General features: G+C 40.7%; 2 protein-coding genes across 2 annotated transcripts; one reads left to right on the plus strand and one right to left on the minus strand.

Moving 5' to 3' along the window:
* The first annotated feature begins 6,300 nt into the window (after nucleotides 1–6,300).
* atrip (ATR interacting protein) lies at nucleotides 6,301–20,789 on the plus strand. The gene is made up of 18 exons (XM_061726972.1): nucleotides 6,301–6,637; nucleotides 7,412–7,710; nucleotides 8,364–8,446; nucleotides 9,013–9,183; nucleotides 9,276–9,388; nucleotides 10,257–10,408; nucleotides 10,519–10,611; nucleotides 11,848–11,935; nucleotides 12,237–12,407; nucleotides 13,494–13,743; nucleotides 14,652–14,699; nucleotides 14,861–15,039; nucleotides 17,677–17,813; nucleotides 17,956–18,047; nucleotides 18,527–18,610; nucleotides 18,694–18,772; nucleotides 18,885–19,094; nucleotides 19,605–20,789. Exons 2-18 carry the CDS (start codon nucleotides 7,413–7,415, stop codon nucleotides 19,676–19,678), a joined length of 2,322 nt encoding a protein of 773 aa, XP_061582956.1. The 5' UTR covers nucleotides 6,301–6,637; nucleotide 7,412; the 3' UTR covers nucleotides 19,679–20,789.
* A 68-nt stretch (nucleotides 20,790–20,857) lies between these two features.
* trib3 (tribbles pseudokinase 3) lies at nucleotides 20,858–27,326 on the minus strand. Its single transcript, XM_061726973.1, has 4 exons — nucleotides 26,743–27,326; nucleotides 23,677–23,955; nucleotides 23,292–23,584; nucleotides 20,858–22,279 (listed from the first exon to the last, which is right to left on the minus strand). Exons 2-4 carry the CDS (start codon nucleotides 23,953–23,955, stop codon nucleotides 21,790–21,792), a joined length of 1,062 nt encoding a protein of 353 aa, XP_061582957.1. The 5' UTR covers nucleotides 26,743–27,326; the 3' UTR covers nucleotides 20,858–21,789.
* Nucleotides 27,327–63,896: the final 36,570 nt, after the last annotated feature.

The raw sequence follows: 63,896 nt of genomic DNA on the forward strand, positions 1-63,896 counted from the left end.
TTGGAAACTGTTTGCAGAGGACTCCAGAAGGAAGTTAGATTCACAGGTGGCAAATACAAACTTCACTGTACAAAAAAAGAAACCTTCACAGACATCTGCGTTGGAGCATCACACAAATTATTATGCATATGTTTTGGGGGTTTTTTTTAGAAGAAGGAGAAATCTGTGAAGTTTGCTCTGGATCAAAGGTCATAAAGACAATTGTTCACACTGACAAGTCCAAAAGCCAGTGATGGCAGGTTTAATGAAGAGGAAATACACTTAAGTTTTTTTAGCAGCAAAATCTAACAGGCGGATATTTCCTTGATTCTTTGATTAATTATTCAACAAAACAAAGCAAAACAACAACCAGATACCAAGTTACCAAGTATGACTTATAAATAGATGAGCATTCAGGACTGGTCCCCAGTCTTGTCCTGTCTGCATATAAGAAATGTGGAGAAGTTAAACATGAAAAACAGAACATTTATGACCTGTTCCTCTCGTACAATTTAAGATTTGTTTGCAAGAAGACAAAATAACAACTGAAACGCTTCATCACAGCCAGAATGAAGGAATGATGACGCTACCAAGTGATAGCGGCTTTAATGCCCAAACCTTTTTTTTTCTGGAATGAATTTGCAGTGTATAAAACAGAGTATAAAACATGAGTACAACGCTGAAGTATTAAAATAAAAGTTGAAGTGAGGTCTTCCTTCTAAGTTTGTTGTTATAAAGTCCTCAACGAGGCCTTCATCTCCTGTGAATATAATTAAAGCTTATTCAATAAGTCAAGATGAGTCAAGGACAACACAATTCCTCATTTTAATTTTCCCCATCTGCATGATGAATTAATGAATATACATACAAGCACTTTACATACATAATGTGACCTAAAATAAATGAGAATGACTCCAGACTTAATGTTGTGACATTAAATGCCTGTGCAAAAAAATAAATAATGAATCCAGCTAAAGCTGTGAAAGGCAGGAGGAGTGTTGTTTCTCATGCTCATGATGATGATGATGATGAAGAAACGAATATCATCAATAAACTGAAGATACTTGCTGATTATCTTATGTCAAAATCCTTTCTGCAAAAAAGCACAATATTGCACTTTTAGTGGTAATTATTTCCATAAGCTCTGCTCTTGTCTGAATATACAGTAAAGAGACCATTGCTCAATTAAACAAATATTACTACATAGGTGATCAATGCCAGAATAAACTGTAAAGCTTGACGGTTAATTGCAACACTGAATGAGGGTGGATGTAGAGGGAAAAGGTCAAATTAGGCTCATTGTGCTACTACTTTATCATGGGGGAATACATTTATGAACTCGACGGTTTCCGGCTGAGAGAGTTCAGTCTGTCAGAAGCTCTTACATCACGAGGAGCATCCTCCCCATCTGAACACTGCTCACATTCACGTTAGACAGCAGGCTGGCTCTCGCTGCACGGCTCTCCTGAGAGGACGCTGCAGGAGAAGACTGTCAGTAACATTCAGGTTTGTGCAGAACCACCAAACAGCCAGCTGTATGTTCCCTATACTTAGACTTCCTTTCGTGTGATTCACTCTGAATGACCGGGGCTTTTGCTGTCCGGTTGCTATGGTAACCAGCTTGCCTGCCAAATATGTGCAAGCATGTGTTGCTTTGTGAGTTCACAGAATTATCTTTTAAAGACTTAGGGGATCTGAATATGCGCAGCGATGCTGAATATTAGTACTACTGGTGATACTATGAAGGCGCAGATGTGAGAGGCGATGCCTCGCTTCTTCTGCTGCTGCTGCTGCTGCTGATGATGATGGGGATGACTGGTGCATCTGGATGCCTGTCGCTGAGCCCTGCCATTTCTGTAGAGAAGTGCGGAGGCGGAGAGAGAAGGAGAAGGAGCATGTGTGAGAGTTACACGCACATATATATTCTGTCAAGCTTGAGCTGCGACACAGACCTGTCTGTGGCTAAAAATGGAAAACATACTTGCTGTTGCTGAGAAGCCACAAGAAGGCTACGTATGAGGAGAGTGCACATGCAGGGAATCACATTCACACCTAGGAAGAGTGCTACATTACGAGGTTCCACCACTTTCAAAAACTGAGTTACTAAAATTACTCTTGGGAGTGTTTTCTGCCCGTCCAGATGATAATCAAAAACCTCGACACACTCATCTCATCTTATTACCAGCTCCAGGACCCATTATGAACAACCCACTGACACCTCTGAGTAGATCTGTCTGCTCATTAGAAAATCAAACATCAATTACAGTGATATATTTGCAGGCAGATTCATCCCTGCATTGTACAATTCTGGTTTCACCTATAATCAAGGTATAATGCAGATAATGAACTTGATTTTTCATGAACATGCATGAATCTAATCATATCCAGGTTAGTGTTAAACAGTGTAGGAGTGTCATTGGGGCCTCCACATCACAGGCAGTCTGTGATTTCCTCTTTAAGGAGCAGGTGTTATTCAAAGGACATTTTAACTCACACATTTCCTGACTGAAATGTATTCTATATTTAAAAATGTATTATTCTTGTTAATTTTTGTGCAAATTGTATTTCCAGAAACGTTTAAAGTTTTTCCAAATCCAACAAAAGGTTAAACATGAGATTTTTAAATGTGTTTATTTCAAAACAGAAAATAAAACTCTTCTCAGGGTCTTCCCTTAATCAATTTCTCTTTGGGGATTAATAAAGTATTTTGAATAGAATTGAATTCCCTGATCAATTCCATGCTTAATGAACAAATCTAGCATTTTCTGCGAGTGACGGCCTTAGAAAAGAAAGCAAGATGGAAAGATACATGTTTACCATTGTCTTGTCACCCTGCTTTTTAAGATAACTCTGTAAACGGTGAGTAAGTGAGGATACTATTTTTCAGAAACCTTTCCTCTTCAAATTCCAAACATTTTCAAATAGGAATCCACAGAGAAGTAAAATGTGCAGAGTGAGGTTTGGATTGTCCAACTAAAATAACCATGGATATCCTAGAAGAAGATGTTGCCCTGATGACTGCATATGTCTCCCCAAAATCCCTATCAATTCATCTGTATGGCACATTTACGAGTCACAGAACACATGTCCTCTGTCTATTTGACCATCTGATTGGTAGGTTTCTGCCCAGAGAACATGCAGGGTTTCTTTACAGAGGTGATTTATGGCTTCTTCTTCTTCACATTAGGCAGTTTTGAGCTTCATTTTTGGATGCAGTTCTGGACAGTGTTGAATGGCAATGATTTAACATGGCCCTCAAATCCGTGTGACTTTTACACATCAGAATGGCAGGTCAGGGGTCATCCTGAGAGCTGGTAAGTCAAGGGCATCCAACATCTGCATTTACTTACTGATACTCTCTACTGATATTATACACTTTAAAGGCTGTAAATCCTAACCTTTTCCAGTTTTGCAGTTAGAGGCATTATTTTCTATTTGATCAATGATCCTCTGACGTGTACAATACTACGATTTTCATGTCCTACTTTCAGTTTAGGAAACCAGAAGTAATCAATGTAGTGACTGCTCTAATGGCCTTTGGCATAACTGTGTACTCTGTATGTCATACAGATACACGGTAGGCGTGTCAACTGCACAATGGGAATTTTTTTTTTCTAGTAGTAAAACCTCCATATATTTTTTGCATACTATGCACAACACTTCTGCTGTAGGCACCAATTCAGTGCATATATGTATTAAAGAATATGGTTATATGAACGGCATATAAGCTCTCCATCATACCCAGCCCTTACATCCTCATCTCTCAGTTGAATCTAGAGAATACAAAACATTTCTGAATGGTGTCTCTTCTATATGCTATCTCACCTCTTCTACTCCCTGTCTGCAGCATCTCTACTAATCTTTTGTAAGAGAAAAGAAAAGTAACATTATGCAAGTCTGAGTATTGATTTGTTTAATGCTATGTAGAGTAATAATGATAAAATGAGAAAGTCATTTTGGACACCATGCTGGAGGTTGTTTTACAGTGAAGTTGATGGGAGGGGAAATGGAGGGGTGATTCTGATGAAGGAGTGTGTTGATGGTGTTCTGGAGAGTGTCAGACAGGGTGATGAGCATGAATATAGAAATCTAAGGGTTGATGAAGAACCTTATCAGTGCTTGGGCTCCACAAGTTGGCTATAAGTTAGAATAACATTTCTGGAGTAAGTTCGATGAAGAAATAGAGAGCATTCCCAGTGAGAGACTGGTGGTTGGAGAAGACTTTGCTAAGTTTGTGAAAGAAAAAAAGGAGATGAGGAAGTGATTGGTCCATAATCTTCCTGACATGAAGGACGGGAACATGGAAGTAGAGATGATGGAAAAGGCTAATTAAGAAAAAGTGGGATTTTAAAATAGATGGAGAAAGTAGCTAGGAGTGAGCCAGTGAATGAGGTACCAAAGGTGAAATAAAAGGGTTTTCATGATTTGGCTGAACAGTAAGAAGAGATGGATTTGTAAATTGTTAGAAGTATGCTGAAGATGGAGCTAACATACAGGAGATAAAGTGGACGACCAAAGACAAGATTTCTGGATGCAGTGAAAGAGGAAATGTAGTTACAGTAGTTGGTGTAACAGAAGAAAATGCAGAAGATATGGTAAGATAGAAACAAGAAGATAAAACCTGAAAGAAAAAGAGTTGAACTCTATGTTGGACACAAAGGAGCATCTAACTATCATCATGAGTGTACATGGACTTTTTTAATAAATGGTCCTTGAGCTTCAGTAAACACCTGAACAAGCATGTAGTGTACTGTAGTTTCCACACCTCAATTTATTTATTTATTAAAAAATCAAGCAGCAATGACAGAGTTGGTCCAGTCAATGATCAGCCAATAATAGGCAATTACAAAGGAGAAAACAGGTTAATAAAATTAAATACATGAAATCAACTAAGTAGTTTCCCACATACTCGCCCCCCAGTTTTGGGTGGACAGATAATCGCAGTAGCCTAGTCTTGATTCAGTTTTAGAGACATGAAATGGTTGCGGTTTGTGTCTCTGCCGTTTTCCGTTTCTGTTTGTTTGTTTTCTCTCTTGCAGATTCCAAAGGCTTGTGTGCCCGTTGTGTGTTTTCCTGTGTTTCTCTCATTTCAGACTTGCAGCGGATGCCCCCCCACCCCCCCCCCAACCCCCTATGTTAAAAAAATAAATAAAATAAAAACTTCATACAATGATGAGAAAACTTTGGGGATTCAGCATAATGTACGTATATAAAATGGTATATATGATAATTATTATATTGTTTATGATAAAATGTGTACGGAGCCCCTCTGGTGACATTTGAAAAAAAGAAAATAATGCGTGGCCACGCATTAATAACTCGTGGCCACGCATTAATAACTCGTGGCCACGAGTTATTTTCTTTTTTTCAAATGTCACATGTTATTACACTCGCCATGACAATACTCTTGCTCTTTAATATAAATAGACTTTAATTACCATTATTAATGATGAATAACCATCCCACTAAAGAAGTTGCATCCACGAAGTTCAGACAGTAGGTTATAATGCCATCCACGAGTAAAATAATGCGTGGGCATTGATTACGCATTGATTATCTCGTGGCCACGAGTTATTAATGCGTGGCCACACATTATTTTCTTTTTTTCAAATATATATATATATATATATATATATATAATTATTCTCGTAATAACAGGTATAATTTTTTGATAAAGTAAAGCTTGCTGTTTTATTTTTTCTTATTTTTATTTTCAAGCTAAATTGAAATAGAAACAAGGGGTAGGACCCAATACGTTTTTTACTTCCTTCTACTCCTTTTCGGGCATGAAAGTTTATTTCCCTTTGATTTTGTTTAATGTTTTTTAATTGTTTTGTGTAATTGTTTTTTTGTTTTTTTGTATGCTCGAAATAAAGATTTCAATCGATCGATCAATCAATCAATCAATCAATCAATCAATCAATCAATCAATCAATCAATCAATCAATCAATCAATCAATCAATCAATCAATCAATCAATCAATCAATCAATCAATCAATCAATCAATCAATCAATCAAAACTGGTATTGCTGGTACCTCTGAGTATTTAAAAAAACAACTAAGTAGTTTCCCTTTATTATTAATGATTACTAAGGAAATCTACTCGTTATGTCATCTTTCTCAATTAAACGTAAGCACGGATATAATAACCTACAATCGCATCTTTTATTTATTTTATGCGCCTTTAGTAATTTTGTATTAAATGGCGACCCGTAGAGGACCCTCTTCAGTAGGCCGCCTGTGATTGGTTGTTGTAAAATCAGAACTGCCCTGTGATTGGTTGTTAAGTCAACTGTGCTGTGATTGGTCAGATCATCAGCTGTAGTTCCATCACTGGAGCATCGACCTATCGACACAAGTCCAACTTTATGTGTTGAACAAATTAATTATCAGTCTTATTACCTTTAAATGCACAATGTAAAGAGGGTCTTTTTATCAGATATGTATCCTTTGTTTTCAGTTACCTAATACCAGACTTTGAGGTGCCCACGTGATGCGGCGAGCTTTTATTTAGCTTAGCAGGCTAGTCTCACGCCGGTCACGACTAGTTAAGGTGAAGCTTTTATGTTGTTAACTAGTTCATTAACCAGCTGCAGAAGCACCGAGAAAACCTGCAACACTGGACGCCTAGAAGCTCAAGCACCTTTTACTTCACAGGTAGCTTAGTCCATGGCTTGTTATGGTGGAAAGAATCTTTGTTATTAATCCTCTTTCAGCAGGTCAATGCAGCTTTTCACTTTATCTCGAGGAGTTCAGGGGTTTTTCAAAGCTTCATGCGAAGGAAACATGCATTTCATATACGATTTGGCCCCTAAAGTTAGTCATTTCCACACAGATGTCTTTGTGTGTGATAATAATATGATAATAATTGTGCTGTATGGAAAAAACCCCTCATGAAATATTAAAAGTGCTATGCTTATGCTGATTACATTGTGTTAATATTTGGCACCTGGATTTAGTCATTTGAAAGGACTCCAAAAAAATTATTATACAAATAGTGGACCTTTCCAACAAAAATGCTTGTGATTAAGCCAAATTTAGTTGGCGATAAGTTGAAAAGCTGTGTTTACTTGCTGCTGCTGTGATGGTGTGTCCCAGTCCATCATTTCTGTTGCTATAATTCAAATGCAGCTTATTCTTGCTCTCTCAAAATGTTTAGTCAATTACATTTTTGTTACACTATATAGATATGAATGTGAATATGTGCTTTTTATTATTTTACCTATTTTCTTATCATTTATTTCATTTTATTTGTTATTTACTGTTTAATTGTGTCTTGCCTCTTTTAATGTTGATGTAATGCACTTTGAATTACCTTGTGTTGAATTGTGCTATACAAATAAACCTGCCTTGCCTATGAATAAGATAACGCATACACCATTATCCACATCCATTCAGTGATTTATTTGCCTTTCTGCCTCTCTGTTTCAGCATGAACTGCCCCCCTACGAAGCGACTCCGAGGCCTGAACCAGGAAGTAGTGACGGCCTTCGAAGACCCTTTTGGAGATGATGAAGAATTCACCCAGGATGACTTGAATGAAATAGACATCCTTGCCTCACAGGCCATCACCTCAGGAGAAGGAGGGACAGGAATGGGATTTAACCCAGGAACCAGGCCCAGCGGGCCCACTCGACCAACGACTCTGACCAAAGCTGCATCCAATAAGAGCAGAGAAAATTCATTTGGTCACAGAAGCAATGCTGGAAAACCTAGCAGGGAACCTCTTGGTGAGCTTGGAGTAGATTTTTTTTGCTTATTTACTAATAGCTAATTTTTGAAATATTAAACTGATTTATTCATATGATTAATTGCAGTAATGACCACCATTCTCTTCTGCTTAATTCCCTGCGATAATGTACCAAGTTAATTTATAGATACATTTTCAGTCTTGCTTTCCATTAAGGGTCAGTGCTTAGTGTTCAGTCTTTGCCTTAAGTTGGTTTTCGTTAGATAAAAAGCCAGGGAGTCAAACGTCTACTTTGGATACAGACACATTGGATTATTATTTTAGATAAATACAGTGTTTTTGCTGTTCACCTGGCATCAGTTCTGTTCTTTTGTGTGTGGTCAAGAGCTAATTTGGAGGGGAAATTTGAAAAATCTTGCAATTACAGATTTAGGTGTTTTTTTTTCTCGTTCTTTTGAAGAATAAAATGTACTGACACATTCAGTTCTTGATGATACCGTGTACATTTACTCTACAGAGCTGGGGTTTAGTCTTATGAAAGGGACCAAGCGTAAGAACTTTGGGTGAAAAAAACAGCAAAAACTAGTTCTGGATGCAGAAACATTAAATAAGATAAATAATAGTATAAATGTCAGTCAAATACAGTTTATCTGTTGGTTATGCTGATAAATCCCAGTTGTTTTTTGTGTCCAGGTAACATGCAGCAGCAGTTTGAATCAGGAAGAGAGGACTCGTACAGACTGCTGGAGGCCCAGCACGCAGACCTTAAGAGGAAGGTGAGACTGAGTATGAATGTGTACAACAGTCCAACCTCAGCTGTCAAGGTTTTAAGGGAACTGCTGTTGCAGATCAGTAAATGAGGACTTTCAGGCTTTAATTGTATCTTCAAGTAAATATCAAGTTAATTAGTGTTGTATTAATGTTTACTGTTCCATATTCTACCTTTTTTATATATATATATATATATATATATATATATATATATATTTAGGAAGCTTTCATGATGTTTGATAATGTATGTTGCTGCACTTTATATTTCCAGCCCTTAATTAGGTCGAATAGTTTCCTGAAAAAAATGCAGAGAAACTTAACTAATAAATGTATACATTTGGTTACCTTTTGCAAGTTGCACACATCAAACACCTAATAAGAATTACTGGAAACAAGCTGGTAACATTAATAGGTATAAAAAGCATCCCAGATAAAGGTTCAGAGGGTTTCACCCCTCTGTGAAAGACTTCAGGTGTAAATTGTTTAACAGAATTAAGAACAAAATTAGATTTTTATCGTCTGTAGTACGTAACATGTACACAATCTATTGTTTGTGTATGTATATAATTAGCTGAAGGAGGTGGAGGAGGGGATCGTGTTGAAGAGCGGAGAGATCCAGGTCCTGAGAGACTCTCTGAAAGCAGCTCAGCAGCAGAAAGAGACTCAGAGACAAAACCAGATCCAGCAGGAGACTGATAGGCAGAAGGAGCACAGTGACAGGGAGAAGGAGCTCAACAGGAAGGTGAGGATGGAGAACGCACACACCCACCCACACACGTGTACACAGAGGCTGTTAACCCTTTAGAGTTACTCTGATGTCTTTTGTGTTTGCAGGTTCAGTCGCTGCAGTCTGAGCTACAGTTTAAAGAAGCAGAAATCAATGAGATGAAGACCAAACTACAATATTCAGACAAAAACAAGATGGCATCTCCACTGGCTAGAAACAGGTCTGGTGTCTTCAGAGTTATTTATAACGTGTTTGATATTCACTTAGATGTTTCATGTTGTTCATCAGCACAATCTGCACCGATTCTCTGATGTTTCTGTTAAAAGAAACTGAATATCGGTAAACTGATCAAATCTATCAACTTCTGTCTTGACTTAAGAAAAAAGAAAAAATACTTAGTAGTAGTTACTTTCAGTAGTGTTCATAGTGTTATTTTTGTTCATAACGTGTCTATGAGTCGAGTGAAAATTAGCTAAAGAAAAACTCATATTTTCAATAATGTGTTTGATTCTACTTGAAGGAAATTTACACATTTTAACCCTCAAGTGTTTTGTCATTGATGGTATTTCCCACTACCTTATTGTTTAGTATGTACCATAGATAACTCAGTCATATTCAAACACTGTCAGCATTTAAAGAGTCAGAAGAAAAGGTCAAAGACTACATTTGAGACTGCCTGAATTAACATTGAGAACTGATGACCGTGTGTTTGAATAAACCGATCATAACAGTATAATCAAGTGTATTCCCATTTATGAACCTGGGATCTCATAAACTTGACATAATGAATGTTGACGCATGCTGATTATCAGACTTTTGCTTGAGCATCAGGAGCATTTGAGGGTCATGTTTCAAAAAAGAAAAGGAAATCTTTTTGCAAGCTTTGCTGTCAGAGTTGCTGGTTTTTAAAGTCCTTCATTGCCGACTTCACTCTTGCTTGTAACGTCCTTCATGACGGCAGTCTTTCCATACGCTTTTATCTGAAGGAATCAGAAGTTCCACTGACCTGCAGTCAGCTGGAGTCACACATGAATGTATTTATAGTTGTCTACTCACCTCTAATCAGATTTGGTGGTCTCCTCTCTTAGTCCCAAAGTCCTCGGCTCTCTGGGCCAGATGCATCATGGGAGTGGCAGTAGCAGCTCTTCTCCAGTTGGAAACGGTTTCAAAGAAATGTTTGATGTCCAGACATCATCCAAAATGACACCAGTGAAAACACCGGTGAAGACATGGAGAGATGGTGGGTTGCATGACCAGTGCTACGATGAAGATGATTGCAGTTTTTTTTTCTCAGCTTTACCTGATCTCTCTGCTCACTTGAACATCTGCATGGTTTTGTGTGTGTAACAGATAGAGGGTCCAGCAGCAGGTCTGGGGACAGACACGAAGCGCCTCGTCCAGACCCCTTCCTGTCTGTCAGGCCTGCTCATCTGCAGTACAGAGGTCAGTGTTTCTGCAGAGCTGCTTCAGAAGAGCTTCTGGCTGTTTTCATCTCTAGTTTTTGTGTTTATATCTCTATAACTTTGCACAGGCATGACTCTGTCTCTGATTCCTTAAAATACATTTTGTGTCTGTATAACCATTGTGATCCAGTATTTATTGTAACTATTACATTCATAAACTTGCACTCTTAGCCTAAAGTAATCGTTCATGAACAGCCCACATCTTTAAACGTCAAACGTTGCATCCCCTCCGACTCTCGTATTTCATGTTTTTGTCGACTGCTGTAACTCTTGTCTTTTTGATGCACTCAGTGTTTTTACATCTGTGTTAATGTGCTGAAAATAAGTAGATGTCCACCTTTACAGGGGGGGATGTCATTATAAGCTGATCAAGGTTACAAGATTTAAAATCCTCACTTATTTCTTAGTATCGGTAGATACAGTCATTTCAGCTACATACATATTCAGTAAATATAAAACAAGATTTTTTGACACAAACCTGTCTGTAGCTTAAAATAAATAGACTGAAGCTCATTGCTTATTGTTGCCTACCCTGTAAAGTCCAAGGATAATAAAAACAACGTCTTTATCTATGTGTTTGCGCCTATATTCATCACTTTTCTAGTTATGATTATTATGTTTTCATGTCAGTTTGTGTCATCATCAGCATATAATTCTATATGTTTATCAGGACTTTGCAGATGTTTTTATGCAAATTACCATCAAAATATGAACTTCATAAGTCAGGTTTACATGATTGACATTTTTTAAAGACTTGTCATATAAAATATAGCAAAAATGATTAAAATGTCTGATTATTGTTATGACAATATACAAGAACCCTAAATATAATTTAACAGTTTCCAAATTCTCGTTAAGTTCATTTATTGGAAATAAAAATTTAAGTGTATTTGCATTGTTTACTTTCTAAACAAACAAGAGTTCTGGTTCTGTCAACCAGTTATCTCTAAGTGATGGAGAACGGCATGAAAATTCCAGCAGGTTGTTTTTAAATAAGTGATTGATGATGGTTATGCATTGGTGATCACAATTATATCAAATAATAAATAATTGCAATTACACTAATTCAAAGTTAAGAACCAAAGGGTGCAAGCAAAGAAAAAGTGTCATTAGATGCAGATAAAATGTTTTATTTGTATGTCTCATGAAATTTCATAATGTTTGTAATAGAAGAACCTCTTTTAATCAGTATGTGTTGTTGTGTGTTATTATCCAGGTGGTGTCCTGCTCAGATTGTTGTTGCAGCAGCCTCTGTTTCCCAGCAGTCTCGGCCTCTCTCACCTGCAGGCCATGGCCAACTCCAGGTAAACACACTGCACTGTAACCGTTAGAGCATGAACAATAACAAAGTTTGACCCGTGCATTAGAGCGGTGGCCCAGGCAGAACCAAGCAGGCAGTCGGTAGTTTAATGTGGTACATTCGATCTGTTTTATGAATGAGGAGCATGTGGCATTTTTTTGCCTTTTTTTTTTTTTGTTACGTGTCATCATGATCATATTTGGAACAACAGCAGTTGCAGAACTATTAGAAGAACTTTCCACAGGTGAAGTGAAATCATGTGTAATTTACTCATGTGTTATTGTTTTGTGTATCTTTGTGTTCAGTGAGCTGTCAGCAGGCTGCCAGCTTTCCTCTGATCCACCCGGTGCAGCCAGTGTGGATGGAGCTGGGTCCTCCAGAGCTGCTTTGAATTTGGTCCAGAGTCTGGCTGTAACTGGACTGAACTTGATGAGTCAGAGTCAGCCAGGGACTCCAGCCAGTACCAGACATAACAGGTAGACAGACTAAGCCAGATCTCTGTAACTGCCCTGCTGAACTCTTAACTGAGTCCTCTGTAAAGAATCCAACAATTCCGCCACGTCTCAACAGTTATGTGGACAACAGTGCCATCTTGTGGTCAAATATTGTAACTGCAGCATTGAAATGACCACGTGGTCGGCCTAGACCACCATAGAAAGGCATTTTTGGGTAATACACCTACTCTGGACGGTTTTACTCTGGCCTTTAGCACCACTGTAAAGAATTTGGTGGTCATATTCAATCGGGATATGTCCTTTAAATCCCACATAATGCAAATTTCAAGAACTGCCTATTTTCATCTACGTAATATTGCCAAAGTCAGACACATCCTGTCACAGAAAGATGCTGAAAAAATAGTAAATGCGTTTGTCACTTCAAGGTTAGATTTCTGTAACTCCTTGTTATAAGGCTGAACTAGCAAGACACTTTGCTGCAGCTCAAAGAACTCATAGTTCCCTACGATCCTGCTAGATCACTGCGCTCAAAGAATGCAAGATTACTTGTGATTCCTACAGTCTCCAAAAGCAGAATGGGAGGCAGAGCCTTCAAATTTCAGGCCCCAAACCTCTTGAATAATCTCCCAGTCTTGGTCCGAGAGGTGGACACACCTCTTTGCCTTTAAGAGTCGGCTTAAAACCTTCCTCTTTGAAAAATCCTATGCGTTTAGTCTGCTAGCCTGCTGTTACTGTACTGTGTTTTGGATGTTTTGCTGTTCTTTTGTTTCTCCGACGCTGATGTTTTCTGATGCTTGTGTTTTATATTATGATGTGTGATATCTGATCTCTTTTAGCAATGTTTTTCGTGTTGTGAAGTGTCATGAGATGACCTTTATGATTTGACACTACACAAATAAATTGAATTGAATGTTGCTTGTGAAAATAATCACCAAATGTTTATTACATCCTCTCACAGAATAACTTTAGGTGAAACCAGTTTGAAATGACTACAATATCAGTAAAATAACATTTAAAGTATTGTCATCAATGACGTACAAATGACTGCACAGAAACATCAGCATTCATCTGAGCACCAAATAAAATAACAGCTCCGTGTTTGTTCAGGTCGTGTCCCGGCGCTGTCCTCCTGCTCCCACTCTTGGACCTTCACCTGTCTCAGGTCTGTGTGGTTCTGGACTCGCTCCGATCCTCTGCTGCTGGCCGCCGAGGTTCGGACTCTGCAGCTACCTGCTCACTTTCGGCCTTTCCGGGGCTGGGGGGGTCCGAGGAAGCTGGACCGTCTGGTTTCAGCCCTGAAGACGCTGGTTTAGCTGCTCTGAGGCTCCTCCGTGTCCTGCTAGCCCACAGCGACGAGGTGAAGCCACAACACTTGAAACACAGACATGTAATGACCAGATGGGTCTTTTTTGATGGAGCTCAGTGCTTTTAAAGAGTTTGTGGACATTTTTAGGAACGATTGTATTCAGAGTCGCCGCAGATCCTTAAATAGCCTTAAACTCCATTTTGCTAAAATAAGGCCTTTTATTTGTCTTAAATCTCAATCAAAGGGTCTTAATTTTTGAATCTTAATAATAGAGGGAATTTATCAAGTCATCATCAAAAAGTTTTATTAAAGGGAAAAGCTTATTAACGGTAAATAGTTTTGAGGAGAAATACATTTGTTTTCCAGTTGTTAGGCACGCGTTTGCTTGACAACGCCTCAGTCAGTGTTGCCACATTGGGCGGGTTTCCGCCCAATTGGGCTTCATTTGACTTTGGGCTGAAAAATATAGGACTGGGTGGGTTGATCAAATTTGGGCTGCTTTTCCTGGTTTTTACTAAATATTTAGGAGAAATTATTAACAGAAAAGTTGCCATTATGGCAGAGAAAAGTAGAAATGTACACAATAAACTCACTGATATTATATTTGCTTTAATCTGCTCAATTTAATTGTAGTCTTTGTTTGGAGCCTTTTTTGGCCTCATTTGCTTATGACTTGATATGTATTCAGCATTTAATAATTGAAGGTTTTAACATAGAGAATGTATAATTCGGACTGTTTTTCATTATTTCGCCTGGGTTTTACATCGCGTTTTGGCTGGAACCTGTCAGATCTGGCAACCTTGACCTCGGCCCTGGATTTCTTAGTGACCGTTTTTGGTCTTAAATTTAGTTTGAAAATGGTATTAAAAAGTCTTAAATTTAACTTGGTCAAACCTGTAGACACCCTGGTTTCTGACTAATTTTTAAATCTGTAGTGTTGATATTTGATCTGTTCTCAGGCGGTGGTGGCCGTGTTGTTAAAGGAGACTGGCAGCACAGACAACAAGGTACAGGAACACAATTTATTGTTATTATTCCTGCATTGTTTCATTGTTGCAGAGGAATATACATTCTGCAGTATGAAATTACACATTTTATTTTTTAAATCTACAGTTTCGTGGTGTTAAGAATCTACTTTTTGCTTCAACATGTTTCATCCTGTTTGTAGACTGAATGCTCTGCAGCACGTTTGGGTCCCTGCTCCCACAACACCCTGCTGCCTTCGCTCCTGCGGCTGTGTGACACGCGGCTCGCTGATAACAGCTCGCAGAAGGACGAGCTTGTCCTTAGCGCTGTGAAGACACTGTGTGTCCTCATTGAAAGGACACCACGAGCACATTCTGAGAGGTACACACACATATGACATAACACACTGGTTATTATCGTTGCTCCAGGCCGACGTCCATCATAAGTTTTAAAAAAAACTCTGCTTTTTCAGAAGAACAATGTTGATGATGATAATGTAGAGAAACCAAAAAGAAAGACTTGTAAAAGATTAGTTAAGGAGTCCATGAAGCAGTGAAAGTCACATAAAACGCTGTTGATGCATTATTGAGTCCTCTAATCACTCGGCAGGATCACATTCATGATGCAACTGTCAGTAGTCTTGCACACAGCGGGACTCTACCACTTGCTGTTTGCAGTTATGTAACGGCCATAAACTCCATGCAGTCATTTACAGGTTCTGTGGTAACTGTGACTGTCAGAGTTGAGACTTGGTTAAACACATAAAAAATAAAAACAAGAAAAGCACAAACCATTTAGTCAAAGATAAACCACTGATCCTCCATCTGACTGTTCAGTCTTGTGCTAAAGTTACCAATTCCTGCTCGATCTCGCTGTGATAAGTTGATGTTTACTTAAAGTGTGGTTACTGCTTTTTGCATTGTTTATCAAATTCACCAGACCAGAACCCAGAGGTTTATATAGATATAGTTTATTGAGTCGAAAACCTCTCATTCAGTAATTTTAGTGCAATATAAGCTCCCAGCAGTGTACTGATGATCTTGCTGTCTCTACAGCCCCTTTTACTTTGGCCGATACCCTGCATTTATTGAGCCGATCTAGCGTGTCCTTCCTACATTGACTGATGCGCGGTGGCGTGTCGAGCTGGCACTGATAATACCTCTCCTCCGAGGTTACACTTAATCACGGCTCAGGTCTAATGTAAACAGAACTAACGCAGCGTGGCGGGTCGTGGGAGGGATTCATTGATCACGTAACCCGAGCACAACCCACCAGGGGAAGGTTTCTGTTTTTAATTATTATTATTTTATAAAATAAGAGACTGCTGATGAGAGTTACAGCAGCACGAGGACGTCACAGGTAGGATCTTTATTTGCAAGATGAGTAACTGGGGAGACGAGGAGATCCACGAAGGATGATGGTCCATTGTTTGAACAACTGGACACAAAAATTACAAACCGGCACTTTGCGAGAAGCAAAACCGACCAAAAAACGCTCGTCCCGATGTTCATCCATCCTCGTTTTGAAAATAACACCTGAATGATATATGTTCTTCTACACACCCACATATCCTAGGTTGTTGTGTGGATAACGCCTCCTGACTCACATCCCCTCCGCTCAACTCTCCTTCAGGCACAGGCTGGCCAGTAACACGCCTTGTGTTTATATTACCCAACGCGCGTTCATCATCCAGCGATCGTAGCAGGATCCGATCTAAAAACGCCTGTTATCTCTGTTAGTGAGTTGTTTTCCTCATGTCATGTACTTGGGCCATGAGTGTTCTTGTATCTCAGCAGCTTTCCCTGCAGTGAAACGTTAAAAGGCCTCACAACCAGACCAGTCTGGACTCCGGTCATGTCCCTCCTCTATTTTCTCACATTTGCAGACTTCATGACATGGTTAAAAGGAGTTTTCACTTTAGTTTTCAATCTCTTTGTCTTGGTCTGGGCTGCTGCTCCTCAAGAGGGACACACTGTGGTTTCTTAAGGTCATGTTGCCCCCTTTTAAACGAAAACGACCTTAGTCACTTCCCTGTACAACATGCAGCTTGCACCATGATCAGTTTCACACCAGCTGGTGTGTGTGTGTGCGTGTTGATCTTCCTGCAGAGCAGCTACTGACTGCTAAACTAGTTCACACAGCCGTGCCTCTAGTAACATCCTTAAATGTGCACGCACATGCAAATGAAGTTGTGCAATCTATGATTGGTACGATTTCAAATGTCATGACATGAAAGCTGCTGAGTCGTAATTTGAGACATCAAATCAGAAACATGACAGCTGAGCCGTGTTTTAATGTGTCCGACTTGTTGTTCACATGCTGAAACTTCGGGGAAAGATGTATTGTTGCTGATATGAGTTCTCACTGATGATCAGGGAACTTTTTAGGCGTGTATTTCTGCTGCGATGCACTTCCCCAACACTTAACCCCATGTGTGAAGATTGGGCAACAGCCCGTCGCTCTAGATGGGAAACTCTCTGTCGACTGCAGCTGTGTGAAAACGCTCATCTGTAAGTGCCAGAGAGGAAATGCTCAGCGTATATGACACAGACCAGTCTGGTGGTGACTTCCAGGAGAAGTGAACAAGCTGATCAGATAGGGAGTAGCTCAAGGTGAACTTTTAAAAAGGTTTAGTTCTTCAGAAATAATAATATATCATTTATTTTAATAATTATTGTTCTCTTTTGAATTTCCTCTCTGGTTAAGTAACAATGAAGTCACATGATGCAGATTCATAGTATCTGTTTTTTATCATAAAAATGACTACAATAATTCATAGTTTATGTATGCTTTCCTCATTTTTGGACTTTTACAGTGAGTGGAGGATGTTCAGAGACTACTCTGCCTTATTTTATTTTATTTAGGCTTTATTTATCCAGGAAAAGTCCCATTGAGATACAAGATCTCTTCCAGGGAGTCCTTGTCATAACAGCACACATCTGTTTCATAGTTCTCATGTAAACTTGCATAAGAAGCTGCGCTGGTCACGTCTGAACTGTCTTTTCCTCCTGCTCTCAGGTTGCAGTGTGTTTTGCAGGTAGTGTGTATGTGTGTGACGGCAGACAGCCGGCTGCAGACCGTGTCAGAGTGCGTGTCTGTTCTCTCTGCGATGTCTGATCATGAAGCTCTGGCCAAACAGCTCTGCTCTGAACACGGTGAGGCTCCTCCTCTGCTGCAGCACCTTCTCTCATATGTAACTTGTATATTCAGTAACCATCTTTTGATTTTATTTTTCATTTAAAATGCTTACTGATTAAAATAAAATGGCTTAGAATCATTTTTTTCTATCTTCTCAAGATCCTTGTATTTTCCTGAAGTTGTTCAAATGGATCAGAACCAGACCAGACAACCGAGCAACACACACAGACTGGATTCTGCTGGACCTGCAGGTTAATACACACACAAGCTCGTAGTTGGATAAGTTTAAAGTGGGTTTACAAACTATTTTCTGCTGTTTTACGAGACACGAGGACAAACTATGATCCAGGATGAGAAGCCTGATCATTCTTCACTTCAAAGAGATGAACCCGACCTAATTTATCAGATTTTATCAGTGGATTAATCATGCTGACTTTTTATTTTGGGTTTGATATTGATGAATTAAGAGGTTTGAATGTGTACTTCATAGTGAAATGTGCCGAAATCAGCTGAGCTATTTCAGCACAGGTATAGAATCAGAATCAGAAGTTTATTGCCAAGTAGTTTAACACACACAAGGAATTTCTTGTGGTGATTGGTGCAATACAAAAGAACAAATAATATTAAAAGAAAGAAGATAGGATAGGACATTGATAGGATAGGACATTGTCTCCACTGACTGCAGCTGATGTGAAATAGATGAAAGTTGAATGTGTTTTCTGTCTCGCAGGTGGTTCGCCTGTTGAGCAGACTCACTCAAGGGGCACAGACCTGGATGACCACCGAGCAGCGCACCTGTCACTGCCACATTGAGGTGAAGCTCCCCGGCCGTGTGCTTTCTTTCTTTTAGATTTCATGTTGCATGGCTTCACACGAGTGTCTCTTCTTCTTTCACAGCTGGTTCAGACAGTTGTGATCGTTCTCCACCGTCAGTGGCTTGATATTCGTGGTTCTCAGGAACTAATGGACTCAACAGGTCAGCCACATTTCAGCTGCATCTTGAATAGCACAGATAGTCATCAAAAATCTGTCTCTGAAACTAAAAACTAGATTTTCTTTCTTTTTTATTTCTTTCTCTCCTCCTCCAGTCTCGTCCCCGCAGCGGTGCTCCGGCTCACGTTGGTGCCGCAGCCCGGCGGCGTCTCTGCTTCGAGAGTGTCTGCTGCAGCTGCACTGGCTGCTGCTGCACCACGGCAACTTCTCAGAGAGCTGCAGGCCGCTGCTGCACATGTACGACCAGATGATCCCGGCTGTACGAGACACGCTGAGGAAGATCCCGGAGCTGAGCGAGAGCGAGGGTATGGACGCACACTCAAAACTCAACCAAACCTGGATAAAAACAATCAACATTTTAAACGAAATCCATTAACTGTATTACTTCCAAAATTAATGAATGTGAAGTTTATGTTAACTGTTTACTCCTGAACACATCAGCATCTTTCCACACAGAGCTTTCTTTTATTTGTATTATTTTTCTATAACCTTACAAGTCTTGCGTAATGGTTTAAAAAAAAAAGAAGAAAACTTGTGTTTTATAATGGAAAGTCAAATTCTTGACCTTAAACCAACGTTGTGTGAAGATGTGAAGTGATCAGTCCCTGTGAAGAAGGCGTGTGTGCAAATCTGCTGCTATATTTACATGCATTTATGAAACATAATCCATCTATGCAGTGGTTCGCATAAAAAAAATGATATCAGATTACTGTTGATATGTTAATGTTACTCTTTGATACCATAATTATCTCTGCTCGCCGTGTCACACGGTTGTGTAACAAAGTCACATTCTGGATTGTTCTCATGTACGTCAGAACTGGCCTTGGAGGACATCTGCCGCTCTGAGGGTGATGACACCGACGACATGGACACGGACACTGGGTCCTGATTGGCTGCTGCCGCTGACCCCTGGACGCGCACGAGGGACAGCAGATCAGATGTTTCCACAGACTGAAGACGAGGCAGTTTCTTTGTTTCCATCAAACATTTATGCGGCGTGGTTCTGATCAGAGATGAGTCGGAGGAAAACAGGAATCATTGTGCTTTCTAACAATAAAACATGAAGGTGAAATAACACTGAGGCCGTCTGTAGTCATGGCCGCTTGTTTTTCATCGCCTTCCCTCTCCGACGGTCTGCTTTATCAGAGGAACGTGTGCTGGCGACAACAGACTTTAATCTCACACTTATTAACAACTGTTATCAGTTTCTCGGAACACCAAGATGCCTTGTTTTAACTACTTTGTAAAATCAACACGTAATTATTAAAGAAACTGAAAATTTCCATTTCATGAAACATTTGTCCTCAGTGATGATTTTATACCTTCCACTACTCTAATACTTAGTTGTCATGAATTATTAGAGAATAAAATAAGGGAGAGCTTCTGCTTATGCTGCTGTTTGTTCTGGAGCAGAAAGTTAGTTAAAAAAATTGAGACCATTCTTATGTCTAAAATATAAAGTTACAAACACTGGTGCAATAACGATTGCCTCACCACCTCATACCAGCACTTACCAAAGATACCTTGTTCCGTTTGTTCCTTTCTAGATTTAATATGTACAAAAACAGAAGTGTTAAATCTGAAATTGGCTCAGTTCAGTACAGGTAAAAGATTAAAATAAAAAAATCTTAACACAGCAGTTGTTGTGTACAAGTAAGAAAACAGCAAGTTAGTTTTAATATAGTGCAAATAAATATAGTTTGGGGATCAAAGCTCTTGAAATCTCGTCATTAAAATGAGGACGAACACTAGAGGGCGTCTTGTCTGTTGAGTAGAGGTCGTTCACACTCGGGGAAAAGGTCACGAGTGGGAAGACCGATTTTAGTCAAGCTATCTCAAGATTATCACCTCAGTTTTGTATCATAATTCAACAAGTGGTGATTATAATTCCCCTCTAATTCTGAGATTTAATCATACAGTCACTGATCAGAACTGCTCATGTTATCCATCACCTGGTATTTCAAATCAAAATGTCACAAAAAAAAACATGATTGTAAAAGTGCTGAAGAAGCTGAAATAAAGTCATATATAAAAAAGAAGGTATTTCTCAATTCAAACTTACTTTTATTGAGTTTATGTCCAAGCAAAGAAATTGCACAGAGTTTTTTTTTATGAGCAACACAAAAATAAGATGTCATGAAAACTGGCATATTCAAATATTGACCCGAGATAACACTTCTAAAAAAAACAACAGTTTTGCTCTTCTCAGTTACAAACTGGGATCAACAGCAGATGATGCGAACAATAACACATATTCATATTTAAATAGTATTAATCGTTACTGCCCACTAACTTTAATTTGTGTTCAGTTTCTTTGTGGGTTTGTGTTGGTCGTGACGTCCCAGCAGCGGCGACTCATAAACACCGCTGGGCGTTTCAACACTGAGTGAGACAGCGTTTCAGATTCTGTCTAAACCTTTCCGCAGTTAGCGACAGAAAAGGGAATTCCCCCAGGAATTACACAGCAAAGTTTTGACATCTACTCTAAGTTGGAAAAGATTCGACTAATTAAGGTCTTTGTCATGAAGGAAAGAAATCTGAATCTCACAGTGATCTAAATAACCCAGCTACTAAAGTGAGAGTAAACACGACGACGGGTGCTGGACGACTACGTTAAAGATGCTGTTCTGATTGATGCAAATCCATTTGGGGCCTCTATAATACATAATTTGAAAAGGTTTGTCTTCTCAAATGCATCTGGTTTACGGCAGGTACCGCTGGAACTTTATTTGAAGAGTCTCCTGCAGTAAAAAAATGATTGAATGGATGAATGGAGAAACTGAAACAAAGCTGCAGAAAAAGGCACCCGAGGTTCAAGTAATCCAGGATGGTGTTGTATGTAGTGTTTTTCTGCTCGTATGAGAACCGGTGGGTTTAAAGGGCTGTTGAGCGTCGAGGTGTGGGTTGATGCTTGAACCGGGGATCAGGGTCGCGGCTGCTGGCTATGAGGAGTCGTCAGTGCAGGTTCTCACGAGCATGGAAGTACAAACGGGGCACTTATCAGTGCTTTTCAGTCCAGGTTGGCACCACTTGGTCCTCGTCCTCGTGCTTGTTCTGTGGCGGTGCGTTGTGGCTGTGATGTGTCTTGTGCAGGTTGTGGTGCGGCCTGTGCGGGCTGCTCAGCCAAGGGTGCATCAGCAGTTCAGACGCCGCCAGTCTCTCGGCAGGCGCCTTCCTCAGCATGCAGCCGATCAGGCACTTGGCCTGCGGCGACAGCCAGTCGGGCAGGCTGAAGACCCCGCGGCGGATCTTGGCGAACAGCGCGGCGGGCTGCGTGTCCTGAAACGGGTATCGTCCAATCAGCATGGTGTAGAGAGACACGCCCAGGCTCCAGATGTCTGCCGCGCGACCCGAGTAGGACCCGGTCCCGTTGGTCAGCAGCTCGGGGCCCACGTAGGCGGGACAGCCGTGCCTGTCTGTCAGAGAGTCGTCGTCATGGTTACCGTACAGGATGACGCTGTCGTTGAGGCCCAGCAAAGCGAGTCGTGTCCTGGAGGAAGAAAAACCACATCAGACTTTACTATCAATGACCAGCAGTGGAGCAATAGTTGTATAAATGTGTTCATCAATACTGCAAAAGACTTTTTTTCCTGCTACTTTTATACGGAGCGGTGCTGTACTCAGCACGACTGCTTTATTATCCAGATCCAGAGTCCTTACAAACACCAGGAAACTGGACCACATTACACCGGTTATGAAATCACTACACTGGCTTCCAGTGAGTCAAAGGATGGAGTTTAAAATCTTACTGCTGGTCTACAAAGACCTGAATGGTCTTGGACCAAAATACATGCTTGATCTGTTAGTTCCTATGAAGCTCCCAGACCCCTGAGGTTCATCTGGATCTGGTTTGTTGTGGTTCCCAAGAACCAGAACCAAGCAAGGTGAGGCAGCGTTCAGTTATTCTGCTCCTCACCGGTGGAACAAACTTCCTGTAGACCTGAGGTCTGCTCCAACTGTAGATCCTTTAAATCAGGCCTAAAAACATTACTGTTCACTGAAACGTACTCTTAAATTAAATACTTACCTGCTGTACTCTACTGCCCTTACTTTTTAAAAACTTGTGCTTTTTATTATTTTACCGCTTTTCTTATCATTTTATTTGTTACCGGTATTTAAGCGTAGTCTTAAATTAAATACTTGTGATTTTAGAAAACCGTGCAAAGTTACACTAGTGATGGATAAGTATAATTGTCAAATTGTTCTGATTCACCACACGAATCGGCACGTTTTGACCTTATAGAAACGTAATTCTTGCCATTCTAAGAATGAGATGTGTACCTGCTGTACTCTACTGCCTTTACTTTTTAACAACTTGTGCTTTTTACTATTTTACCTCTTTTCTTATCATTTTATTTGTTATTTACTGTTTAATTGTGTCTTTCTGCTTTTAATGTTGATGTAAAGCACTTTGAATTCCCTTGTGTTGAATTGTGCTATACAAATAAACTTGCCTTGCCTTTATTAGTGGCATCGTCAGAGCTCCTGCCTCTGAATCTCACCTGTATTTGTCGGTGAAGACGAAGCGCCGGAGCTTCACGTCCCTCAGCACGACTCCGTGACCGTGACAGTGCGCCACGGCGTTGACCATTTGGGCGAACAGGTGCCCCGCCTCCTCCTCGTCCAGGCGTTTCCGGTTGCGCACGTATGCGTGCATGTCGCCATGGTGACTGGGCAGGAGAACGTAAACGCCGTCTTGACCGATCACCACGTCCAGCAGGCCGCAGACGTTGTCGTGCTTACCGATGCGGTCGTAGGCTGCCAACCGTTCCTGGTAACCGTTCAAAGGGAGGACCTGTAACCATAGCAACCAAAAAAAGGGCCATGAGGGGGATTTTCATGGCTTATTGTCAACAGTTATGTCAGAGATCTGAGTGTCTTAGTTACCTGGCAAGTGTACTGCTGCTGCGTTTGCTCGTGAACAGCCCTGTAGGTGTCCTCCCGCTCACAGTGTTCGAACAGGAGATACGGTCCCACTTTGGACGGCGGTTGGCGGTGGCTGGATTTGGGGGTGGGGTTTGGGTGCGTGAGGCACGGCGATAGGCCCGTGGAAGGAGGGGGCGGTTCTAGCCGGGCTTGTTTACGTTTCAGTAAATCCTCCTGAGGCTGGTCCAGCAGCCTCTTCAGACAGAGCTGAGACTTGGTTGTGGCCACTGCCATGCTCATCTGAGAACAGAGGAGACAAGTGACGGACGGATTATTGCTTTTTCCACATCAATGCACGTATTTCTCTGTTCTTACTTTTAAGTATGTAAAAGCTCTGAGAAGTCCAAGTTCACACATGGCTGCTGAGCAGACAGAAACACCTCATTTTAAGACTCAACATTTCCTTCCCTTATTTGTCACAATGAAACATTATTGCATGACGCCTGCCTAGTAACATACTATAATATGCCTTAAAAACAACAAAGCTGATCATGTGACTGATCAGAAAAGCAGGAACCTTTCAGGAGAAACTACCTAAAACGGGCCGCACCCGACAAAAAAGCAGTCTGAGAAAAATAAGTTCTTGGTTTTTACTTGCAAACAATAAAACCCGAGTAGATATCAATAATAAAAGAATCCCAGATCAGTGTGATATGTTTCCTCAAATATATTTTTTTTTTACGATATATTGATAAGATATAAGAAAATCTGATGGCATTTGCTCATAAACTAACATGGATGTCATGACCACATCTGCTTCTTGCTGGACAGCAGGCTGAAACTAGTTTTCTCTTAATTTCACTTTAAAGCTATCAGTTTGTCTTTATGACAATGTTTAGGTGTATTCCTGATTACAGGGGGACAATTGATTTAAAAAATCTAATTAAAGTGAAGAAAAAAAAAAAACAACTACAAGGAACTTTCTGAAACACAGCTGTCCAGTTCCCCACAAACCACCCAATAAATGTTTTATTTAGTGTGGCACGGAAGATTTGTGATGTTATATGGTCATGTTTAAACCAAAGGACTGTGGTAGTTTAGGTGCTGTGAGTTATTATGTTACAGCACCTACAATAAAAGCAGCATATATAACGGGATGCACTCTATGGATGTTTCCTTTCTGCACAGCAGCGCCCCCTGCGGGTGACACCGCGACTCAGCCTCCACCTTCCACTAATCCCTCTTCAGTTACATTTCCACATAAGTAAGGAGTCGTATTAATATCAAATCTCGCTGTGTTCTGCATCCCTGCTGCTCACATGTTACACAGCCGGTGTCTATAGGCTTCATGATGCAATTTCCTGTAAGCTGACAGGCGCCTCAGCTTTCAAATCGTTGCATCAGAACACAACAGTTTAGAGTTTAAAACGCTTTAAATACAGTCAACAACTACACACTCACACACACACACACACACACACAGCATGTGGGTGTGCGTGTGACAAAGTTTTTCATAACTTGTGGTTACCTTAGTGACACTTTGAGGAAACCTGCTGTGAGCAAACATTGCTTTCACTCCTGTCGAAACACCCTGAGTCACCATATCACTATGGCAGCGTCATCCACCCCCTCAAACACACACACACACACACTTTTGATTGTGAAACTGCAGATCAAAATAAGGTGATGGAGAATCCCTCAGAGATCCGACTGTTTACGTGCGACTTCAAAAACCAACCTAATGGGGTTCTAATGAACTCCGTTGCATCCTGTTAGACTGAAACTTGAAATGATGCAATCTCTTGTTTGGTATTTCATTCATCTTTGTTGATAAAATGAAAGTCTGTCCCTGAAGTCAGATGTGTAATCTGTGAAAACAAGCGGCATCCAATGTGGCAGTTATCCACAAAAAACAACAAAAGAACAAACTAGGACTTTGTCTAAATTAGATAAATATTACATATGTGAGCGCAGAAAGAAAAACAAAAACATGATTAATCAAAACATAATTCGGCTTGTGATGACAATGTTTAGCATTTTAACAATATTTTGTGTAGGCTAATATTTAGATTATAAAGCCATAGGGCTCAATGGAAATTAAGTTCCTTTTGAAACCGCAAACACATCAGCTATATATATTATTTTTCTGCAAATTTCCGTCCTCATCTGCTGTATAAAAGTGAAGCAGTTCACCAAATGTCAACTCAAAGGTTGCCTTGAAACTGTTGACATTTGTCAGTGGGAGGAGGTTTTGCTTCTGGAGCTGAATTAAGTTGTTATTAATAGTTTCTAAGTTGAGTTGAAATTAAGATGTCTTTATTTGTATGTTTGTAAATGAGTTCTTAGTCTGCTGATTTGAGTTTTTCAGGTTTTCCAGGTGTGTATCTGATGCAGTGTTCACAACGCACACCCAAGCTGCTGTAACTCCATGTGTAAAAGTTTAAACCAGTTTTTACTCTCAAATTGACATAGATCAAGTTCTAAGCCAACAGGGACTCCTTCATGACCCCAGACCTTCCACACAGGTCACGTGCTGGTCAACACATCAAAATGTCCATCATGAACACAGACACATGCACACAAAACCCTTTAACGGCAAAAAAATTCACTCCGCATGACCATCCTGTCAAAAGATCAAACTACCACCTGGTGAGGACCAGTCAAACTTTAATAAAATTGAAGCTTTAGTCAGCCCTTTGAAAAGCTGCCATAGATTCACCTCTAGGCTAAGGTGGCATTGGTGCAATAGCTTGTATGTTTTATAAATTGAATATTTTGTATAGCAATAGCTTGTATGTATTATAGATGTATATTGAATATTTTTTTATACGTTTTATATTGTATTATGTTTTATATGGACCTGTGTCTGCAATAAAGTTGATATATTTAAAAAGACAATAAATAGACATCGAGATTAACTTAAAAACGGAATAAAACTAATTCTGTTAATTCCCACAAAACTTTTTTGTGAAACTTTTTTCCAAACATTTATATTCATATTTATACATCACTGATACTTTTCGAGTAAAAAAGCCTTTTTACATCTACTTTTCAAGTGTATTTGTAGTTATCGGGCCACTTTCTTACCTTTTGGAGCGCTGTTTCAGCAGGAAACTGGTGCAGAACCGGGGTAGTTGCAGGGAAACCGGTGGTGGGATGTAGAAAGTTTCCTGTTCAGTTCAGCACTGGGAGCACTGGGAGGACAGACCGGGAATGACTGGGAATGACTGGGAATGAGGTAATGACGCCTTTGTCTCTCACAGTCGCGGTTGCGCAACCTGTCGTCAGCCCGTCAGCTGGTGGGTTTCCAGCTTATTCCGTGGTCGCATTTAAAGAAACTAAAGCAGATATTCAGCATTAAGAAATGTTTCAACCGTGGAGTTAAAAAAACAAACAAAAAACTACTCAAAAATAAATAAAAACTTTAGTTTTTTTTGTCCCTTTTCCATCCGGAGCTGAGGTGAACAAAGCGAGTCCGTCTCTCCGTCCGTTTCCAAGTTGAAATAAAACAACCTCGGTCCGGCCCGGTCCAGGTCCGATTCGGGTCCTGGCTGCTGGTGTCCAGAACTACCAGAACTCTGATCCGGACTGAGGACTGAGCACTGAGGACCGATATGAGGACCGATATGAGGACCGGCTCCGGGTCCGGCTCTGTTTTGGTTTCGTTGTTCCTCCCGCGGTGACGTCACCCGGAGGGGCGGGGCCTCGGTGTTGCAATACTGAGCGCTGATTTATGGTTCCGCGTTACACCAACGCCGTAGGCTCTGCGTTGGTGTAACGCGGAACCATAAATCCGCCTCCAGTCGTCAGCCGGGAGCCGAGCTGCAGGCTGCAGGACGTGACCCAGAACGTAACCACCGGCTGCATGCCGTGCTGCATGAGTGCCTTGCTTTGGTGACAGTTTTACCCAAAACACAATTATGAAATTAAATACACCAAAAGAAGAAATACACCAAAAAAAGAAGTGCCTCTGCACCTGAGACAGGACGTTATCGGGGGGTCCCAGAAGAAGAGCAGATTTGTCCTTACTGTGTTATTAATGATATTGAAAATGAGTTTCATTTTGTATTTTATTGTCCTCTGTATCATGAGTTGCGTCATACATTATTTAATAGGTGTAAACATTTGAATTTGATGTGGGTGAGTGATGCTGAGAGGCTCAAATGGATTTTTGATTATTATAAGTATTTGCAGTTGCTGGAGAAAGCATGGGATAAACGAAAAAAAGTAACATAGGCTATATGTGAAAATTCTGGCTTTTGTTGGGGAGAAAGAAATATTAAGTATTTCTATTTTATTTATTTTTTATTTTTTAATTTTATTTATTTATTTATTTTGTTTTTCTGGTGTACATTGTGTAACTCCCAATTAAGTGAGTGTGTGTGGTATTGTTTATTGATGATTTTCTGTTTCTGGTGTCTTATAATCCTGTAAGGGATGGGTCTTCGGACATGACACAAAAATAAAACTCATTAATTAATTAATTAATTAATTCATTCATTCATTCATTCATTCATTCATTCATTCATTCATTCATTCATTCATTCATACACCAAAAGTTTCCTCACACAGACGCAACCAAGATCGTTCGAGCTCAACTTGACGAGGGTGGGCTGACCATTTCCTGGTGACTAAAACATTGTTGTGGCGTTAGTCATATGAAGGAGAGATAATTCTGAAAAGTAGGTGTTCATGATCTATTTTAAAAATGTGATGGGAGCAACAGCTGCTTGTGTCGTATTAGTTATATATAGGTGGTAATATACAAAGGACACAACTCTCATGTGTTGTCAGCCATGAATAAGTGACTATGCAGTATGTAAACAGAAACATTTGCAAAACAAAGTTAAAGAGTGTAAACTTTGTGTTAGTGAAGTCCTCAAGAAGTTTGTGCCTCAGAAAAAAAAACCAACCCAAACAGTTAATGAAAAGCCAACAAATCATTTAATTGTTCTGTTGCAAAAAGACAGAATTTCTTCACAACAACAATTATCTTAATTTCATTTCTTATGCTCCTTCCTCTCTTCATGTACCACCTAGGATGCAAATACAGTACATTTGATACCTTAAAGCTGCCATTTGTAAACGATGGGAATTAAAAATGACTTGTCACAGCTGCATAATCTGTCAGGTGGCTTTTGCTATAAAAACTATATTCCTGTACACATCAGTACTTTCAGTTTAGTATCTCCAAACATGTATGCTGAAAAGGTTCCTGCTGAAGACACAGCCACAGCATCCTTTTAGCTTCTCCCACGACTTTCCTGTCTCTTCCAGATGCATTTTAGTTGCAAGGAAACATTTTCAGATATGTAGCAATTAAGTTTCTTTTAACAACAGGAGGATGGAGGAGAGAAGAGATGAACTGGCCAAAAAAAAGCAGAAATAAGGAGAGTTTTTCACTAACAGTTTTATTTCTGTCTCCTCATTCCACCAAGCCAACGAACTGCTTGCTGTTGCTTTGAGTCTAATCCCAGAGGGAGAGAAAATTCAAGAAGATATCTCAAGAATGTTTCATTTACTTCTCTTAGACAACTTTGAGATCTGTGTGAGACCAAACTGACACTAAGGTTTATTTCTCCTGTGTCTCATTTTTTTTCTCCAGAGCAATACGATGCACTAAATCTCAATTTAGTTGACCTTTTTCTCCGAATGAATTTTAGGAGAAACATTTAAGACAAAATAGAATCTAAATTGAAGCTGAGATGAGAATCTTAAATTTGTCTCCAGAGCTGTAGAAGAGCAAACTTTGAGTAGTAAAATTTTCCTCTGGGATGCTGGAAGCTCGATATCAGTGTTTCTCAGTTCAAACCCTTAAGTACCACTGCACTGCATGTTTTAGGTGTTTCCTTGTCCTAACACACCTGATTAAAGTGAATGGATCAACACTTTCATTTGAAATCGAGGTCTGCATAACTCTGTCAATGACCCCTTCATTTGAAGGGGGGGATTATTAAGTTTTATGTTTTATGTAAAGCGCTTTGTGTTGCATTTTTTATTTGTATGAAAACCATTATACAAATAAAGATTGATTTGATTTGATTTTAGCTCAATAGCTTCCAGGTCATTTGGTTAATTGACTCAAAAACAGTGTTGGATCATAATACTACTCTGGCTGCATGAGATACGCCTCTTTATTTTTTATATTTAAAATCTGTCCATGATTTGTATTAATTTTTACATGCAAAATATTTGCATTTTAGCTCAATAGCTTCCAGGTCATGTGATCAATTGACTCAAAAACAGTGTTGGATCTCTGGCTGCATGAGATACGCCTCCTAGTTTTATATTTCAAATCTGTTCATAATTTTTATACATTTTTATTTGCAGAGAGGCATATCTCATGAACAATATGCTATTTTAGCTCAATAGCTCAATAGTTTCCAGGTCATTTGGTTAATGGACTCAAAAACAGTGTTGAATCATGACCCCTTCATTTGAGCCAGGTGCGCTGGAGCAGGGAAACACCTGAAACAGGGAGGGCAGTGATGCTTGAGGACTAGGACTGAGAAACACTGATCTCAATTTAAAAAGATCAACCTTTAACTTGATCAGCAAAAAAAACAAAACAACCATCTATCTATCACCTGTATTTGTTTCTCTGAGGGTGACGGGGTCTGCTGGAGCCCATCACAGCTGTCTTCATGCTAAAGGTACACTCTGGACAGTTAAGTTTACCAGACCACCGGGCTGCACATATCAACAAGCACTTTGCAAAAAACCCCACATAAACTTAGCTCAGAAAGAAAGATGTTTCCAGATTTGACAAATACTCTACAAATACTAAGCTCTGCTGCTCCTCCCACTAATGCATGTTCCTCACATTTAAAAGGGAAATAAACATGCGTAAGATTTATTGCCAAAAAGCATTGTTCCGAAAAAGAAATAATAACAAACACAAATGTCCTTAGTTTTTGTGCTAAGGTTAGTTTGCTACTTCCAGGAAATCTTTAATTATCCAGCTGACCAGTCTGCCTTCCAGACTGTGATGCAGTGCTATCAGTCATGTGACCATTTTCCATGAGTTTCCATTCGTAGTATAATTGTTTTTATTGTGGGATACCATTTACTAATGACTGTTAAAGTCAGTATGCATTTCTATACATGACATTGTATGTTCAGTATGAACTACACGGATATAAAAGCTACATTAGTCTCGCTTGGTCCCGTACTCTGCCTCTTTTGTTTTATTTTACATGATTACTTTTCTGAGTTTCTTAGTTGTCTCCGCCACGACATCCACTGTAGCGCTGTGAGCTCAATCAGTTTATGTTCTGTCACAAAGACATAATGTAATACGCAGTTGTCATAAGAGATAACTGTGCCGGGAATCAAGAGTTACATCTGGTGTTTCTTGGTGATAGCAGTGATGGAAGATTGCAAGAGTTAGACTAATCTTCCTTAAGATAATAAACATTTTCCCTTAAAATTCATTTGAAATTAATAGATTTGTGCAGCTTTAATTGATATTGGGATGTGTTAATTAAGAAAAATTGCAAAACAATATACAGGTCTTTCTTTTTTATCTGAATTTTCATTGAAACTGTTTTTTGTTGAAAAAACAGACAAAACATTTTTTTGAATCTATGACGAGAAATATTATGGACAATTGAAAATAAATATTTTGCCTCATGGTATAATATTAAATCAACTGCTTGAACTGCAACAATGATCATTTTAGCACTGTGTATTAGCTGCAACAGGACCCCGTGGCAGGGTTTAGTCTACATTAGGTGAACTGTTGGAGGGGGAGTGTTGACCTGCAGACCAGCAGCCACCTGCTGATCCCAGACCTTAATCTGTGAGCAGTCTGCAGCCGGAGGCTCAGCAACCACACCACCTCACACCTGCTACACACAACACCCCGGATTTCCCTTTAACCTATTAACACCTAACCTATCATTTGAAATAAAACAAAAAACATAGGTCTTGAAGGAAAATACTTGAGAGAGTTACACATTGATTTTCTCAGCCTGTGACGAAACTTAGAAGTTAATGCAGGCTCTGAGTTCAGACGTGTAGCCTACCTGAGTGTTTGTTTCTCACCTGGCCCTCTGCTCTTCTTCCCATTTGTCTTTTCACTGCATGTTTGAATAAAGGCACCAAGAACTTTACGTAATTCTAAATAAAGATTCAATCGTTCCTCATCCTAAAAGTTAGAAACTAAGGAAACTAAGACATACCAGTAGTTCAGCTGTGGCTGCAGCTGGTTCAGTTTAACCCTCTAATGCTGCGTCAGACTTAATAACAGGTGCAGGTTGAATCCCTTTTAACACTGACACATTTCAAGCTGCACTGACTCTATAAAGAGGTAAAGACTTGTGGTCTAACTGGGGGCAGTTAGTGCTGTGAGTGCTTTCAGATGGAACATTTAACTCATTGATTCAGCTGACGTGGACTATGAACAATAATATCAAATTGATTATATGTTCGTTACATATTTCACTTTTGATTTGCCAGACTTGTGTTGCCACATCTTGCTCAGACTCAGATGGGCTTCTTAAAAAGTTAATGAAGTCGATACTTGGTCATGAGAATACAAATTTAGTGTCTGAATTCACAGATGATGTGATTTGTGCGAAATACATTTATAAAAATCATGAGAGACTGTAAGAAAAAAGAAAGAAAAATGTCTCAAAGTTGACTTCTCCCACGGGAGTTGGTAACTCAAATGGACCTAACGGGACGTTATAGTGTTTTAAAGGAGAATCCTGATCACCCTTTGTCAACTGAATTCAGTATTGCGTGGGCGACAAGTATATATTCAGATCATAATCCTCCACATCAATGAGGCCTTGAACAGTCCGGCTGCAGAATACATCAGCGTGTTTGCAGAATTATATTTTCGTACTCGGCCCCTCGGGTTGTCCGATCAAGGCCTAGTTGACTTTTCTAAAACTTGACTGAGAAGATAAATTGGCAACGCTGGGTCGCAGACTGGGAAAGAGTCTTCTTCTTTATTTTACATCACAAGTGTCAATTTAATTTGAAATAAACTTTGATCACATTTAGTGTCTTTTAGCTCTCAGGATCTCATCCTTACTGCAAATACCAGCCAAGGTAACTTTGGACACCTGTCCCACTTGTCTTTATGACTTAGTTTCACACATACAGTAAATAAGAATTAAACTAGCTCACAGAGCTGTAGTGGACATCATGGATGAGGTGAGTCAGACACTCAGAGCAAGAGAATAAACAAGAGTGAATCTTGAATACCATCATAAGAAGAATCACAACCTTCCCAGCGACAGGGAGACATGTTGAGCTAAAACTGTAAACTGTCATTTGTGCCACTTAAATCCACTTCAGAAGTCTACTTTGTGTTTCGTTGGGGTTTTTGTTATTGTGTGTTGCTGTGACTCATGTCTTTTTGCCAGTACTTGGATACACAGTGGATACACCTGTTACCACGGGAACACAACTACAGTTTCCAGTTAATCAGGTTTCAACACCATGCATCGTGTTAGTTTGCTTTTATTCATGACAGGTTTACATGAAAAAGATTTACTAGAGAAAACGGAAAGGAAAAACACAATAATATAGAAGAATTCAAGGAGGATGCAGGATGATTGCCGACTAACAACAGGATGAAAGTAGCTGCAGTATTCAAGGTGTGAAAGTGGAGTCGTTGCACATCACATCCCAATGACTGTCTCATGGCTGACTCATGGTAGGTTTCTTTCATAATCTATCTCTGAATCAGACTTTGGAAAGATTTATCAGTGGATATTTCTGCAAAATTGCAAAGTCAGAGCGCTGCAAAAAAAACAAACTTGATGGACAGCCAAAAAAAGAGAGAAAAGATGAAACCATGAAAGAATAATGAAATACTGTAATCCTTATCAATATCAGGGGAGCATAATTTAACCAAGTCTGATGTTAAACTATGACAACAGGTGGGAGTGTGATTTTGTGGCTGCAGGCCTGCAATAATTGTGAAGCAGATGGCACCACAGATGACTGATGATGCATCTAAACTGATTCTGGTAAAGTGACTTGCAGATCTAAGCAAAACCTGTAAAAGTATGTTGCATGTGTATAATCCAATAGACCTCACCCCCATTCAGAAATCACTACACTGGCTCCCCATCCCACTGAGAATTGAGTATAAGCTCTCACTCATTAGTGCATTCAAGGACATGCCCCCAAATACCTAAAAGAACTACTCACCCTCCAGAGCTCCTCATTCAACATCCGTTCTGCATCCAAAAACACCCTCCAAGTCCCCAGAACCAAAATCCGCACTACGGGCGATCGGGCCTTTTGCTCTGCAGCTCGGAGGCTGTGGAACGCCCTTCCCGACCATCTGACGGCCCCACAGACTGCAGAGGCTTTTAAATGTGACCTAAAAACTCAAATTTTTAAGCTTATAGCTAAATATATCTTTTATATGCTCTGTTTTTAAATATATTTTTTAAAAATGTTCATGTTTTATTTTTCTGCTCTGTATCACTTTGAGATTACTAAATATAAAGTGCATTATAAATAAAATGTATTATTAGTATTATTATTAGAACATCCTTCAACGTTTTTCCAAGTGAAAGACGGAGCAAAGGCATGTATGATAAGGTTTTTTTAGACAGTCTTAGCAGGGTGTCTCGCAGAAAGCACCAGTAAACAAGTCAACATCTCTCACCGCGACTCAACATGATGTGCTAACAAAGATGCTTTTCTTTGTTTTTGAGGTAATATTTCTGCCCATATTAGGGGTGTCAATAATGATCTTTTCTGAGAATTCAGAGATTTTTTTCCAAGAAGTTAAATTGCGGATTTCTCGAGGTGGTCACATATTATACTCTCTCCTAATGAGGAACAATTACAACCAAGAACCTGGCACCCAGGATATATATTGACCAAGAGATGAGCTTTTATGCGTTTATCCAGACATTTGTGCCTCTGACCTCCACTCTCAGGAGGAACGACACTGTCGTTGGAGAGAAACAGAAAAGAAATAAAAAGATAGGATTTTAATCTCTGTAAAAAAAAAAAGGAAGGAAAAAAAGGTGAACTGATTTCTGCTGCTTTGAAATTCTTCTGTGGGTTACTTGAGTAAATGAAAGGGTTTAAATTTTTCATAAGAGCAGATGCCCTACTGTTCAACTTAAAAGAAAGGCATATGGTGTAAGGTGATGTAATTCAGAATTATTTGACATTAAAGTAATATTTCACTGGGGTGTAGTCACCGTATCCTGTAGCTCTGCGCTGACTGAACTGCATATCAATCTGACCATTTGTGCCTCCACCAAATCAAAGCTGTTTTTTTAATTTTATTTGTTGTTTGTTTTCAAACAGACTTCACAAAATTAATCAAAGGAAGAGTTGGAACATGCATAGAAAAAACATCGGTGTATCCTTTAATCTGGTTTTCATCATAATGAGCGTCTTTGAAATATTTATTTGTGAAATGTTTGTTCTTCTTCTGTCCTCGCCTTGTGAGTCGGCCGAACGGACACCGGCAGCTGTTTTGCATGCACACATGGACGTGCAGGTGAAGTTGCCCTTTAATCCCCGCCGGATCAACTCACAAACATATGTTGCTCCCCAGGAAATGAGGCCGCATCATCATTATGTAGATCCTCTGTGTGTGGTGACCTTTGGCCTCTGTGCACACGTGAGTGTCGCCGGCTTTGCTGCAGGTGCAGAGCCTGACTGACCTGGTTACACACACACGTGCACACGCGCTCGCGCGCCCACGCACTCGCAGCAGGTTATCTCCACATGGTTAGCATGTTTTTACGCCACATGATGAAATATTGAAGAAACAGCGCAGCAGGAACACTGGGTCTGTTTGCATGCGTGTGTGCGTGTTAAACTTTACTGTCTCTTTCATAACCGATGTGATGAAATCAGAGGCCAAGTGTCTGACTCAACTACGGCCTGCCATGAAAACACACACACTGAGAGCAACACTCGCAGCAGCACACACACGCGTTTGTTCATTATCCTCACATACACACACACACACACACACACACACACACACACACACAACACACACACACACACACACACACACACACACACACACACACACACACACACACACACACACACACACACACACACACACACACACACACACACACACACACTGTCCTCGTTCTGGGGATTATCATCAGTCTTCCACCTGTGACACCGAAGTTGTGCTCTACATTTGAGTCTACAGTCTGTCACCCTGTGTGTGCGCATCACGGCTTTAAGTCCACTTCCTGTTTGCCGCCCAGCCGTCTGGACCCAGCGCTGCTCCGGTGGTCTCCCTCCGCCGCGCTCCGTGTTTTGCTTCAGGGCATCCTGATCCGCCGAGCCTTGGGGGGAAACGCTCAGTTTAAACTTTGGCTAACAGTGGGAGTTTAAGAGACTGTTAAAGCCCCGGGGTGGTTAAACGATGAAGCGCCCTTGAGGGCGTTCTCCGACAGAGCTTTCTCACTCTGAGGTCTATGTTAAGTGCTGATTGTATCATTCAACCTCACATATAGTCAAGATTTCTAGTAATACTGCAAGTGAACTTTATTGGATGCACCCTCGCACATCCAACAACAGCGTTACAGGCTCGTCTAACTACTCTTTACACACACAACTCACACTACACTTCCTAAGAACTGTCAATATTTGCTTAAATCCAGTTTAGATTTCATTGTTTGACTGGTACTGCAGTAACTGCATGTGGTGGAGTAATTAAAGAAGCCTTATAAGGCGTGAAAAGACCATCAGAATGAGTAAAAATCAATGCAACTAAAGATTTTTTTGCAGATTTTTTCCATGAGTCGATACAGTATCCTGAAGTACTAATGTAATGTCTGAAACAAGCATGATATTAATATGGATTAAGATAAACATGACAATCTATGGAAGGGTGAGTATAGTTCTACTTTCATCCAGATTTGTGATGTCGGAGCCCTGAAAATCTGAACTGCTCAGTGAAGGAGACGTTTTTAGATCCAGTTTTCTCAAGTTGCGTTAAGTTGAACCTTTTCAGTTGTAGTGATTTAATAGTAAACAATAATAATATAATATGATTAAACTGAAGTTAGGGATGAGAGCAGATCAAAGGAAAGTTTATGTACCGGCCACTAACATGAGACAACACACCACCTACTACTTTAGCACACATTAACCAGTTAAGCCCATTTGCGAATTTCAACAAGACAGTTCTGCATCATTCCCTTTATTCACTTTGAATTGTCTCCTTTAGCAAAAGTGATGCCAGGTTTTACCTTTTTTTTTTTTCAATAGTTCTCTAATGTTGACTGTAGACGTGCTATGTTAACAAATACTGGAGGTGGGGAAGCGATCCGCTTGTCATGAGGTTCAGCCACAGCACTTCAACTGGTCTATCTGGGGCAACACTGTCAACATGATTAAATAGATTAGAGCAACACAACGTGCTGTCCGCTACCAGAACCAGCTTTTCTATCACCTCTAGTGGCACAAAGTGGTATTCAGCTTGACAGTCTGTCAGCACAATATCTCTCTCTCAAAGAGTAAATCCTGTAGCGCACCTCAGCAGTGCATCTGAAACAGCCCGCGGGACGTGGATCCTAAAATGCTGGGGACTCAGCCCACATATCTTTGGATTTTCAGCATAATTTTGCATAATTTACAACTTCCTGTAGAATGAAATGAATATAATATTGGCAGTCATTTGCATCAGGTGGCTTTAATAAATCATAATCTAAACAGGATTTATTTTCTGAACACTAGTCTGGATAAATCTTAGATTTACCAACTCTTGTCCCAGAGTTTCTGCAACTGCTGTCGGACAAGGCTTGTTTTTGAAATGTAAGAAACAGCATTACATTTGTGTCTTATCAATTTCATCTTCTAATATTCTTCACATGTCCAGATTTTATGGTTTCAGAGGGATTTTTCTTTTGCATTCCTCATCTGCACTGCTCCTTCTGTTTCGTATTCATCTCCTCATCTCTCAGGTTCTGCTCACAAAAAGGTTCTGATCAGAACCAAAATCTGCTTAAGCCTATCGGCTTTGGTGTAATGATGAGGTTAGACCCCTAAAAACACGTAATTTACCACAAATATTTAACCATAACAGCTGTCGTGTAAATAAAGAGTATTTACAACAATTTGTTCTCTCATATCTCAACTTTTTTTATCATGTTTGTTTAGCTTTCCACTCTATGAACTTCAAATGATGCTATCTTCTCAGGTAATCAGTTTGTTGTGTGTTATTTTTTTTTCATTCCCTGTTTTTGTTTTTAGTTGCAGTTTTCTTCTGTTCATCTTCTGTAACTTATGCATTTTACATCCTGAAGTTTCCCACGGCTACAACCATTTTCATAAATTACATTTTCAAAAATAGTGCGGCTCCTTATAAATATGATTCAATACCGATACCTGGACAAAGATCCCTCCTCTTTACCAGACGAGAATAACTCATCTGCGTACTTTGCTTTTGCACACTGTCTCTGCAGACATCTCATCAAGTTTGACAGGCAAAAAAATACAACTATGAGGTGTTTGCTAATGTGAAGGTGTTAAATTAGACAAAAACAGTGTTTTATAGTCATTATGAGCCTGAATCAAACGGCTTGCCAGGCAAACGATCTTATAATGTTCTAGCTGATCACTTCCTGCAAGTGTTTTAGTGAAAAACCATCATTATGCTTCCGTCAAAGGGGATGGACAATCCCACCAAGTCGCCAGACATGTCCTAATCCAACATGTGTCATTACTAGATAATAATAAATCTCTACTTGATTTGTTTCTAACAACCAGTTGGTTTTGCTGTTTCAAAGATTCTTGATTTTTCTCTTTCATTTGTTTTGTCCACTGTGAAACTGATGTAAGGTAACTGCGACTAGAACCCTGTCCAGTGCTTAATGAGAAGCTTAAACTTGGGGTTTCTTTAATCAAGTCTTTTGGATGCAGCATCACATGTGGCCACAGCAACTCTATACATCACAACTGATTACTTGTGGCTGACTTTTACAATTGTCTCCATGCACGAGGAAGTGATTAGTACAAATAAAAGTTCCCTTTTATCCTGTTAGTAAGTCGCACGCAACCACAGAGCTTTCATCTGTCTATTTTTAGGAAGCAAAAATTCAAAGCAGTATTTACTTATTTTTTGATGTGAGAAGCACAAAGCACAGACTTATATTGTAGGTGTGATGTGACTTACTTTTTCAACTTTTCAACTCTTGTTTTACAGCATTTGCTTTCCCCCAAAGTGGCCTAATTATCCTGAGGAGAAGGAAGAGACATAAAACAGTTTCATTCTGCAAAGCAGCATTATTGTTTTGCTGAAGTAAGACAAAAATAAATCTATCTCTAACTCCAATAGCCTCACCTGTTTTTTGTTTTTTTTTTGCCTTGAAGAAAAAGAAATCAAAAATCTGCAATCCATTCAAGCTTCATCTCCATGACAACAGCTATCCCATTGCGTGCGTGCACTCTTTTGTTTTCTGTCTTTCATGGTATACATAATTTATTGATTCTGTTGATATATTGAATGTACTGATTCTGGTGTCACCGCTTCAATGCAAGATCCTCCGAATACCATCTGTGATGCGTCCTAAAGTCAAGAAACTTCCAGGCCTCTGGGGAAAACATATAACAATCAAAAGATGTATGCCTCATCTGTCATGTAGAAAACTGAAATTAAATGCCACCCTCCATGCTGATTTGAACCTTTAAACTCTGAAGCTGTTCAAATGTTTTCAGACTAAATAAATACAATTTATAATAAATGTAAGACATATTATCAAGTAGAATCAACTTTTGACCGTCACCATCCTGGGTCTTTCTGGAGCCACAAATGATAGCGTTAGGAGCAGTTTTAATTTCAGTTTTTACATTTTTAAGGGGAAAAATGTATTCTTTGATATTATAATGTAATCCACAAATCCCTCTGGCATTAAAGATAAAAACTCCAACAAGTTTTTGTTTTGTTTGTGATAGGAAACCCTTCTTCTCCATTTCCCTTTGTTGAATATTCAGCACACAGTCACATTAACGAGGATGGCTCTGCATCATTTTGTCCGATCCAAATCAGCTCAATAACAGTTCCGTCTGCTCAAAGCCTGAATTATTAATATGATGTTGCGACTAAAGGTTTTGAATTTTTTCCTACAACCAATAACAATCCATTTTCCAATCCACAATCCATTCAGGAAATCTCGGGGGTGGTCTTTGTTTTGATCATATGTGCTTTTTTTAGCAAAAATCCTCCCAACTTCATGCCCAAATGTGAAATGCTGCTTTGGCAATATTGTCAGTCTGTGACTGAAAACAACCTCACAGAAACAATTATGTCACAGAGGATGGAGTCATTAATTGTCGCGCCCCTCTGACAAACGTTTAAAAAGCTGCTACGGTGGAAATCCTGATGTCATTCTTCTCTGCTGTTTAAACTGTAAGTATTAAACTGCAGAAACATCTTTTAAACGGCAACTTTGTTCAGTGCAGTGCATGAATGGATGTGAGGTGAGTGCACATTAGCCATTTCAGTGCACGATAGACAAAGACGTAAACATTGTCAAACCTCTGAACGTTATAGAAAATACCTGCACTGCATGATTGCACAACCCCATACTTTTCTTACAGATAGAATTAAGAAATCCATCCATCCATCCATCCATCCATCCATCCATCCATCCATCCATCCATCCATCCATCCATCCATCCATCCATCCATCCATCCATCCATCCATCCATCCATCCATCCATCCATCCATCCATCCATCCATCCATCCATCCATCCATCCATCCATCCCAGGCCAGCCTAGAGACACAGCTTGTCCTGGGTCTCCTCCCAGTGGGAAATGCCTGGAAGAGGCAGTGATGACTGAGATGACCAGGTTTGTCACCCTGTCCCTGTGGGAAGAAGTCCAGCAGGCCAAAAAGGTCCTAAAGGACTTTTTTTCAGGTTGACAGTATCCCTCACCACTGGTGTCCACCGGCACGTTTGGGGATTACCATCACGACAGGCACCGACAACCTTACGACCACAGCTTCAGCCAGCTGCTTCGACCATGGAGGCGTGGAACATGGTCCACTCAGATAAATGCCCCCCACCTCCTCTGGGATGTGGGACCTCATAATCCTCCCCCCACCACCAGGTGGGGATCAGTTGACAGCTCCGCTCCTCTCTTCACCCGAGTGTCCAAAACACGGTGCCCGCAAATCTGATGACTCAGCTACAAAGTCGATCATCCTTTTACACCTTAAAGGTATTGTGACATCATTTTTAACATGCTTTTAACACTATTAAAAGTCTTGGCCAACATCCCTCAAATGTGTCTAAAAGAGTGTAACAAGAAAAACTTCACTCTAGTACTCTTTTCCTGGCTTTTTATGACAGTGTTTTTTTGCGCTGTGAAAAACGCTTCCTTTTGCCCCTTTCCTGTCAATCATTGCGCCGCTCCTCCTCCAAACCTCCTCCATACGCTCACAGCGGCGTCGGAGAGTTAAGCCGGGAGCGACAGGCGAAGCACGGAAAAGCAGCAGGGCGAAGCAGACAGTCCACAGCAAACAATCATAAAAATAAAGGCATGCAAGCAGCAGTGTCTCCTTATCTTAAGTCCAGTCAGTGGCCGCGGGTCTTTTTAGCAGTTTTCCTCCGGTGATTAGAACAAAAGAGGCTCTAAACAGCTCCGTGTTAAGCCTGATTTATGGTTCCGCGTTAAATCGACGCAGAGCCTACGCCGTAGGGTTCAGCGTATGGTGCGCGTCGCCGCGTAACCCTTCGCCGTAGGCTCTGCGTCGGTGTAACGCGAACCATAAATCAGCCTTTATGGTGCGCTGGAGAGGAGAGGAGACAGGGAGCTGGGTGGAGGGGGCGGTGATTTAGCGGGTCGTTACGTAACGACCCGCCACCAAACCAGATGAGCCGTTATGCGGAAAATCCCAGAAAGCACACAATACACTGAATGTTAAAAGTTCGTTGTTTTTTGGGTGTAATTGATGTCAAGACATCCAACAAAACACAAAAAATCAAGAAAAATGTGTTTTTCATGTCACAATACCTTTAAGGTGTTGCAGTGCCAAGTGCACATGTGGAGAACCTTATGCCAGAACATGGTGTTTGTAATGGACAATCTGTGATGAGCACAACAGTCCAATAACAAAACACAACTCGGGGTCAGATGGGAGGGCCGTTCCTCCCAATCACGCCCTTCCAGGTGTTATGCCCAGTCTAGGGGTGTCCAAGACACAACATGAAAGAGCAACATCTTCCACAAGTCCCAAGCAGCCACAGAGACCAATATTTTGAATATGAAGGTGGATTTATTTACAGGAATTGAATAAAATGAGATAGAGGTTGATCTGGCTTCAGGGTGGACCAAGGCCAACATAACAAACAAAACAGATCTAACTGGGGAGTAATCAATCTCACTGTCATTGAAGTCCCCCCAGCAGGGGGACTTTTAAGCACCCCATCCACAAACTCAAAAAAGAGAGGGTATCCTGAACATCTTTAAGAAATTCAGTTGAGGAAAAACTAAATAAAAAGTTAAAGGGGCTGTAGAACCATGGGAAAGTAAAACAAGCTTGACTGAAACCAGACTTCAGCAGGTCTTCATTTCTGGCCTTAAAGGCCGATGTTTTTGTCAAAGTGTCTCCAGTCCAGACTCCATGGCAGCGACACATACGCACTTACGTTTACGCTGAGGGACACAAAACGGAGAAGCGCAGCTCTGAACACACACAGAAGGAGTGTGACTCCTCTCTGGTAAAGATGCCATCACTTTTGCTGCCTATACTTGGATATCATTATTTGCTGCTCTTCAGCATTTGAACCCAACATTTACAAACCTTTTTGATTTTTTGCAAGAAACCTGAGTGTGTTTCAGCCTGCATCATCACACCCTCACACATGCACTCAGAGGTCACCAGAGATGATGCAAAACTGAGATAAGACGGCACTTAAATAGTTTACTGTATGTGTGTGTGTCAGCAGGGGTGGGGGTGACGGTGGGGGTGTAGCCTGCTATAAACACACACACTGAGGCCAGCCTGGGATTGTTTCCGTGATGAAACCAGCAGTAATGCCTGCTGTTGGCATGACGACTCCACACACCATCCTCTGTGACATGACTGCTCTGTATGTGTGTTTGTGTGTTGAAAGAGGAGGGGGGGGGGTGGGGGTCGAACCTGTGACCGTTCTTCATCTAGAGAGAGAGAGAGAGAAAAAAAATGCAGGGACCGAAAAACTTCAGCTGCTACTGACTTTTTTCCTCCCTGTGTTAGTTTTGAATCTCTTTTTGTGTAAATAAAAGTACAATCACAAGATTTTTCTTTTGAGGCTTCCCTTTGTTTTATTTCTTACTTAGCAATTACAAGAACTGAATTAGTTTTGATGGATGGATTGCGTGGCTTTTCCTTTATTGGTGATAAAAGAGTTCATAAGTAATAGTTTTTTTTCTTTTTGGGCTCAGTGCACAATAGTCAATCATAACATTTCTTTAAAAATAATCTGATAGGACACTAAAATGTGTTTTTTTTCCCTCCCCTTTCGGTTGCTGGCCAACGAGAGCCTGATCAAATCGTAGTTGTTCAAACAGTTACAGTTTAATTTTATGGTAATGGCAAGAAAAGTAATTAATTAAAGGATTGTGTTTGCAGTTTAATTTTAAAGTGTTTTTGATGTGTTTCTCTTTAGTATCTATTAATCTTTACTTTAGTGTCTCTTAAATGTAAATTACATCTTTTATAGAGTAGACCTGTTTGTTTATTTTATCAGCTACATCCAGGAGGATTTTACATTTTTTATTTAAATTGAAGCACCAATAAAACTTTTGTTTTTTTCCACATAGACTGAGAAGTACAATTTTGTTACACTGCCCAGTCTGCAAATAATAACACAATCTGTAATATGTGAAAAATACTTCTTGATCATTCCACTGCTTGCTCCCAAGCCCCCCCCGACCACCTCAGTGTCTGCTGTCTACATCTGCTTATATGGTCATCTCTCCTGGTGTCTCTCCTTTCTCTGTTCTTCATTCTCTCTGTCTGTCCTCTCTTTTCCTGCTCTGCCCAGTCTGGCCTCCGGCAGGAGGACCCCCCCTTAAGATCCAGGTCTTTCTCAAGGTTTCTTCCCTCTTTGGCATAAGGTTTTTCTCCCACTGGGAGAGTTTTTACATGTCATTGTTTTATGTTGTGTTTATGTAATAATTGCTCAGGGGTCATGTTCTGGGTCTCTGGAAAGCGCCTAGAGACAACTTCTGTTAGATGCTATATAAATAAAATTGAAATTAATGTAATTGATAACCCCAGCAGAGACCCGTCACAGCAGTCATCTGCTTTTTGAAGCAGGAAACCAGCCACCAATGCCATAACTTAATCTCTTTTATTCTACTTACTAACCTGGCCTGGCATGCCTGTGTGTGGTATGTACTGCAGCCTTCCTGTAACTTATGTGCACACACCTCAAAAGTTAGATTTTGTGGTAATAATATAGGTCTAATAACAATAATAATAATAATAATAATAATAATAATAATAATAATAATAATAATAATAATATTATTATTAAAAATAATTTATAAAAATATAAAAATAAAAATTATTATTATAATATAGGTCTAAATGCACATGAGCGTCTTGTTCTCCTGTGAAGGTATCAATAAACACAATATGGTAAAAAAAAGTAGTAAGTAAGAGGATTAGGTTTCTGGCGTCCGGGGCTTTTATTTTAGGTCCAAGACAATAAATCAAACAAGCTCACATCTGTGAAGCACCACCCTCCTGTCCCCAGGTGTGTTGCATCAGCGGCTAATTAGGAGTCGGACTTTTCCTCCTACAGCGCTGTCTCATCTCCCGCTCACTTATCACACAGCAGAGAAGGAGATCTGATGTTTTTTTCAATGATTCAGATTAAAACTCTGATGTTTTTGGGGAGAGAACTGACAGAGCTCGGCGGGTCCGTCTGCCTTTTTACTTGAGAGAGCTGCTTCTTTGGGAAATGTCTGACGAACATCTTTTATTCATTTATTTATTTCTTTTAGCCAGACTCACTGAGTGTGTCTGTAATGATTATTTCAGGCGGGTTTTGCTTTACTTAATGCAGAAGAAGCAAATCTATATTTAATATAGTTTCCTTTTTTTAATTATTAATTTGTTGATATGAAAAATGATGGAATTAACATTTCAGAAAGGAGTGAGAGAGCTTTACATCTCTACTTTACAGCATCTATCATGTCTGCTTTCTTGAGTTTGTCGTTAAACCACAACGGGGTCTGGTTGGCTGGTTCGAATCCTCACTTGCAACAGTGTTTCTGTACGTTATTCCAGCTACTTGGTTATGACATTCATACCTGCCTGCATCTTGCACCCTGCTGTTGTGTGCTGGGTTGTCATGGTGACATATTTACACATCTACAGCTGCTTTGTTCTCAGTCGTAGGGCCCGTTCTCGTTCTGCTATATTTGGTCCTTCAGATCAGCCTCCTCCTCTGCCTCGTTGAGTTTCTGATGCCAGCTTCACATCTGCATTCAGTGAAGTTGATATAATCAACTTAGATGTCATGGGTTTGGGATTTGGCCAAGTTTGCGTTTTTACTCTGTGCTTTTTTCTCTGAGATTTTGAAGCAGAGGACTTTTTTTTAGAGTTTTTCTTTTTCTAAACTGGCTGTGTGGCTTTTTGTTTAATTAAAGGACTGCATGAACTCGTTGTTGCATCAATCTCCTGCATTTGGGTCCTCGAATACTCAGATTGCTACAGTAGAAGCATAAATCCAACTTAATGCTGCTGGGGACAGGAAAGTTATGGTCTCCGTGAAAAGACGGATAAATGAAGCACTGAGGCAGAGAGAAACTTATACAGATGTCTTTCCATTACACTTAAAGCATGAACTGGAGTTGGAAAAATAAAATAGGTTCAATACCGATTCAAAACCGATTATTTTTGTGCAATAGGCCATATAGTAATGTTTCTGAGTGGATGTTTATGTTTGGTAAAACTGTAATAGAAACATCTTTTTTTTTTGTTGCGAGAGGTCACATGACATACTATGTGACCTTTTTACAAAGGAACCAGCTCCATGATGGCGTAGCTAGCATAGCTGGGATAGACTCCAGCAGACCCCCGTGACCCTGCAAAGGATAAAGCGGGTATAGATAATGGATGGATGACATCTCAGACATAGTCAGCTTCACATGTATGGGGCTAACTTCAGAACAGTTTGCTCCACATGTCTGCAGTTGAGTTTGTCACATGTCGAAACATTGCTTAAGACTGTAACGGAGCGACGGAAAATAGATCGGCTCAGGTCGGATAAGGAAGTTAAAGGACATAAAAATCCATCACACACGGACATTAACTACCAAAATGTGTGTTCGATAGAACCGAGTATTAAATAAAAAACATGAGTTTAACAGAAGCAGTGAGAACAGAAAGCCAAGACTAAAACTTTACCAAAACAAGAAACTTAGCAGCAACAAGAGAACTAGTATTTCTTTGTGTTTGGCCTAAAGCACAAACACAAAGACAACCAAGACCAGATTCCCAGATCCCAGAGGTCTGTCACCACGTGCACTACGCTGTTCAGGGGAGGAGCTAAGATTCAGCCCAGTAGGTGAGACTATTTGAATAAGCCTTCAATAATGACCTCTGGTCAATTTTGTGGTCATAATTGGACGGAAGTTGAGACTTATTGCAGTTCATGGTGTCCCCTACTGCAATAAAACACATTGGCAGGCTGCAGAGAGGCTCACAGGAGGATTTCAGATGTGGTAAAAATCAAGTCTGTCCTACATTAATGCTTTTCCTTTCTGACTAAATAATGACAAATAGGATTCCAGACTAATATTGACATTTAGATGCCAACACTGATGAAAGAGAAGCATTGCATTTCTACAGTAATATATATCATTTGTATGATGGTCTGTAGGATTTATATTCTATAGCCTCATCTCCCCCCTCCATAGGACTTATGAAAGACTATTCTTTCTCCATGTCCAAAAAAACAAGCTTTATGATTCTCCCAAATTTGTGTGACATTCCTCTAGTTCTTTTTACATAAAAAGAGTCTGAGCAAAGCCAAAATCTCAACAGGAGTATCTTTGCTGCAGTCGCTCTGAATAAGCTGTGAAATCACGAACCTGGAAAAAAAACCTGCAGCGTTTGACGCCGAATACGAGCTACAGGATGGCGGCATGTTGAAAAGCTTTCTAATGTCCTGTTTTAGGTAAACAGATCTTCTCTAACTTACAAGGATGCAGATTTGCTTCACTCTTTGCACACTTTGGCATTTTATATGATCATTTACTTCTTAATCTATCCCAGAACATCTTAAAATGCTTTATGTTTAATATTGAAAACACAGACCAATGGACTTGTTTTATTCTTTTTAGAATACAATCAAATATTTGTTAATTTCTGTAAAAGTGAAGGTGAGTATTAACAAGGAGGCGGTTTCAAAAAGACCTCACAACTTTACTTGTTTGTGTAAAAAACAAACAACTGAAACATAAAACTATATCCAGACATGAAGACAATTAGTCAAATCTAGATTGTTTTTCTCAACATATCGCCAGGAATGTTGGACATAGTCTTCATATCAGCATTGAAGCGCACAAGTATGAACACGTATTATCTCCTCTGATTTTGATTGATCTTATTAAAGAAACCAATTGGGGGGAAAAAATGATATCATAAACGATAAAGTTGTCATCATGTTGAAAGCTTGAAAAAGGATTCAGGGTTTTTGAAAGATAATTCTCTGCTCCCTCCATTCCCCCTCCTTATAAACCAAACCTTCAAAGATTAAGAGAAGTTTTCAGCCGACTTTTTTTCCACTCGTCTAAGGTTGGCAAACCAATGAGCTATTGCAGTGCTCAGTCCTGAGAGAGGCTCCTTGAGCGCAGGCAGAAACCCTCGACCACGAAAACAGTTTTAATTTGCAGCTTTGATTGTCCACTTTTAAAAAGTTCACTCTCAGTAAACGCCATGGCAGTTTTATGCAAATGAGCAGCACATCTAAACTCAACGTGCTGAACATAAACACAAGCAATACATAACAAATACAGAAAAAATACAGATAAAGATATGCATATTTATACACATAAACTCATATGTATTACATAAACCTAATATTACCAGTAACCGAAATGCATGTCAATAATTCATGAAGTCTGTGCACATCTAACGTGCAACAACAACACAGACCTTACAGGAAAATTCTGAAATAGAGAAAAAAATACTGAAAATGCTTTTAAACTTTAGTTTAAATGTAAACACAGTTTTGAGAGACCTCCTGCCAGCAGGCAGCCTGTCCCACAATGACCTGGAGCTCTTCTCAGCTGCTAAAAGACACACAGCTCTGAGGATAAACGGGGCACAGAACAACCAGGCGTACGCGTTGTCCTGCACACAGGCCGGTATTTATGAAACAAGAATGTCCAGATCTCGCGCTTTCTTCAGACCAAGCATGCACAAATGCCTTTCTTGCGAATCAGATGAAGTAAAACTGGGAGAGGGATGGAGGAAGGACAAAGTGGCGTGCAACTGACAAGTCCTCTAAAAGTGTATGTCAAAGATTTTTCCAGATTTTTCTGCTTTTTATTACATTTTATAAGGAATTTAAACAAATCCCCAACCCAAGGCACATTTTTGTCCCTTTCTTCTTTTACCTTTGCAATGTTCTGCTCTGAATTTTCTGTTTGTAGTTCCAGAACTGATTCCCATTTTCCCGCTCCACTGAGGACAGTCTCACTTTCACAGCTGGTAAATCTGTGCTTCTTCTTCTTCTTCGCTACCTTCTTCTCATGTGTCTTTAACTGAGCTCCAATATTTTCATGTCCAAATTGTTAAGTGTAGAGGAATCTCCACATCAATTCAGTCTTAAAAAGTCTGGGAGTGGCAATAAAGCTATGCACATGCACACAATTTCACAATCACTAAGATGTATAAATGACAACTAAGCAAAAGCAGTTTTATAAATTGGGGAAGTATGTGTTTGCAGATTTCTGCCTTTGCAAGTACTCATATTTTTACATATGAAATTATACAGAAGTGATGCCTTTGGCACCTAATCAGGTTAAGATAAGGCTGAGATTGTTAAGATTTATAAATGATTTCCAGCCAACTAAAAAAAAAAAAATAAGGGTAAGAGTCTAAACTCTTTAAATTATCCTTTAAAGTCAATTTTAGCAAGAAGAAGCAGCTTTCAGGTCAATCGTGTATTTACAGAACAAAAGCATCTAGTTTATGTTGGTTATAATTCTGGTGCCCAGCCAGAACAATCAGAATAATAAGTTATGTTTTTAAGTTGTTTGTACAAACACAGAATGATAAAAGATTTTAAACTGTGCAGATATGTGCTGCGTAAAAGGTTTGAAAACTGATGAAATGGCAACACTGCATCTGTGATCCAGATTAAGTCGGGACCACGTCGTCGTCACATGCAGCTGAACAGAAACTCAGACTTTCAGAGTCTTAAAGAGAAAAGTTGCCCTTTAAAACACAGAACGATATAAATACAGAAAAGAGTCGATATCCATTCTTCTTCTTACTTATGCTAACTGTGTTAAAATACGTGCATGTGTCCATGGTTTCATTGCTCTCCTGTGCAACCATCAAATGCAACTTGAGGCAATACCCTACACATACACTCACACCCACCCGCACACACACACACACACACACACGCACGCACGCACACACACACACACACACACATCCATCCGCCTCTGACTGAAACAAGCAAAACAAACAAACACGCACTCCCTCCATCACCATCCGTCTGCTTTCTGCCGTAACGAGGTGCAATCAACACGCAAGGCTGACCAACACCCACACACACACACACACACACACACACACACACACACACACACACACACACACACACACACACACACACACACACACACACACACACACACACACACACACACACACACACACACAGAGGCTGGTTGAAGGGTGAAGTCAGCCTCTGATTGCAGAAGAGTTACAGAAGTGTTGTCTTGTTTCTGTGTGCGTGCGTTGACCTCATACTGCCATGATGTCACATCTATAACAGTTGCATTTCCCGCAGCAGAACTCTTCACTTTAATATACTTTGAAATCTCTAAAATGTGTGCAAACAGTCCCTTTAAAGGTAATTAAAGCTTTTTTTTAAATGTAAAATCAGTTTTTACAGTTTTTTGCAGCATTATTTCCCCTTATTTGATGAGCTCCCTGAGATGTTATCATTGTATTAGTGGTCATTTAGACATCCTAACATTATAGGGCTTTATTTCCCCCCAGTTTTATGCCATAACCAAGTGAAGCTCCAGCTTTAAAGGCAAAGTTTGCTCGTCATCACGTTTTTTTTCTTTCCTAAAACTTTGCTCATCAGCTGCTTCCAGCTAACACCCACATGAAAGTTAACCTTAAAACCAGCAGGGCACCAAAAGTTTTGAGCCTGATGATGTAAAGGCAGACAAAGTCTTCACATTACTGTCAGCTGGTCATGCAATATCTGCAATATGTGATGCTTGGCAATAAAATAAATGGCAAATAAAGTCTATGAGTGAGCAGCTGCGGTAAATAAGGAGTTTTAAACTGGGTTGCACGTGGAAGCTGCTGATTAAAAACAAGCAAATGTTTCAACGACATGTTTCTGTAATAAACCAGTGCAGTTATCTCACACCTGCTGGCTCCCAATGTGTGTGTATGTGTGAGTGTTTTTGTGTGAGTGTGTGCCACTGCAATCTGCAAAGAATGTCAGCATGATGTAACACACTCACAATCACCAAAGTGGTGATGGATCAGTGGAGAATTCCTCCTTCTGACACTCAGACGGTGAAGAAGAGCAGACAGATAAGTCAGACCGTTAACTGACTCTCAACTCTGTTTTGTCAGACTCAGACTGTGATGTCGGGACCTGGCTGCTCTACTGTTCATCAGCTCTGATGTGTTGCTGATAAGAAGGACGCAGCTGTGTGATTATTATTGTTCACATTCAGGTCGTCTCCGTCTCCAGAAGTGAAAAAAGCCACTTTCAGCCACCAGAGGGAGACAAACTCCACTAACTTACATGACCTGCCTGGTCTTTATCTTAACAAAAAAAAATGTATATATACCACATAAACAAAAGTACTGTATTAACGTTGATTTCAAATACTTTCAAATATTGAGTTGTTTTATATATTTATATATTGTTGAACAAGAAGGTTCTGGCTCTTATCATATTACTACAAATGATGCTATCATAAGCTGTAAAACATGACACTGGAATGATTAACAATCATTATGACATTTTTATTTAAAAAAATACAATATATCACATTGCGCAAAGTATATCAATGCACTGATAAAGATATGGTAAGGTTTTTATGAATGATTTGGTACAGAACATACAGCTGTGATGGTGCAGGAGTGAAGGTACTTTCTGATGTACCAGGGTCTTGGCCTTGACTTTTATATCCCGCTTTTACTGATTTTAAACTTACATGTAAACTCCTTAACGACATGTGACTCAAAGTTTAGTTTTTTGTTCCTATAAGATTGAACCAAGAACCAAAAAGCTCTTACCTTGCATGGAAGGAGTAAAAATGTGATTTCTTATAATTGTATATGAGTCTTAGAGGGGTTATGATGATAAACGCATGTCATCATCAGGAAGACATTTAATTTGACTCCTCTAAATGTTTGGTTGGAAATGAAAACATAATGTGGATATTGAGTATGTTTTTCTTCATTCTGTTTGATCTCAGCAACTCGTGGAAATACAATGTTTTTTTTTTCTTTTTATCAAATAAAAAAATCCATCTTTATATAAAAAGCGTCACATTACAATTTCATTCTTAATTTTCTAACACATTACTACTCTACCAAACTTCTGCTAAAGAAAGCTTTGCAGATATAACTGTCCACATCTCTGACAACTTCCTTTTATCCTTCCTGTGGTTTCTCAGAAGTACTCAAATCTTAAACTAGCATAATTTACTACCATAATTTAATGTTCCACATCACAAGTATTCATGCCGAGATGTCACAGCGGTGCCTTTGTTGCAGTTTAATGAGCAGCTCATGCTGATGCGCCTGTGGAGGATGTCAGTCAGACACAGCGGTGGCCTCGGTAAAAGTGAAACCTTGTGCTTCCAGGGTGGGGAAGTTAGAGGCGAGCTGCTCTCCAAACTTGTGACTGAGGGCCAGTGGTCACAAGTCACCGGACGATGTGAGTTGGTTTGTGATTTTGGTAAAAAGCTGCAGGCTTGAGAAGTTTGATGTCATCTGGCCAGATGAGTGGCGTGTGAACGGAGTGAGAACCAAATGCCTCCAAAACTTTTTTTATAGTCCTAGTTTCATGTACCAAAACTAAGAATCATCATGTATATGAATGTTTATGCATATTCATTATTCATATTCCCCAATGAACAACATCTCGATTTAAAAAATACATTTCATTGAGCCAAACACTAGAGGGAGACACTGCTTTTCATTTCTAACATCAAATCCCATCATTGTTTCATTGGGAATTAATGATTATAATAAGAAAGAAAACCAGCAGAGATCTGGTTATTGGTAACAGCCAGTCTCCCTTGCTAACCAGACTGAACAAAGACTGGAAGATAAAAAGAAATAAAGCTTCAAAAGATGCCCTCTAGTGCTTTCCCATGTGTTCAGCTACAAGAAGAAAAAGCGAGAAGTTGCAGAATCACTTCAATAAGAGCACATCCCGCTGAGTGTGTTACCAGGGCAACAGTCTCTTCTCTGTTTGGGAAGAAACCCGATGCCATGACAGGACAGCTCCTCCACCTCCGTCTATGCTTGACGGTCTCCACTCTGTAAGTTCCTGAGGCCACATTCATGCCATGGATCCTGTCTGACTGACCCACCAGAGTCCTAGGAACTCAGCAAGTCTGTCAACCCATCTTTTGGACCCTTTGGAAAGGCTTCCCACCTACAGGCTCCCATACAGCGCTGCCTGTCACTGCCTGCCTCCTCATATCTCCTGCCAACACGCAAAAGCCTGTCCAAGATTTACCCTTGTCTGGTTTCCTCCTCAGTCAGTCTCCTTTTGTCTTCTTTCTTCCTCTGAGCCCGTCATCTCTGGTTTCTTCTGCACCTCTGCCATGATGGACGTAGTGAGAACAGCAGGCAGGCCCGCTTCTTATAGCCAGAGAGAAGTGTTGATGTCAGTGTTTGTCAGTGTTTGTTGCCGTAGTAACATACAGTATATGTTCTTGGACCACAACAAAATAGTAAAGTTTCAGGCCAACTTGGCAGTGTGTGGAAGCAAGGGAGCCCTTAATATGAGTCATTATAAAGTCTTAAATACTTTGAAGCTATATTATTAAGGTGAAAAGGTTTTACAGTTACATGGACCATGGCAACGTTACACATTACTAGGTTTAAACAGCCCATATCTACACCTAAGGCAGTAATACGATGCTGTCTCAATATCCTGTCTCAATAAAAATGGTAGATCTACTGATTCCCTGATTGTGGCTCAGCTGATAGCTGACGGTGGCATGCTGTAGGTTTTAGATTTATTTCCAGACATAGCAGACAGAGCTGATCCCTTAGTCAAGGTGGGTGCGGGAATGCATGACAACCTCAGCTCTGAATCCCTTCTAACACCCTCCAGATAGAGCTGATCATATCTATGTGTTCATTTATAGGGAAAAAAGAAAATAAACAAGTGTAATTGTTACTAAATAGTAACCACTAACCACCAGAATTTGTATCCTTACATACCTTCTACACATAAGAATCTTTTCATTCATGTTTTGGTGACTGTCATTTTCTTTTCTTTCAAAAAGGTTTTTCGATTATTCGGGGGGTTGTGGGTAGTCTTCCATGCTCTTCTGACGTATGTCTACAAATTAACAGTGATAATTAAGTCAAAGGATTGTGAAAGCGCCATGGAAAAATCCTACGACTCTTGCCTCCCGATAAAGTCTGCTGTGGGTTACATATTCTGGCTGTTAATTCAACACACTGGCAGCAATAGTCACTATGAGTCAAGCATTTTGCATGAGTTTATGCATTTTTATTTCCCCTTCAAACATACGTTTTCAATTCAACTTTATGTATATACCACCCAATCATGTCAAATAACTACAGGCACTTCAACCTTACAATTTAACTTGTTCCAAGGTTGTCCAATTAAGACAGAGCCAATAAAATGTCAATCATAATAATTGCTTCACTATGGAAACCAACAGAAAATATAAATTTGTATGATTTTAACATTTGATTTTCGTCAACTGGACCTGTTTTCAAAATATGCCATCCTTGTTTAAGTGTTCATTTACACGTTTCTATCCTGAATGTTTGAATATCTTTCTAATGAAGCTATTATTTATGCATATAAGTCAGTAAACCCGTCACCAAACCTGCTAAATTTTCCCTACAGTCTTTTTCAGTTAGAGGTTTTGATTTACCCTCATAAATACATCCTCGTGTCCATGTGATCTTGCAGTTTCTTTTTTTATTGGCCTAAAGACCCAATCATGCATGTTTCCTACTTTCCTACTTTCCTACTTAAGAGGGTGAAGGATTTGAAGTACTTAGTTTCAGTAGTCCAGAGGAAGAGTGAATGTGGGAAAGAGGTGAAGAAGCAGGTGCAAGTATAATGGGATGGATGGAGAAAAGTGTCAGGGGTGCTATGTGATGAAAGAGTATCAGCAAGAATAAAGGTGTACACGAAAGTGGTGAGACCTGCAATGTGTTATGGTTTAGAGACCGTGACACTGAGGAAAAGACAAGAGGCAAAGCTGGAAGTAACAGAGGTTAATATGTTGAAGTCCTGTTTCTAACATGTTAGATGTTTTGGAGATAAAGTCAGAGAGGCCAAATTGAGACGGTTTGGACATGTACGGAGGAGGAATAGTGAATATATCGGTAAAGGATGATGAAGTTAGAGCAGCCACGACGGAGGCCTAAAAGAAGACCAAAGGGGTTATATATGGGTGAAGTGAAAGAGGACATGAAGTTTATTGGTGTGAAAAAGGAGGATGTGGAGGACAGGGTTTGAGGATGATTAATTGTGGCTACCCCACAAGGGAAGAGCCAAAAATAAAAGCAGAAGATTGACAATGTTGAATGGCTTGGCATAAAACTTAAAGGAAGCCAGGGAAAAATTAATTCAACTTGAAATAGTGCATAGATACTTTTATGAATCATCCAGACTATACAGGACGGGGATAGCTGGAAACAGTTGTGATGGAAATGAAACGAGAAGGAGGGAACCTAGTGGGATGAGTCGGGAAGGTCCCTATAGTCATTCGTTCTGGTAGAAAATGTAAAGTCCATTCAAAGACTCATCTGACTATTTATGCAGCACCGTTGGAGATACATCATTGGTAACCAACATCCCAAGAGAGGGATATATATCACCCTCAAGATCAGGCTTAATGTAGCTGCCAGACGATTTAACAACTTTGGAAATGAACTCCAGATGTAAAGGACTGAATTATTGGCATGATTGCCACTTCATATAAGAACGTGTTTGGGTGATTAAATGATGAGGGTAAAATGCAGACATCGTGTGATCGCTTCAGTCTATGCACAAAAATAAAATGAATGGTTTGGATTTCCTTCACAATACCTGCTTTGTTTTTGTTAACACCAGCAAGCAGCTGAATATTTATTCACTGTTGGCCATAAATATGGAATAAATACACAAATAATCCTCCCTACCCTGATCAGGAAGCTGAGAGCCAAAAGCTGTTTTAAGTTCAGCTGTAGTGCTGTTAATATGCCACTTTATTAAGTTTTAATATTTTTTCAGGCGTAAAAGTAACCTTTAAGATCCCCAACCTGGGCTCAGTTTATCCAAATAACGCTCGTTAAGAAATTTGACTCGACGTTTTCGGAGATGAGAAGAGCCGCCGGCCCCGGGGAGCAGCAGCTCACAGCCGGGGGGACAGACGGGTTCGCCGGGTCAAGCTGCGCCGTTGTCCCGGGAGAGAAACCTGCAGCTCTGTTGAGAATTACGCTGGCTGAAATAAATCATTTAGGAAGATGTTGGTTTAATAGATGAAATCTAACAGTTGTAGCTACGCCTGTTAAGAAATTTTCTCTGAAAATGTAAAGATTTCTGCCTGCCGGCTCCGGAGTTTATGGGTCCGCGTTAAATCGACGCAGAGCCTACGGCGTAGGGTACGGTGTACGGCGCGCGTCGCCGCGTAACCTACGCAGTAGGCTCTGCGTCGATTTAACACGGAACCATAAAACAGCTCCGCTATCTTCACTTCAGCTTTATCTGAAAGTGTGTAAATTACCCAGATAACAGCTTTGTGGTTTCTGAAAACTATTATATCAGAAACATCCAAAACAAATCTGACGAGTCACAGGATTATTTCTTTCTATTTCCCACAAAAAAAATGCTTGCTCTCTTAGTCACAATCTGAGTCTGCCTGTTTGCCCTCGGTCGGCGAGTCAAATCGACGCAGAGCCTACGGCGTAGGTTACGTAGCCTACGGCGTAGGTTACGTAGCCTACGGCGTAGGTTACGTAGCCTACGGCGTAACCTAACAGCCTTTACTCCGGCGCAATTTTCGCGAACAACGGACAAAAAAGGGATTTTGTACATTCACTGAGTGAATATTATGAAAGTAAAATATATATTTCTCGCTAAAAATGTAATCAAAACGCATTTTTATGCAGAAGATAACTCAAAATATTGATTTTATTCACTAAAAAATTAAAAAATGTCCGCCATGTTTTTTTTTTGGATTCAGTCCACAAATGACGACGAAAAGCAATCTGGGAAATTTTTATAACCCCTTGCTCGCGAAGTCAGCATCTGAAATCACTCGACGTGAAGGGGCTATTCTCAGCCCCTAGCCCTCGTTATGCCCACTCCCCCTAGGTGAAAAGAGGAATTGGGACACCACTACCTTCACGGGAACGCGCAAAATTTAGAGGGAGGGATCAAAACGAGGGCGAGGGGGAGTATTGGGACGCACCCTTAGTTACGGTCCTCGGTGACTTTAACAAAGGTAACCTCAGCCATGATCTCCCAAAATACAGACAGTTAATTAAATGTCCGACCAGAGAGGGAAACATCCTGGATCCCTGTTCCTCTACAGTGAGCAGAGCTTATCATGCCGTCCCCCGAGCTGCACTGGGACACTCAGACCACCTCATGGTCCACCTGATTCCTGCATACAAGCAGAAATTAAAGCTCTGCAGACCTGTTGTGAGGACATCAAAACAGTGGACCAGGAAAGCTATGGAGGATCTTCAGGCATGCTTGGACTGTACTGACTGGGATGTTTTCAGGTCTTCTACCAGCAGCCTGGACAAGGTCACAGAGGCTGTAACATCTTACATCAGCTTCTGTGAGGACAGTTGTATTCCAACACGAACCAGGGTTAGTTACAACAACGACAAACCCTGGTTCACATCAAAGCTCAGAAGGCTGCGGCTGCAGAAGGAGGAAGCGTTCAGGAGTGGCGACAAGGACAGGTTCAAAAAGGCAAAGTACATGTTTAGCAAGGAGGTGAGAGTAGCTAAACGACTGTACTCTGAGAAACTACAACAACAGTTCGACAGATTACCAATTACAAACCCAGAGCCCCCCCCTCCATCAACGACCGACGCCTAGCCAACAACCTGAACGAGTTCTACTGTCGCTTTGACAAACAAAGGGACAGTCCTGATACCATCCCCCGGGACTGCATTCACATTCCCCAGTTCCATCCCTCCAACTGCACCCCCCCTCCCCAGCAGGGGCTGGAGCCTCTCCACCACTTCACACCCCAGAGGCCCCTTCCTCATCCCCCCACACCACAGTGACGCCCCTCTCTATCCTGGAGAGGGACGTTAACAAGATATTTAAAAGACTGAACCCCCGCAAAGCAGCAGGACCGGACTCTGTCTCCCCATCCACCCTGAAGCACTGTGCCGATCAGCTGTCTCCGGTGTTCACGGACATCTTTAACACCTCCCTGGAGACATGCCATGTGCCTGCCTGCTTCAAAACCTCCACCATCATACCAAAAAAACAAGGACCAGGACTTAACGACTACAGACCCGTTGCCCTGACCTCTGTGTTCATGAAGTCTTTTGAGCGCCTTGTGCTGCCACACCTCAAAAAAATCACCGACCCACTACTGGATCCCCTGCAGTTCGCCTACAGAGCCAACAGGTCTGTAGACGATGCTGTAAAAATGGCCCTGCACTTCATCCTCCAGCACCTGGACTCCACAGGAACCTACGCCTGGATCCTGTTCGTGGACTTCAGCTCTGCTTTCAATACCATCATCCCATCTCTGCTCCAGGACAAGCTCTCCCAGCTGAACGTGCCTGACTCCACCTGCAGGTGGATCACTGACTTCCTGTCTGACAGGAAGCAGTGGGTGAAGCTGGGGAAACATGTCTCTGACCCTCGGACCATCAGCACCGGATCCCCTCAAGGCTGCATTCTTTCTCCTCTACTCTTCTCCCTGTACACCAACAGCTGCACCTCCAGTCATCAGTCTGTCAAGCTCCTGAAGTTTGCGGACGACACCACCCTCATTGGACTCATCTCTGATGGTGATGAGTCCGCCTACAGGTGTGAGGTCGACCAGCTGGTGACCTGGTGTGGTCATAACAACCTAGAGCTCAACGCTCTAAAGACAGTGGAGATGATAGTGGACTACAGGAGGAATGCAGCCCCACCTGCTCCCCTCACCCTGTGTGACACATGCTTCCAGGACCCTGAAGCGTGCAGGAAAGATTGCAGCAGACCCCTCCCACCCCGGTCACAAACTGTTCCAGACTCTTCCCTCTGGCAGGAGGCTGCGGTCCATCAGGACCAAAACCTCACGCCACAAAAACAGTTTTTTCCCGTCTGCAGCTGTCCTCATCAACAAGGCCCCGGTCCCCCCTCTACCAAGGACTGCCCCCCCATCCCACACTACGTTACATTAACGTAAATATTCCAATCCTGTAACTTTTGTACAGACTCATATCCGGCACTTTAAAAACCTAGTTTGTACATTTCTGTCTATACATTTTATCTGTCCTAAGTCATCCTAAGTCACTTTTTGTACAGACTCATCCGGCACTTCAAAACCTCATATTGTACATTTCTGTTTATACATTTTATTTTATTGTTTATACATTTTATTTGATCTCTTATATATTTGTTTTTATATTTGTATTGTGTTGCACCAATCACCACAACAAATTCCTTGTGTGTGTTAACAAACTTGGCAATAAACCCTTTTCTGATTCTGATTCTGATCTAATAAATAAGATGCGTTCATCCTGTACCAAAGGACAGTATAAACGTTACTATATATTTTCTTGTAATCCTACTCCTTTAGTTTATTTATCTTTCCATCTTCACTTCTTGTTTCTTTCATTCTGTCTTATCGGGTGATAAAGGCTGAGATGGCTGAGGCAGTGGTTTTGTAAACAAACCGGGTCTGACTCATCCGGACAGCGGTCCAAATCTTCCAGGTGGACACACCATATCCTAAAATCCTCCCCACAGGGAACTCTACCAAGAACTCCATCTGTCAGACCTCGTTATGTCTTTAAAAATCAGCCAAGAATGCTCTTTGGTGTGGTGTGGAAAAATCTTTCCATTGTTTTTTTTTATATATTCTGTAACATAACTTATGTTACAATGATTAAAAAACCACTCCATCAAAAAAAGAACAGAAGTTTAAAATTATGGACTGTTTTCTAAGCTTTTCTTTTCATTCAACGCTTTCATACGTATGTATATAGTAAGAGTAACTTTGTTTTATTTTATTCCTTTATAGCTCTTACGGTGTGTTTGCAGTGATTTTACATTGAAGGAATAAAAACATCTGTGAACCATCAGTTAAAGAGTCAACCGTCATCAGTCGGGGATGCTACAGTAAGAGCTTCACCTCATCCCTCACATCACGCCGCTGACCAAGGACAACTGCAGAGGGACCTGATGTGATGGTCAAGGATTGTGGTACCTCTTCACAACATGGAAGCATCAGCAAAGACGCCGCTAGACGACAGAGACTCTGAACAGATAAAGGATAAGGATACTGCAGAGGAGGATCTTTGTCGCTCTGGTCGCTTACGGAATCCCACGGAAAAGATGCTTGCATATCATGAGGAGGAGGCTCACAAAAAGGAGATAAGGTTGACCCACATGTATGAACAATGGAAGGTTCAGGCACGTAAGGCTAGAGAAAAGTTAAAGTCAAACATTCCTGAAAGTGACATTGCAAATCTTATAGACACACTTGAAGAAGAAAAAAACTGTGTTATAAACCTGTACATAGAAATTAGAGCTCACCTCACTCCATCTATGAGACAAGACGTCGTATTGATGCCTGTGAGGCAGTGACAAGGGACATTGTCAAAATTGCCTTTGAAAGGATATCAGGCATAGATGGAGAATTTAAGTGAAGCAGTAAGACAACGTCTTCATGAGCTTCTTAACAGAGACTATGCTCATTCCATCTATGGATCCACAGCTGCACCTCCAAGTCAACACTCAAGTAAAGGTTCCAGTCAATACTCTGTAATAGTAGCAATACGAGCAGATGCTGCAGCAGAATTAGCAGCAAAGGAGGCAGAGTATGAAGTGTTACTAAAAGAGGAGAAACAAAAAGAAAAGATTCAACTCTTGGAGGAACAACAAAGAAAGGAACTTGAGGCTCAAAAACATGAGTTGGAAAGATTAAAGGCAGAGAAGGACATTAAAGCTGCACGAGCGAGGTTCACAACTTATGATCAGGAAATAATACAGGAGACAAGGGTTAATGTTGCCCACTGACATCACAGTAACAGCATTACCTGCAAGGACAGATGTAAGTTATCTGGCTCAAGCAGTCCAAGATAGCATAGCTCTGAACAGGCTCCCAATGCCAGAACCGTCCGTATTTACTGGTGACCCTATTCGGTTCATTGAATGGAAGGCGTCCTTCACATCCCTCATTGACAAAAGGAACATTGCATCAGCTGACAAATTGCATTATTGGAAAAAATATGTAGCAGGTCCAGCTCGAAAGACACTTGATGGCATATTTTTTAGAAATGATGATGAAGCCTATAAAGATGGATGGAACCGTCTCAACCACAGGTATGGTCAGCCGTTTGTTGTACAAAAAGCATTCAGGGAAAAACTAGCACACTGGCCAAAGATCCAACCCAGAGATGCTGAGGGACTCAGAGCATTTGCTGATTTCTTACACTCATGTATGGAAGCCATGCCTTATGTTAAAGGTCTGAACATTTTGAATGATTGTGAAGAAAACCAGAAATTGGTTCAAAAGCTACCAGATTGGGCAGCATCACAGTGGAACCGCAACGTCACTCAAGTCATGAGAGAAGACCAGGAGTTTCCCAGCTTCCAGGAGTTTGTCTTCTTCATTGTAAATGAGGCAGAAATTGCATGTAGTCCTATTACTTCATTCCATGCTCTCCACTCATCAGAGGCTAACTCATCACGTCATCCGAAGGAAAAGAAATGTAAATCCAGTGTTTATCATACACAGACAGTTACAGACACTGAAACACAAGGACAGTTGAAAACAAGTTTAAAACCACCATGCGTGTTTTGTCAAGACAATAAACATCAACTTCATCACTGTCCTGAATTTAAAGGCAAAGCTCTGGAGGAACGACGGAAATATGTGAGAGAAAAGAAACTTTGTTATGGCTGCCTGAGGATGGGCCATAATGCCAAAGACTGCCGCAATAGACATACATGTGATACATGTAAAGCAAGACATCCTACGCTTCTCCATGATGACACCTACACCAAAGCCAAGCCCACTAACGACCATGACAGGAAAGGATACATTAATGCATAGTCAAAGAGTGTCAGGTTTGAGAGTGAGAGGTTACAGCTCAGCTATCCACATTGATCTCCCTCCTGCTTACACCAAGAACTGTATACCAGTGAATCGAACACACATTCCTACCTGTGACACGGCACGGCACTGGAATCATCTCATCAAAATAGCAGAGGAAATCCCACCACAGCCGGAATGTGAAGTCGCTCTGCTGATCGGCTACAATTGCTCAAGGGCACTGCCACCACAGCAGGTAATTCTTGGAGGAGATAGTGAACCATATGCAGTTCAGACGGATTTGGGGTGGACTATTGTAGGCTGTTCATCACCTCATCACAACTCACCAGGCATCACCAACATGTGCCACAGAGTTTCTGTCAGGGAGCTCCCTCCAGTGACCCCAGCTGAAGCACTCAGGGTTCTCGAGTCTGACATTAAGGATGCTAATAAGGAAGGAAAGACTGTGTCTCAGGATGACATCCGCTTCCTGAATGTGTTAAAGGAAGGGATCAAGAGGAACATTCAAGGGTATTACGAGATGCCACTCCCCTTTAAAGAGAGACCCTATCTCCCTGACAACAAACAACTGGCGATGGTACGGCTAAGTCACCTTAAAAGAAAGTTGACAAAGGATGACAAGTACAAAGAACATTATGTAAAGTTTATGGAGGAAATCATCAGAAAGTTTGAGGCAGAGGAAGTTCATGATCAAGGAAAGGAAGGAGAGAAATGGTACATTCCTCACCACGGAGCGTATCACTCGAAAAAACCTGACAAACTCTGTGTGGTTTTTGATTGCTCGGCTAAGTACAGGGGAGCTAGCCTGAATGATCATCTCCTGTCAGGCCCAGATCTGCTGAACAATCTGAATGGCGTGCTTCTCAGATTCAGACAGCACCATGTTGCATTGATGTGCGACATCGAAAAGATGTTTCACCAGTTCTACGTGTATGAAGCTGACAGAGACTATCTACGTTTCCTATGGTGGAAAAACGGTAACTTTAATGCAGAGCCACAAGAATTCAGAATGAAAGTGCATCTCTTTGGTGCGGCGTCATCGCCGGGATGTGCTAACTACGGACTGAAGCAGCTTGCAACGGACAACGCCAGTAAGTTCCCCCTTGGCTCACAGTTCATCATGAAAGACTTTTATGTTGACGACGGTGTGACTAGTATAGAAAGTGTGAATTATGCTATTCAGCTTGCACAGGAAGCACGGATGCTCTGTGCCTCAGTTTATGTGTAACAACAGATCTGTGCTGGAGAGCATACCTTCATCTGAGTGTGCTGCTGAGGTGAAGTCTCTCGATCTGGTCTTCAAGGATGTGATGTTAGAGAGAGCCTTGGGAATTCACTGACACATTGAAACAGACACCTTCAGATTTCGTGTTTGCTGGAAGGACCAGCCAGCAACACGACGTGGTACCCTGTCTACAGTTGCATCCCTTTTTGACCCGCTGTTGTTTGTAGCCCCTTTCCTGCTCACTGGAAAAAAGGTGCTTCAGGAAATGTGCAGGCACGGAACAGGCTGGGATGTCCCCCTTCCCAGCGAACTGCAACCAGTGTGGGAACGCTGGACGAATGATCTTGCAAATTTGCAGAAAATCATCATACCACGCTGCTATTTGCCTGGTTTCGGACGAGTGGTGAAAAAGGAGTTACACCATTTCTCCGATGCAAGTACATGTGGATATGGACAGTGTACATATTTGAGACAAGTGAACGAAGATGGAAATGTTCACTGCGCTCTGATTATGGGAAAGTCTAGAGTAACTCCAATCAAAGTCACAACAATCCCTCGGCTAGAACTGGCAGCCGCTGTTGTGTCAGCCACAGCAAGTAACACCTTAAAGGAGGAGCTTGGTTTAACAAATGTCGTTGAGTATTTCTGGACGGATTCAAAAGTCATCTTGGGATATATCAACCACGAGGCACGTCGTTCTCACACTTTCGTGTCAAATCGGATACAGAAAATACATCTCAGCTCGTCTCCTCGACAATGGAGATATGTCTCGACCACTGATAAACCCGCAGACATCGCATCTAGGGGATCAAGCGCAAGTGAGATTCTCACATCAAGCTGGTTCAAAGGACCTCAGTTCTTATGGGAGAAAGAGATACCTCCAGCTACGGATGTTAGTGCAGTACAGATTGGAGATCCTGAAGTCAAGAGGATTCAGACTCTAAACACACAGACACGGGAACAGTCAGGTCTCTCAGACCGCCTGTCAAAGTTTTCTTCATGGTCAAAGGCAACTCAGGCTGTCGCTCGTCTCATTTGTCGGGTCAGGAATGATAAGTCGACAGACCACAGCATCGTGCAAGAACGAGAAGACGCGTGCTGCATCATCATAAGAGACTTACAGAGACACGCGTATCCAGAAGAGATAAAGTTGCTCAGTAAGGTAACTCAACTTCCCTCTCAGAGTAAACTGTTTAGGTTGGATGCCTTTATTGATCAAGATGGACTCCTCAAGGTGGGAGGAAGACTAAAAAATGCATCGCTCCGTACCTCACTGAATCATCCGGTAATTATACCAAAGAGTCATCCCATCACCAAAG

This window comes from Cololabis saira, chromosome 8 (assembly GCF_033807715.1).
Source record: "Cololabis saira isolate AMF1-May2022 chromosome 8, fColSai1.1, whole genome shotgun sequence".
Classification (NCBI taxonomy): domain Eukaryota; kingdom Metazoa; phylum Chordata; class Actinopteri; order Beloniformes; family Belonidae; genus Cololabis; species Cololabis saira.

Excerpts from the sequence above, each read along its gene's own strand:
- atrip (XM_061726972.1), top strand. The coding sequence starts at position 7,413 with ATGAACTGCCCCCCTACGAAGCGACTCCGAGGCCTGAACCAGGAAGTA. Across the intron at positions 14,700-14,860 it reads CTGGCAGCACAGACAACAAG|ACTGAATGCTCTGCAGCACG; the intron begins GTACAGGAACAC and ends TCCTGTTTGTAG. Across the intron at positions 18,611-18,693 it reads CCTGTCACTGCCACATTGAG|CTGGTTCAGACAGTTGTGAT; the intron begins GTGAAGCTCCCC and ends CTTCTTTCACAG.
- trib3 (XM_061726973.1), bottom strand. The coding sequence starts at position 23,955 with ATGAGCATGGCAGTGGCCACAACCAAGTCTCAGCTCTGTCTGAAGAGG. Across the intron at positions 23,585-23,676 it reads AGCAGCAGTACACTTGCCAG|GTCCTCCCTTTGAACGGTTA; the intron begins GTAACTAAGACA and ends CTATGGTTACAG. Across the intron at positions 22,280-23,291 it reads GTCTTCACCGACAAATACAG|GACACGACTCGCTTTGCTGG; the intron begins GTGAGATTCAGA and ends TTCTTCCTCCAG.